At 38.5% G+C, this 72,089-nt stretch overlaps 1 long non-coding RNA gene across 1 annotated transcript; it reads left to right on the top strand.

Annotated features, from left to right (window-relative positions):
- Positions 1-32,785: 32,785 nt before the first annotated feature.
- Positions 32,786-57,639, top strand: LOC134474645 (uncharacterized). Its single transcript, XR_010045511.1, has 3 exons — positions 32,786-32,943; positions 54,307-54,458; positions 54,830-57,639. It is a non-coding gene; the product is annotated as an uncharacterized LOC134474645 (long non-coding RNA).
- The last annotated feature ends 14,450 nt before the right edge of the window (positions 57,640-72,089 follow it).

Raw genomic sequence — 72,089 nt, 5'->3', positions numbered from 1 at the left:
TTGATTTATTATTTATGTATCATATTTGATGTTATTTATGTTTTGTTCTATGAAACCAAATTTAAATATCAAAATGCTACTTAAGTATATTAAGAACAAAGGACTCAGTGGCCTAAATGAGATTTGAAGAGATATCGTTGTTAGTATATCAAAGTGATTCATGAGATATTTGTCTGCCTCTGTGCTTTATGGATGCTGGTCCTGCAGGCTCTCTCTATGATCTCTGCTTTAGAGACAGTGCACAGGGACTCTTGCAGTGACTCAGCATAAGAATGAGTGCTCCTATTTGGCTGTTACATTAGCTGTGAGTTGCAATAGAGCATGAAATTTGCTGTCTAAAATAATGTGTATATACCAAAAATTAATCCCCAAGATGTGGAATTAAGATTGAAGAAATCAGCCTCCATTCAGCTGTTTTGTTTGATTTTATTTGTTTAGTTTAGTTTTGTTTTATTGAGACAAGTTTTCTCTATGTATATCAGCTAGATTTGAACCCTATATGGAGAACAGAATTGCCCTAACCTCAAAGCAGCACTCCTGCCTCAGCCTCTTGAGTGTTCAGATTATAGATATGTGTGTTTTTACCCTAGAAAATATTGAGGCTTGTAACTGAGCTGTGTTGTAGCTTGGCATAATAGATGCCATCTTGAGCTTTGAATTTAACTAGTGCCCAGTATTTCACCCAGAAAAATGGAAAATTACTCAGTGTTGAAGTCCCAGCAGAAAAGCAAAATGAGCTGTACCCAAAGAAAAAAATTAACCTGCTCAACAAAAGAAGCAGAATACAGTTGTTATCCAACCATTATTATAAGATTCTAGCTAAATGATTTCCAACAGGATCTTTTTGTGATTCTATCTTTTAAAACATCTGTAACTTTCCAGTTCAGAGCCTCTTGTTTAGATCCTGATATGGGGGTGGGGGTTCTGTATACAGGTGGTCCAGAGACCAGCTATGAAATTCCACATTTCTCAATTGGGTTCCTATATTGGCTTCCTATATTATTGTTCACAAACTCACCTCAAGCTGCAGAACCCTTTACTGACACAAGCACACCTCAGGATTAAATGACAGTGCCACTGAAATGAAAGAATAATTGTGAAAAAGAAAGGAGAAAAAAGACAAATACCATGTGCTATAATGCCCACCTATTTTCCAAACAATGAAGAAGCTGAAACAGGAGAATGGGCTTGTATTCAATGACAGCCTAACCTGCATAGTGAGTGCAAGGCTGGCCAGAACTCCAAAGTGAGACTATGTCTTTAAATCAAAAAACTAAAATGAAAAAAAAAAAAAAACAACAACAAAGTAGACAGAAAGACTATTGAAAACAAACAAAAATAGAGCTGAGTGAAATTTGACTTATGTAAAATGGGAATTATTGAATGATGCTGGCAGAGGAAAGAAGGCCAGGTAGTGGCATGCAGTGGCATTCAGGAGGCAGTGACAAACACAGACTTAGGAATGGCACCTATTTTGCTACAGCACAGCAGTGACCTCCTTCCTCCAATACATTTACATTTCACTAGAATGAGGACTTCTAAAAGCTCATGGAAATGTTAAACTCAGGGCAAACAAACAGCTTGAAATTTAGGCTTTGGAACAAAGCCTTTAGCAGACATTTCATATTTAAATTGAGATAATAGAAATATAATCCTGCCCTGCTTGATATCAAATGCACCCTTTAATGGCTGACAACATTGAGAAATGAAGTCACAAACCAAAAAAGTTCAAAAATTGTCTTAGAAAAAAAGAGAGAATAGCTCTGAATTTTCAGGACTGGTCTTCAGTGTTTTGGCCACAGTCATATTGTCAGGGATCATTTATACAGGATAGTCACAATGTGGGCAAACTGTGGGTCTCAAACTACAATCAATCTATAAGCTTATAGGTGCTTAACTAATATTATTCATCAGGGGAACAAGTTAGCCAGAAAAGGTATGTGGAAAGAGTCAAGGCATTTTGTGGGAACAATAGTCCAGTTGTTCTGGTCATTGAGTATGGTAATTGATGCCTATCTGCACTTCCTGGAGGAGGTGGTGGTAAATGTAGTACATTTCAAGCTGTTGTTTTTCTCTTCAGGAGCATGTAGACCTGGTCACTGCATCTTCACCTTCAGGTCTGGCTTTCTTCAGCTGTGCCTGTAGCAGTGATTGTTGTATTTAGCTTTTTGCATTGACTCTTTGAGGTTCCTGTTCCTCTCTGATTGTATATCAATTTCTGTCTACATTGAAAACCTTTGCTAAAATCACAGTACTATTTGAATGAATAAAGTGAATTATTCATTAATACACGCCAGGGATTTAGCTCAGCAGACAGAAACGCCTGCCTGGATAGTGGTAGATTGTAACTTTGATCCCTAGTACCTAAAAAAAAAGTAATTTAAACTGCAAGGAAAGAAAATAATTGCATTTGTGAAAATGTAGGTTTTCAAAATTTATACTAAATATGTCAATGGCAAATTAAACATTGTTAATAGTCATCTTTAGTGTCTAAAGTTGTTTGGGCGGGGGATTGAGCTCAGTGATACAAGGAGCTGCCTGGAGAGCACAAGGTCATGAGTTCAATCCCTCATACAGAAAAAAAAAATCACAGTTGTCATTGATGCAGTGCTATGAGCACATTTATTGAAACTGATACTTGGTATTTAATAGGCTCAATGTTTCTTTTGTGATCTATGAAATACCTGCAGATAACATGGCAACTACAGTGAATGATATTCTGTCCCCTATAGGATTGCTATTTTCTGAGTTGTTTTTATTTTTTGTTTTCCCACAAACTTGAAAATTGAAAATGTTGGCTGATGCTAGCTAGAAACACTGTGATAATCATTTTTTCAATTTAATGATATATTTCCCTATATCCATTAAGAACATTTTATTTGCTACAATTGCTCCAAGTGAAATTGATAAACAATTCTTAAAGTTACAGGCAGCCGAGTTAGTTAGAAATACAGGCAGCCATACCGTGATAAAGTGGAATGAAATTCCTGACCTTCTATGTCTGGTATGAGCTTGTGTTCTCTAAAACACAAGAATGAATTTTAGGAACAACAGAGTTGAAGAGCAGAATATATTTATTGAGAGAAAGAAAGTGATAATATTTTGCTCTAAATAGGATATTTTGGAAGTCGAGGTGGAACCAGGGGACTTTTACCTTGAAGTCACTTTCCTTTTCCCTATTCAAGCTACCTGTGGCAAGGAAGGAATCTCAATCTGCTACTTGCATATCAGCAATGACAACTTTATCCACCAACCAAGTCAAAAACTACTTGTATGCCACCCACACTTTTCCAGAAGAAAAAGCCAGACCCCCAGTGGACATGGGGTTCTCTCCATATTCTTAGAATAAAGGCCATTTTGACTGTATATTCTCTTCTTTATTACACCAAAAATCCTATCAGAAAGCTTCTGTCTGGGAGAAACAGGAGGAGTTCTGAGCTGGTAGCAAAGGACTCTGTCTTTTCTAGGAATTTTATATAATAAAATTGTGTGGTGAGATAGGTTTAAAATGGATTAGATTACTGAAGTTACTGAGGAGATAAATTAGCACAGTAGAGAAGCAGAATATAAGAAGTGTAAAAATGGCCTTTTACTTAAAGAATGTGGAGAGGAGCCCACAGCCCCTAAAGGTTTGGCTTTTTTTTTTTTTCCAACTGACTCTGGGGTTATGGGGTATATGTGGATTTTGACTGGATGTGGTGCTTGAGGGGAGATTGATGTCATGCGAGAGCTGATGGGAATTTTCTTTAGGCCCCTGGGAAAGAAAGAGGAAATTGTAATTAAGGAGAATAGAGGAAGTGGCCATATGAGTAAGCATCCCTGGTTTCACCTTCTTCCACTTTGAACTACCACCATGAGATCCTGTAATTGTTTCTAGGGTAAAACACTTTGAAGTACATCCTTTGATTGGAATGAAGAAATCAAAATTAAGATTGTACTTATTGAGAGAAAGAAAGCTGCCTGAGAGAGATAATGGGTCCTGAGCAGGTTGCTAAACACTGTCCTTTCTAGGGACCTTTATAGAGTAAAATCATGTGGTGAAATGAGTTTAAGGTGGGGAAAACTAGGAACTCACAATGCAGATGGGCATAAGATGGGAGAGAGCTATGGTACCCAATAGGATTATTAAGTTCAGGTAAAGCTGATTAAATTGGGAACAAAGGGGGAAGGGAGTCACATAGACAGCAGGCATTCTTAGGCAGCTGTGACTCTTCCCTTAGGGGTTTGGGAGGGTGACTTCTGAGTTCCTCAGGATGACAGGAACTATTTAGAATGTCAGTCTTTAGGATAAGGATACATTTCTTTCAATGGTGTCTCCTAACTTCCTCAGAGTGCTAGGGAACTATTTAGAATATCTATCCTTAGAATATGGATGAATTTGTTTATCATTGTCTTGAGCCTTGGCCCATAGCATGAGGTGTCAGTCTTCCCCATAGTTGCAAGATATGTGGTTTCCTGCATTAGCTCCTTGGAGGACCTAGCCTTGGTTCATGTCAAGAGTATTTAAGTAACTCAGGTGCCTGTAACAGTACTTTTTTGAAAATTGATTACAGATGTCTTGTGCTCTGGGTGAATGATCTGGGGATGACAATGTGCAATGTATATACCAGTGTTGCCCTCTGATTGACATGTTTTGAAATTCAATTTTAGTTGATGTGCTCTTTTTTCCTTGAAATAAAATGGATTTGAAAATTAAAAGCCTGAGGTAACGCTCTCCAGTACAAACACTCCTCTGTCTAGCTCAGTTCACCAATGTAGAAGAATGGCAGCTCCAGAAGTCTCTGAACTACAGTCTATCATTTGGGATCCTCTCTTGCAGGAAGGGGTTCCTTTCCCTGTATATTGTTGACTCAGAAAGAAGGCAGTAGAGCAGGAGTCAATCAGTGATGAAGGGGCAGGCTATATGAACTGTCCAATCAGGTGGGGCATTGCTGGCTGTGAATTCTGTCTCTTCCAGTGTCTCAGGATGGTTTATCTGTTCTGAGTATAATAATGGTACCAAAATGCTTGCTGGATCTCATTTAGTACTTTGATGTCCTGTGGCTTGATTAGCAAAGATCCTGAGAGATCCTGGAACCCTGGAATAGTGAGGTTGTGGATGGGAGCCCAGAAGTAGGGTGGATTGTGTGAAACCAGTTACAAGTATTTAGGAATAGTTCCGGTGTCTGAAGCCCCAGGTATTTAGTTAGCTTCAGCTCCTGAGGTCCTCCAGCATTGACCATTGGTCATTCACTGTTCCTTTTGCCTCTTGCTGTTGGTAAGGGTGATTTGGGGTCCCCAGAACCCTGGCTTCACTATGACAGCAGTAGACTCAAGTATCATCTTTGAAATTCGTTGCTAGCCTGGTAACTCCACCATCTTAGGCACTGGAAGGAGCTTGGGAAGACCCTGACTATGATGCTTTTTGTAGCTTGTAGAGCAGTAATGAGCTAGGTCTCTGCTCCCTTTCCTCAGAGTAGCAGATCTAGAATGTCCGGAGTTTATTAATGTCTGTAATGCAGGGCCTCATGGCCACAATGGCTCAACTTAAACTTGGGCTTTTTTGTATTTATAGTGATCTCCTCAATTTATACTATGTTGTCATATTTCCATCCTCATGACAGGTAGTGGCAAAGTTCCTGAGAATGCAGAGATGTGTAGTAGTGTGTCTCAGTGGAAAAAGGCTTCCCAAACAAGTCGTGAACTCCTGTGTATTATACAGATCAGTGCAAAATAATTTCTGAACATACTTAATTATTTAGGTGGAACCCTTGCTCACACACTAGGTTTGTGAGAACAGCCATAAAGTTTTGAAGTCTGAGAAAAATGAAGCAAATATGAAAGTGTTATCAAGGACGGGGTAAAAATTTGTGAAGTACAAATTCCAGAAAGGGCTACTGGTTAAATTCTCATCAAAAATGCTGAACATATACACGTGATTTCCTTCTGAATGGAAAAGGAAAAGGTGTGTCATCTCTGAATTAAGAGCTGATTTAGTGGCTTGGTTGTTCATAGTTTAAATATCGAAATGCTCTGCAATGGAATTTACTAAGTGGTGTAAAGGAGAAGCTCTAAACAGAAATTTTGCAGTGGTATCAATAGTTAGGCATGAAGGGGTTCCTGCTGAGGATGGATCAGAGGAGCGTGGGAAGGATGTGCAAGTGACTGACAGAGTGCAGGAAGCCAATAGCAGGACATACAACAGAGAGGGTCTTCACTGAAATTCAGGTAGTTCATAGAGTAAGTGTGAAGTTAAAATTGGGTTCTGATTGCTTCCTTGAGTTGATCAACACCAGGTCTGGCAACAATCAGTATTTCACATCCTTGCCAACCCATGAATTTTCTGTTCCATACTTGAGATCTAATTTGGATTATCTCTATTTATGCCCAAGTGTCATGAAGGTAAAATGTGGATTTTTTTTGTACCAAGGATCGAACACATGACCTATGCTTTCCAGGCAGGCGTTCATGCCACTGAGCTAAATACCCAACTATGAAAGTGTTTTCTTTGTTGTATGGAAGATATCCACATTGTTTCCCAGAAAGTGTTGAATATTTTTGGAATTTTTCCATATTATATGGCTATAATTTTTAAAAACAAACCAAAGGTGTCTTATGCAGTCTCTTTTCAAGTTTCACTTTGTCTGTGGGGTGTCACAGTCAGGGTTTCTCTATTTTAGACAGCTCTGTAACTTAGGATAGCCCTTAATTCAAGGAAGAACTCCTTCACCAGCCTCACAAGATATATTCCTTATATCTGAATTGAAAGTGAATGCTTGGTGACATTGAGCTATAAATTACAGCTTGGGCCTGGTTCCATTTTATATACTTATTTTTTAAAAACAGCATTTTCCACTAACATTTGAGTTATTATTTATGTACCATATTGGATGTTATTTATGTTTTGTTCTATGAAACCAAATTCACGTTTCAAAATGCTGCTGAAGTATTTTAAGAACAAAGTACTCACTGGCCTAAATGAGATTTGAAGAGACATTATCTGCAGCCTATCAAAGTGATTGATGAGGTTTTTTTTTAAATTTTGAAAGTGGTAAAATACAACAGAACAAGGCAGAATAAGGCCAACTAAGATCATACAGTGAAATTGGTACACAACTTCACAACTGGTTACTGCGATAACAGTAATAGGTATCACAGTATATTTTATTATCTTTATAATAGTTGTTCTTTCTTTTTTTTGTCTTTTTCCTTTTTATCGGTACCGGGGATCGATCCCACGACTGTCTGCTTGCAAGGCAGGTGGTTATGCCACTGAGCTAAATCCCCAGCCCCAATAGTTGTTCTTTCAAACACGTATATCAAAATGAGATGAAATATAGAACATTATAGTACTTATCAAAACAGAATATTGAATAGAGAAATACCATTAATCAGAAAAGTGCAAAACAGTAATAAAAATATTTGCCTTCAAAGAGACAGTAGAAGGAAGTCCCCCTTATTTGTTATAGTCTGCTTCCCAGGAGTCGCTCAGATTTCTGGTTCCCATTTGCTAATGGGGGGGGGGTGTGACAGGAGAAGAGGGTTAGGGAAGTGGGATGTTTGATTCTAGGCTGTGCATCAGTAGGTTCACTATTGGTTAGTAGGGAGACAGGCCGCTTGTTTTGTTTCACAGCGTCCTAAGTTCCCACATGGCGTGGATCTCAGGAGCTGCTGCTAGTTCTCCCACAGGAAGGGCCGCATTCTGCCAGACTGCCACCGCTTACCAGGCAGAAGTGGTGCTTGTTTGCCTTCCAAGTGTCCTAAATTCCAGCATAGCATGGATCTCAGGAGCTGCTGCTGGTTTGCCCCCTTGATGGTCCACAGTCTGCCACACCACCACCACTTACCAGGGAATGGAGGTGCTGGCTTGGCTTCCCAGTTGATTCATGGGATATTTATCTACCTCTGTGCTTTGTGGATGCTGGTCCTGCAGGCTTCTCACTGTGAGCTCTGCATTAGAGACAGTACACAGGGAATTTTGCAGTGACTCAGCACAAGAATCAGTGCTCCTCTTTCACTGTTACATTAGCAGTGAGTTGCAATCTAGCATCAAATTTGCTGTCTTCAAAAATGTGTATATACACAAAATTAATGACCAAGACATGGATTTAAATTTGAAGAAATCAGTTTTCATTCAGCTGTTTTGTTTGGTTTTATTTGTTTAGTTTTGTTTTGTTTTATTGAGACAAGCTTTCTACATGTATATCAGCTAGATTTGAACACCCTAGAATTGCCCTGAAATCACTGAAACCATCTTGCCTCATTCTTTTGAGTTCAGGGCCTAGAATTGACCTGAACTCACTGAAACCATCCTGCCTCAGCCTTTTGAGTGCTGGCATTATAGATATATACCACCACATTTTGCTTTTGATTCAGATTTGTAGGAGAGAATTTAAGATATCCCAAACCTGGTGTCTCAACCTTCATGTGAGAAATATATGTATGATCCTTTAGGAGGTGGTGACCTTTGAGGATATGGTCGTGAACTTCAGCAATGAGGAGTGGACTTTGCTGAGTCCATCCCAAAAGAACTTTTACAGAGATGTGATGGGTGAAACCTTTAGGAACATGACTGCAATAGGTAATGACAAAATACTTTTGTCACTCATGCTGTCAGAATGTTGTATGTCGCTGTTTCATTAAAAACAATGTGAAAATATTTTTAAAAATAGCTCAGACCTGGACACATTATATCATAACTCTAAACAAAGTCTATTAATTTGTATGTATTATTCTAATGAGCACTGGTATTTCTATGTCTACAATTCAGGAGGACTTGGGGATATCCAGGAAGCTGAAAAAGAATGCAAAATTTACTGGAGATACTTAAGGTAATTCACACTCATAAGGAGAAGGAATGTTCCGAAGTAATTAGTGAGTCAGTAGAAAAATACCACCAAAGAAATGAGGCACCATTCAATTTATTGTCAGTAATATTCTCCGAAGACGTATAAGCTAGGGTATGTATAATGAGTGGATTAAATCAAGAAAATGTATGACATTTCATATAGATGTGTATGAAAGGCATACACTTTGAGTTATGACATTCTCTCTTCAGTTTTTCTACCCATATATACATGTGAGTAAAACACATTCATCATCTAAAAGTTACTTAGATTGCAATAGAACTTGAAATAAAATGGAGTTCTTGTGTTTCCAAGCCATGCTCTAAAGAATCAGCCATCCTGACTAAAATTCTTAGAAGGTTGGTAGAATGTTAAGCGCACTCATTCTGAATATCAGTGTGCAGTTGTCTCTAGAAATTGATCCCCTCATACTTGTCCTGGATATATTTTTAAAAATTAAAAATGCACATAAAATACTGATACATGCTTACTCATATACAAAGCAGATCAAGTTATAATAGATCAGGCCTTGAAGAAGCTTAGCTATCTATCACTGGATTTGTGGAAAAGGAAAATGTTAATACACTCTTTGTGATTGTGCATTCTTATAAATCCAGCACACTAGGAATGAGATTTTGCAGAATTGCAAGTTCAAGTTCAAACTTCAAAGCTTAATGATAGTGAAAATCTCTTAAAACAGATTCTGAAAATGGCGGCGGGCTAGGGGATCGAGCGAAGAGTCTCTCCAGAGAATTCAAACTCGAAGCTAAAAAAAGACAGCATGGAGAGGGCCAGACAAATCGATAGCGATTCTTGTTAACCAAGACAGTACAGCTGGAGGATTTAAAGTCGTGCTGAGACCTTCAATGCCGACAACGGGAGGCTGCAAATCTCGCGCCCTTAAATCAACAAACAGACTCGTGGACCCAGCACGAAAAGCTGAGTTGTTTTTGGGGACTGCGGGAAACGGAGACCCGGACCGAGACTCCAAGTAGCAGCCAAGTCTGCACCGCTGCACCAGAGCGGACGTACAAAGCTCGGGCGTTTCAAATTTAAGCGGTGCACAGATATCTGACCGGTCAGCGCTGCGCTGGGAGTGTACGCTGTGCACCGCCCCGTGCTGACCTGGGAGGGCGGGAAAAGTGGGCAGCTTGGTGTGCAGCGGTCCCGGAACGAGGACTTGCACAGGACTCTGGTGAGTACAGAGAACCCCGCGGCTGCTGGGTTTGGCCAGAGAACAGCTGGCCCTCCACCACGGGGAAATCAATAACACAGAGTCTGGTGCAGACATATTAGCCTGGCGGCAGAAACCGCAGCTTGGTGACATCACCAGGTCCCCTTGTAGGGAGGGCTGGTGGAAGACATCTTGAGTCCTGCAAGAGCCTGATTACTTGCTGGCTTCAGCTCCACACAGAGAACTTAGTGGGAGCCATCTTAGTTTTGGGCGGATCTGCTTTTCTGGTGCTCCTGTCACAGAGAGGTTTGGAAGAGAACGGCTGGGACTTGGGCAGAATCCTGTGCCATTACTCAGCTGCTTCTGATTCAAAGAGAACTGGCAGGAGCTACTGGGGCTAAACCAAGCCCCTGCTTGGGGCCCAATATGTGGATACAAAATAGTCACAACTCAGTGACAACCAGAAAGTACAGCCTAATTTATTTATTTTTTTTTTATTTAAGAGGAAAAAGAGAAAAATACAAAACAAACCAAAGTGGCGTAAGGGTACACGCAATACAGAACTACAAAAAAACAAAACAAAACAAAACAAAACAAAACAAAACAAAAAAACATAACAGTAAGGAATCACCTGCTAGTAGATTACACACTATCTTCTTGAAAATAGTTCCTCAAATCACAGTATCAAAGAACACAAGGTGGACATTCAAACAGGGAGACTGCAAACAGCTGTGTTCAATGTTCCAAAAACATTGATATAGTCAGCTATTTAACACCCCCAAACACACTTGCTGTTATATCTGTTAGAGCTCTTTTTTTTCCCTCTGTTTTTTACAACAAAATTTACACATCTTGGATTTTATTACTCCTTAGTGCTTGTTACTTTCTTTGGGGGGGGGAGAATACAGTCAAATATGGCAAAACAAAGCTGTCAGTCAATACCAAGGATAGACATAGCACATGGTGTAGAACAGAGTACAAGTTTATCAACAATGGTTATCAACGTTGTCCCTTGTTTCCTTAAAAAGAATTGTCTATCTCATTAGATATTATAAAGTTGGACAAAACAGTAGAGAACAAGACCAATAAAACTTAGGCATTGTAAACATTACAGGACTTCCAAAGAAGACAATAGTCAAACCAGAATGGTATCTTAGTGAATCTTATTGTCTTCAAAGTAGTTGCCTATGTCTTCAAACTTGATACTATCATGATAGTACAGCCTAATTTATGAACTAACTGACACAGAGGCTAGAGACTAGACTGTGCCGCCCCTGCATCCCAGCCTACCCCAGATAACAGCAAATTGGGGAGGACAGCAAAAACTCAAGCCAGCACACTTCTGAGAGGCCCTAAGCAATTCGGAGAGGGCCAGAGAACTCCAGGACAGTCTGAAAGTAACCAGAAACATGACAAGAGATAAAAATAAAAAATAATCTCCAGCTGTTCAACAGGAGAAAATAAACCCAAGAGAACTAAACACTGAAGAGAACAAACACAGTAACCATCCTCTACTCGACACAGCATCAGCCGAAATTAAAAAGTACTTACATGATCTCATAGAGGAATTTAAAGATGTACTCCTGATCCAAGTGAGGCAAGATATAAAGAGATTAATTAAAGAAATGACAAGCCCCGCCCAAGAGAACACAGATGGAAGAACTGAGGAATTCAGAAAAGAAAGAGAAGCATCTGAAGAATAATTTAAGCATAAGTTAGAATACATGAAACAGATCCAAAGAGAATATCAGGAAACTAAAAACTCCATTGAATATTGGCAAAATGCCTTGACAGAAACTAAAGACAACCTTCTGAAACTTGAAGAGAGATTTAGGGCTTATGAACGTGAAAGAAAAAGCCTCTTAAAAATAACAAGGAACCAGAAAGAAGCAATTCTAAAACTGGAAGATGATAAAAAGATACATAACCTAAGAATAAAGAATGTGAGTGAGGAAGCAGGAACATCCAAAAATGAAATACAAAAAATATTCACAGATATATTAAAGCAAAATTTCCCACGTATAGCAAAAAGAAATGATATCCAGATAAAAGAAGCATACAGAACGCCAGCTACCTACAACCAAAACAGATCTACGCCTAGGCATATAATAATCGAGATCACAGAAATCCACCAAAAAAACAGAATATTAAAAGCAGCCAGAGAAAAGATGCAGGTTACCTATAATGGGAAATCTATCAAAATAACAGCAGACTTATCAACACAAACTCTTAAGTCAAGAAGGGAGTGGGGAGAAATATTCCAAGTCCTGAAGGAAAAAAATATGCAACCAAAGTTCATATATCCGTCAAAACTCTCTCTAAAAATTAATGAAGAAATAAGATACTTTCAAGACAAGGAGGAACTGTGGGAGTTCGTGGCCACCAATCCAACACTACAGAGAGTGCTGAAGGACATTACAGAGAAAGAGAGGAAGAGAAATCAGGATTACAGCTACAGTGGCAGAGAGGCCTCAGTGAACGGGGCAGACAATGGAATGAGGGAATAAGGTGGACAAAATATAGCAGAAAAGTGGAGTAGTAGACATGAGGCAGAGACGGTAAGCTAGTCTTTAGTAGAGACAGCTCTGAAACTATATTTTTTAAAAAAAGCAGAGGTCATTGCTAATGGTGTATAATGATTTAAAAGACACAGTAGTCCTAGTGCCATATTTAGATTGAATTAAATTTGTTCTGGTCTGTCCACTCATGTCATATTTGAGGACACAGACCTCTAGAACCAAAAATAGCAGGTTATACCATGGTAACTATCCTTACTTTCCTATTGACTTAGGCTGAAATCCTGTATTACTTACATTGTCTTACTATGACTGATCTTAATTGTATCTGAATCATAAGACTATTGGTTGGCCTTGACTGATCCTATTTGAAATCGGTATGCATGTTAGAATCAACCCTAAAAGTAGAGGAAACTACTCTGAGCATGACAAGATGTAAAGGATATCCATACTGGTATGAATCAGTAACAGCTCTCAAATACTACAATGCAGTGAAAGATAAGTTTTTATAAAAATAGGTGTTAGTATGTTTAACTATAATAAGCCAGTGTTGTGGACAAATCTATTGAAAATAACAAGAGAAAACATAGTAGCTACGGAAGATCATTTATATTATAGTTTTATAAGTCTTATCCATTGCATGTTTTTCTAGGAAATTGTTTCGCTGTCTTGTTATGACTTGGTTTTCCCTATAATACAGAGAGGATAGGAACAAATACTCTGAGGAAGAGACCTGAAAAACCCGAGGCTTATTTTGTAGCATTATAATATAAATTCTAGCAATCTGTTGCTTGCTGATTAGAATGACATTGGACTGGTTTCTTCAGCTCAACTTCAGCATATGCAGAGATGGGGACGACTATCACAAAGAGAATGAGAGATGCGATGGTAGTTGCTATTGTCTTCCCTAATTTGAAACTTGAGGACCTAAAAAGACTCCATCATCCTGTAATGATTTGATTAGTTCTATAATATGCAATAAGTATATAAAGTGGGTGAAGTTAGGGACAACTATTTGTAAGAAGCTAGAGACAGTTAGATAAGGTAGATCTCCAGTGGACTTGCTTTGAAATCGGTATTTCTTTAAATTGTTTTTCATTTTTTATTTTTTTTAAATGTTCTGTTCTGTTTTGATATGGTTAACCTTACACTCTTAGAGATGTAAAACAAATAGGTGGGACTGATAATCATATTACGGAGCTTTTGTTCGACCATAGAGCTGAATGGTTTGTAGGGTCACTTTTTTGAATGTCATTCTAAATACTTTAATTCTATAACCTGAACAGCCATTTCGAAGATAACAATTTGTAACTTATCAACCGGCAATTTCTTACCTTTTGTTTGTCTGTAATTTAGTATTATTTCTACCCTTTTTTTTTAATCTCCATGTATTTTTTTTTCTTTTTTCGTTTCCTTTTCTTTAAATAAAAAAAAATTCTTAATAAAAAAAAGAAAATCTCTTAAAACAGATTTTAAAAGCTATAGATTTTATGCTAATAGCTGTTGTTCATTCCCAGCATGGAAAAGAAAAATATGTGTTATATAATGTCAAAAAATAAAGAATATAACATCATTTGCCATAAGCAATAGGTGGTTCTTTCTCCCATCAATTCGGTGAAATAGCTCAGCTATAAAACCTAAAAGTTCACAGGGTTTCTCTTAGATGAGAAACCAAAATATAAATTGTGGAATGAAATGAAAGAGTTAATAGAGAAAAGTAAGACTGACTATATGGAAAAGGGAACTACAGGTTAAGGACAGAAGGGAGATTGTGATGGGGAAACAAATCATAATGATCTGTATATGATACACATATGTACCCATGCCCAAAGTGAAGCTAAAGATTCTACATTTCAAAAGGTAACAAATTTTAAGATTTCCAAGTGTGTACCAGTCTTTTGGGAATGGTTGTTTTCAACATGTCTTACAAGGCCATCTGTTATTTCATGGTCAAAGTTTCTTAGCAGGCATTAAAAACAGAACTTGACATTAATGCAGTCACTAAACTGAGACCCATTTCACTGTGAATGTTTCTTTTTTTTGTTTGTTTGTTTATTTTAAGGAAAGACTAAAAAAACCAAAAAAAGTAGAAATGATACCACTTTCAAAGTGAAAATAAACAGTAAGAAATCTAAAGACAGTGATTACATATGCTGCTCATAGAAATAGTTAATGAAATACAAAAGTGGAACATATGATGTGGGGATTCAAACAGCGAGACTGCAAACAATTTTGTTCATATCTCCAATAAAAACTTAGTAATATGGTTATCAATCCGATATGTGATTTTTTTCATTGTTTTACAGAAATGACAAGCTAGGGAAATCCTATGGACATACATCTTGGAATCAGTGGAAAGAAGTATTCCCTTGTACTGCAGAAGGTAATGTGAATGTGAAAGAAGGAGAAACACAACACAATGTTCAGATCCATGAAAAATATTGCAGTGAAGAGAAATCCTATGTATGTCAGCAATGTGGAAATGGATTCATCAAATCTGGACACTGTAAGCAACATGAAATAATTCACACTGGAGTGAAACCATATGTATGTAAGCAATGTGGGAAAGCTTTTAACACACGGGCAAACTGTAAAATACATGAAAGAATTCACACTGGAGAGAAACCCTATGTATGTAAGCAATGTGGGAAAGCTTTTACCCAACCTGGACATTGTAAGCAACATGAAAGTTCACACTCACGGTAGAACCAGTGTATACAAGCATCATGAGAGTATTTGAGCAAAAGTACATATTGCATAATGCATGAAAACTTCACCCTGGGCAGAAAACTTATATATGTAAGGAATGTGGGAAAGGCTTCAGCAGAAATGCTCATTGTCCAATACATGAAAAAATTTAAAATGTTGAGAAACCCTGTTTATGTCAAGAATGTGGGAAAGCTTTCACCACACATGGATTTTGTAAAATATATCAATGACTCCACTATGTATATAACAATGTGGCAAAGCTTTTACCACATACAGTCATTGCAAAACACATGAAAGAATTCACACTGGGAAGAACCACTGGCTACGTAAGCAAGTGGAGACACTTTCATCAGCCAGATTATAAGTGAAATACATGAAGAAGCTCACACAAGAGATAAATCCTATGTGTAATGGGAATATTCTCAGCACACATGATTATTGTTACATATCTGAAAGAACTCACTGGATCCTATGTGCATGAACAATGTGAGAAATATGGCAATCCATGTTTGTTGTTAAATATATAGAAAAATCAGCACTCTTCATACAGTTTAAATCTGTTTACTTTAAAAATTCCAAGTAGACCTGAAGAAATAATCAATACAGAAGTTTGATGTCAATATTTCTTCACAAATTTTCCAGAAATGACAAATCTGAAGTGGAGCTCTACTCAAGTACATATTTTGTATGGTTTTCAGTTAATCAGTTATACCTCTTTAGATTTTTTAAAGTATCTTTGTGCTTCAGCATGGCATCTTGTAATTAAACATGGTAAACTGAAATGGGCTTTTCACTTTCAAGTATGGATAGTGTCTATGTACTTAATATTTTGTCTTTAAACCTTAATTTTTATATTTTTGGTGAATTATTTTTATTTAAAGAAAAAAACCAAAAAGTGTAGAAATAATACAGAAGTCTGAAAAATAAACAATAAGAAATCACTAGTTGATTAGTTACATATTGTCATCTTAGAAGTAATTGTTCAAGTTACAAAATTAAAGCATACAAAGTGATATTCAAATAATGACATTGCAAACAGTTCACCTCAGTGATCCAACAAAAACTTATTAATATGCTTATCTGTTCTACAAACTTGTTTTTTGTCTTAAAGATGGTAAGATTAAACATGACAAAACAGAACAGTTCATAAGGAAACAAGTTAAGGAAACACAGGTTTCAAAGCAAGTCCACTGAGATGTTAATTTTCTATCTTATTGTCTCTAGTTTTCTTCAAAATAGTTGTTCGCAGCTTCACAAGCATTGAATATATACTGAACATTATAGAGCTAATCAAATAATTACAGGATAATGCAGGCTTTTTTGATCTTCAAGACTGATTTTGGGGAAGTTGATTATGATTACCATAATGTGTCTCATTCTTTTCGTAGTAGACATCTTTATTTTTATGTATGCTGAAATTGAACATAAGAGACTAAACTAATATCACTCTGAACAGTGAATAATAGTATCCTGAGAAGAAGAAAGGTGAGGAACTGCCTAAAAAAAGAAGGCAGAGCACATTGTTAAAAGTGTACCAGGATTTAAAAGCTACAGTAGTTCTGTTGCTCTGTTTAGTTTGATTATATTTTGTTCTGGTCTGTCTACTCAGATTTGATGGCACAGAGAGATAACCCAAAAATGGCAGGTTATACCATGATGGTAATTGTCCTTAATTTCCTATTAACTAAAACTGAAACCCTGTATTCCTAACATTGTCTTACTATGACTGAACTTATTTTAAGCTGGTTTGTTTGAATGTTATTTGGCCTTGACTGATTTTATTCACATTTGGTATGATTGCTGGTATCAAGTCCAAGAGTAGAGGCAACTACTCTGAAGATGATAAGATGTGAAAGATATATATTGGGGGCTGGGGATTTAGCTCAGTGGCTTAAGCCCCTGCCTGGCAAGTGTGAGGTCATCAGTTTCATCCCCAGTACCAAAAAATAAATAAATAAAAGATATAAATTCCAGGTTTGATTTTTTTTTATTTAAGGAGAAAAAAAAGAACATAAAAAAGCAAAGCAGTAAAAGGGTACAAATAATACAAAATTTCAATTAAAAAATACAGTAAGAAATCACTAGTTAATAGGTTACATATTGTCTTCTTAGAAACAGTTGTCAAAATTATAAAATTAAAGCATATAAAGTGAACATTCCTACAGCGAGATTGCAAACAGGTCCGTTCAATGATCCAACAAAGCTCAGTAATATGGTTTTCCTTCCTACACACTCAAACAGGCACCTACTTCCCTTAGACCACCTTCCTTTCCTCTCTTCTTCACAATAACAATTACACTTTTGGGTTTTTTTACTCCCATAGTTCTTATTACTTTTTTTTTGAAGAGAATAAAACCTCAAGTGAGTTAACAAAACAGAGTTGGTTAGAACATAAGGATGGGCATACTACTTGATGCAAAAATAGAATATCAGGTGATCAAAAATGGTTTCCACTGTGCCTCTTGGTATTTTCAAAAAGAGTTCCCTATATCATCAAGTATAATAGAATTGATCAAAACAGTACAGAACAAGACCAATAAAATCTACACTGGAGACCTTACACAATTTCAAAAGAAGGTAATAGTCAAACCATAATGGGCATCATAGTAAATCTTATTGCTTACAAAGTGGTTGCCTATACCCTCAAACTTGATACTATCAAACAAAATAGAATATAGTAAAATCAGGCAGAACAAGATTTGGAGAGCAATACTGGGGTTAAAATCAGGTTAATAGGAAAATTAAAAAGTTACTATTATTACTATTATTACAACATCTTGCACTTTTAATTTTTCCTTATTATCACCACTGTGACTTTCATACTCACTTGGTCTAAAATATTATGCACGCTGAGAAATAGTATTGATCAAAAAAAAGTGTTACTCTGTCCTCAGCATCTGATAGCTCAGACTGACAAATTCTCTTCTGTGGAGCATGGTGACTAAGCATAAATGTGATGAGATAGGGCAAATGTCTATCAGCATTCAGTAAAACTGAAAGGCCACATCCGTGAGTGAGAGAAAGTGGCAGTGATGAATGAGACCGGAGTGATGTGCACTGGTGATTGATGCAATTATATGGAAAAATGTTGGAGCCATTGAAGCTGAATACACATGCAAGCCTGTGGCGTGGCCTGGGCATGACTGAACTGAGAATGAGGAGACATTACAGGGGGAAAGATAGGGCAAGATAGTTTACATAAATTAGCATCATTTGTTGCTCTGAGGGATCCTTGAACCCCTTTCAAGATTCTGCTCAGGTTTCCTCCTTTGTCCACTAAACTCCTTTCTGGTTCTGATTAAATACTTGCTACCCAGCATCATTCAGCCAGGTGGCTAGCAGACTTATGAACTCTGCCAAGAATTTTACTTCTCCTGCAGCCCTAAAGATTGTGTCACTTGTTTCATTGTTTTGGGCCTTTCCCATGAACCTGTTTGAGGGGCTGGGGATCCAGGAATGGAACCCAAAATCTTGGTGCCTGAATGTGACTCTACAATGGAGATGTCTGATGTAGAGTGTAACTTACTTTTGCTGAATTCCTGGAGTGGAAACAACCCCCAGAGCATGTCTATTTCACTTTCTTTGGAAAATCCTTTCATTTTCTTTGAAAAAAAAATCCCTTCATCCATTAAATCATGGAGAATTCTGTGTCTAAAGTGCAACAGAAACATAATGCAGAACTGTACTTCCTTAGGAAGGCAGGCCATGTGACTTTCAAGGATAGTTTGGTGCACCTCTTGTGGGAAATTCATGATCATTCTGCTTGTTATTTTGAGGTTGGTGTGGTCATTGTGTCAGATCAGGAAAAACATACATAAACTGCTGCATTGAGGAACCTTGAGCTCTGTTCTCTGTCTTGCACATTTGGTATCTTTGCTGGGGTGTGGTGACATTTGGCAGGCAGGCACATGGAACAACACACGGTTCACTTCCAAGTTTTCCTGGATGCCTCACTTGTGCTGCTTCTCACCTCCTCTTGCTGCTGCATCCAAAATATACAAACCTTGTAAAACACCTGGGCAACTTTTCACCTGTTTGATCTCCCAAGCAAAAGATTGCCCAAGAAGGTAAATAATATGGCAAATTAATTGCTTGACCTGTTTGGTATCAATAGGAAAACAGCCCCACTTTGAAAGTTTGCAGTACTCTATTTAAAGAGTTAAAAGGAGCAGGGGGTAATCTCAGCAGCCTAACTAGTTGCCTGACACACTCAAGTTTGTGAGTTCAATCCCACATTCCAAAAAAAACAAAAACAAGAAAGATCAAGAGTTTAAAAGGGCTGTCAAGGAATATGGATTTAAAAGTACTTTTGTAATTGGCATTATTGAGGGTATCCTTCATGATTGTGAAATGATCCTTTTGGACTGGAAAATCTCAGTGCGTACTATTATCATTCCAGCCCAACAACAGGTGTGGCTTAAGAACGTTCTGGTGCTGAGGACATGCAAGCTATTATTAATTTTGATTGCTATATTCCTATAGGAGCTGCTGAATTATGAGGGGAGAGAGATTTTTCAGACATTTGTCAACAAGTTCATTGCCACACTCAGGTTATTATCCTCAAATTGCTTTAAAAGCTTAAAAAAGAATCTCTGAAGCAGTGGACACACAAGGTTTTTAGTACTATTAAACAGGAGGACACTGAACCTTGCCTTGCCTTTATAGAAGATAAAATGAAGCTATTGAAGGCCAGGTGGATAACAAGACAGTAGCCTCTGTCTTGTTAAAGCAGTTAACATACAAAAATGCAAACCAAGGCTACAAAAATGCTTTAAAAGATGTTTCTATGAAACCTGACACTAGCTTGGAATTCTCTGGTATGTTTTAGAAGGTTCTTACTTCTTTTCATAATCCTTTACCTCCTAGGACAGCTCTCCAGTTCTTTCTTATTCACCTGCATCAAAAAAGAGGCACTTTTGTTATCCTTGGCCTCATTGATGATGGTTATGCAGGCATATTGTTGCTTCAACTGTGATCTCTCTTACCCATTCAACTAATATTTTTGAATGTGTAACCCAGCTAATTGTCTTGCCTTGTCTCATTCTAAAACTTGTGATGTTACTCATGGAAATCAAACATTTGGCTCTACTGTGGTGGCTACTGCTATTCCCCTGGGAGATGAATGCTGAAGCCTCTGTTTAACTATTGACAACCTTTTCTTTTCAGGATTGCTACACACTGGAGCTGATGGTTTTGTTTTATTCCACTCACCTGGCAATACTTTATTTCCCATTGTCAATGCTATTTCCTCTCATCTCTTGAGGATGTACTGAATACCTATAGGCCTTGGAATTGATTTAATCAATGCCTTCTTACCACTTACCAAGGCTGGCTTTTCCTTTTTGAAAAAAAATTGCAAAGCAAGGATAACACAGAGAGCTCACTGCATCGACAAGAGGTGTGTGGTAGTGAACCCAGGTGTTTCCAAGTATTATAAAAACATATGTTACAAAGTATTGCCAGGTGAGTGGAGTAAAACAAAACCACTTACCACTTACCAAGTCTGGCTTTACCTCTTTTTTTTGGCAGGGACTTTTTGACACAGTGTCTCTATATGCAGTTCAGGCTGACCTTGAGTTTAATTTGTAGTCTATCCTCATTTGATAACACTAAAGAAAGCCCCACCTTTTTTCAGCAATCGGCTTGTTCCTTGCACAAACTGTTTCACATTCCACCTTGTGCAGCTAGAGCTTTTATTTCCACTGGTTTCCATTGTGCTGCCATGCCTCACCCTTTTCACTGTGATGCTGTCAACTCTTGTGGCCTCTGCTCCAATGACTCATGGTAACATGCTACACACAGTGTTCCTCCTTAAAACTTTTTCATTTCTTCAAGTTTTTGTTGATATATTTTCTGTTTTTATTTGTGCTTCAGCACTGCATGATGAATCTGCCCTGCATGTAATTCAACATCTCCTGGCTGCATTAGCTGTCAAGGGTGTATCTTCCTTTTTTAAACTGACAATGGTCCAGCCTACACCTCCCAGCCTTTTGCTTTCTGTTGTTCCACATAGCAAATTTGTTATGTAACTTGTATCCCCTGTAATCCCAGTGGCTACACTATCATTGAACAAGCTCCTTATTCACTCAAATCTCTTCTCTTGAAACAATTCAAGTAGAAAAATGCTCTTCCTGCACAAGTTTTACTATTCTGTCCATGGTGCTATTTACTTTCTGTTACTTGTCTTTCACTACAAGGCTTTCTTCTTCTCTGATTCAAATGCATTTTCATGAGGGTATCCCTCTAACAAAGCATTTTATATTATATAAAACACCCCAAGAGCCATGTAGGTGGGGTCAGGTGCCCCTACTGAACTGTGTAAGATGGGATGCTTCTATGTTATTGTTTGTGTGGATTTCTGCTTGTTGTGTTTTCCCTGCATGGAATGAGTTGGTACCACAGGCTATTCAACATAATGCCACCATTTCTTCTCTCTGAATCAAGCCTTGGATCCTTTTGTACTAGATCTTTGCTAGTTGGTGTATAACAAATCCAACTGGTGTATTTGTACTTGGAAATTCTAAATTCGTAAGAAGGTATTATAATTTGGCTTGATTAATGATATGCTCAAGTTTACTCTGATTTTATATTTGTCAGTCTGTCCACATATCAGTTGCCTGTTTGTCCAGTCGCCTTGTAAGAAGGTGCTGAAAGTTGCTGAGCTTGTGATTGTTCATACCTGTAAAGCAGAAAGCAAAACTGCCCTTACAGGAGTGCTCAAGGTGCACAGAACATCTGGGAAATGTCCTGAGGGCATGGAGTGCTGGAGGTGAACAGGTGTTCCAGCACTGGGAGCACGGATTTTAAGAAGTGAGCTAGTTTTCTTCTGTTTTATTTCTTCTGTTTTCAACTAAGTTATCTTCTGTTTTTGTCTCTCCAGTGGCAATGGACTCACACTTAGTGTCTTTTTTCACATCTACAGATTCTTCTTTGCCCTCACAATGCTGCTCTTTTTTCCTTTACATATATGTAGTCATTTACACCTACCTGGCTTTTTACAAGATAATGCTATTTCTGATCAAGGATTGCAGATACTCTACAGCCCCCAGTCTTTTTTTGGCCTTTTTGAGGCAGGTTATCCCTATGCAGTTTAGTCTGGCCTTGGGCTTACTCTATAGTCTACCCTCTTTTTGATAACACTAAGCAAAGCGATGCCTTTTTTCAACAATAAGCTTGTTGCTTGCATAAATTGTTTCACATTCCAACTTCTGAAGCTAAAGCTTTTATTTCCACTGGTTTCCATTGTGCTGCCATGCCTCACCATTTTCCCTGTGTTGCTGTCAACTCTCATGGCCTCTGTTCCAATGACCCTTGGTAAGCATGCCACACACTGTTCCTTGATTTCTTTTTCATTTCTTCATGTTTCTGTTGATACAATTTCTAGTTTTATTTGGGCTTCACCACTGCACAGTGAATATACCCGACATATAGTTCAACATCTCCTGACTATATTTGCAGTCATGGGTGTATCTTCCTTCCTTAAAACTGACAATGGTCCTGCCTATACCTCACAGGCTTTTGCTTCCTTTTGTTCCACATGGAATGTTTCTCATGTAACTTGTATCCCCTATAATGCCACTGGACAAGCAGTCATTGAACAAGCTCATTATACTCTCAAATAAGCTTAGTGCCTCTAATATTCTGTGTTCTTATCAATCTTTTCTTCTGGATGTCCAACAGCTAAGGTTTAGAGACCAAAAATGAGAGACACATATGGGCTAAATGGATAGCCAATATTTTGGCCCCAGCACTTAAAGCTTGCAGGAGACCCTAGATGTAAAAGAAATTCTGCTTGGCTTGCTTGGCCTATCAAAAGATACTCAGTGAGTACCTAGTATTCTGATCAGGAAGATGAAGAGACCACAAAGGAAAGTGAACTTTCATGCAAGGTGTGCCTAAGGAGAGTCACGAGTCACCAGAAAAATCTCCTAAGCTTTCCCAGAAATCAATGTGGTTAAGCAATGGCCCTAACTCTTCCAGGTGGCTGACACTGACAGAAGAGATATGAGGAGATATTCATGGTTATAAGAGTGTTCTTGAGTAGACCTAACAGGCCTTGATAGGAAGTAATGAATCAATTGTCCTTAGTGCAGTCCTTATGTTAGCTTGGTCTTGAACCTTCTGCTGAAAAGTCTGGCCTCTGGAGGTACAGTGCAATGTAAAATATTGTCTGTGCATGAATCTTGGATCACCCACATCCTCTGACATTTGCTGGCTATACTGGTAACTGACTACCATTATGAACCTATGGACTGTGCAATGGTGGGAGCTCTAACACAGCCTCTCCATTTATGCTGGTCACCCATCTGTGTATCAACCAAACAAAAAGGAGGGATATGTTGGAGCCATTGAAGCTGAATACTCATGCAGGGCTGTGATGTGGCACAGGCATGATTGAACTGAGAATGAAGAGATGCCTCAGGGGGCATGATAGGCCAAAGTTGAGGCCACCTAGACACTTTCTGTGGGATAGTTCTCTGCAGTTGGCATTATCTGTTGCTCTGAGTGGGTCTTGAGCCTCTCCCAAGATCCTTATATGGTTTCCTCCATTGTCCACTCAGCTCCTGCCAGCATGAGTTGGCCAGCTGCCTAGCAGAGTGATGAGTTCTGCCAAGGATCTCTCTCCTCCTGCAGCCCTGAAGACCATGCTGTATTTCTCATTTCTTATCGCCTTTTTGCTACCCCTTTTTGGTGTCTTGGTGTCTAAGAAAACACCTCAACATGAAACATAAATTGTATCTGTTTTAAAGACTCAGCACTGAAATCTAGTATTGTTGGATGATGACAGGACCAAGTATCAAACCTGTTTAAGACAATTTTAGTATACAGATGCTGTTCTATTCCACTGTATTTTTTTGGTTCACCAATGCCAAATCCTCTCACATGACACAAATTTACTCAAGACATTTCCAATCCAATCAATGTCCTACATATGAATTATTTTCTGTAGGACACACACATAAATATGTAGGTTTTATGATATGTCTCCACTAAGTCATGCTGATGACAAAATTAACAATCCTGAGCCATTCCAGACCTGAGAGGAGAAATAGAAAGCTAATCTGCCCTTCCTGTGAGTTGGTGGAAGTCATGTGGGGAATAGTAGAGGAAAGTAGCCAATGTGTCCATGTTGTGATTCTGTGGAAGCTATTCTGGTTCTTAGAAGAAAAGCAAGAAAATAACTTACACTTCCTGTGAGCTAACCACTGCATTGGCTGGGAGCAGAGCACCACAGTCACCTCCTCCCACCACCAACCATCTGACTAGCTTAGAGGACATGCTGAGTTAATAGCAATGGAGGTATAAAAACAACTTAATCCTTGTATTACTTGATTGAGTTTGCAGCCTAAGGCTAGTATTCTTAAGCAGGTGTTTAAATTGGGAAATAATGGTAAAAGAAGTTGGAAAAACTTCATAAGTATATGGAAATTAAACAGAACTCTCCTAAACAACCAGTGGGTGACAGGTGAAATAAAGGAAGAAACTTAAAAATACCTACAACCTAACAAGCATATAGATGCAAAATCCTGTACCTTATGGGATTCAATGAAAGCAGTCCAAAGAGGGAAACTTATAGTAGTCAAATCTCACATCAGGAAATAGAAAGAACCCAAACAAATAATGAAATGTTGCATCTCAATCTTCCAGAAGAAGAATAGCAAGACAAACACAAATCCCATACAAGGGAGGAAATTATAAGACCATGCAAGAAATTCATGCAAAGAAAAAATTCAAAGAATTAATGAATCAAAGAGTTGGTTCACTGAAAGAATAAACAAAATTGATAAACTCTTGGACAACCATAGCATAAAAGAAAAAGATGAAGACTGAAAACCATGCATTGAGGAATCAGAAGAATAAAATAACTACAGATCCTGTGAAAATTCAGAAGAGCATCAATATCTACTTGAAAAGCTTATACTTTCACAGGTTAGAAAATATAGAAATGCACTGATTTCTAGATACATATGAAATGTGAAATCTGATTCAAGAAGATTTAAAAATTCTAGAAAAAACAGTATCAGTTAATGAGAATGAAGATCTGATTAAAAATGTATCAGCTGCTGGGCATGGTGGTGCATTGCTGTAATCCCAGAACTTGGGAGGCTGAGGTTCAAGGATTGTTGTGAGTTCGAGACTAAACAAGGCTACAAAGTGAGCTCAAGGCCAGCCTGGCCTGAATAATGAGAGCCTGTCTCATGAGCACATTAAAAAAAAAAAAAGAAAAACTATGACAACAGAAAAGTGAATGACCACATAAAAAAATTCTAGTTCCTGATGGATTTACTGCTGAATTCTACAATAAATGTAGAAAAAAATTTAAGGCCATTGCTGTTTAATGATTTTGAAAGAGAAGCTGTTCTCCCTAACTCACTCCTGGAGGCAAGAATTACCCTGATACTAACACCAGAGAAAGACCCAACCAGAAAAAGAAAACTACAGGACAGTTTTCCTAATGAACATAGATACAAAAATCCTTAACAAGATACTAGCAAAGTGAATGTAGCAAATCATCAAGATTTTAAAACCTGAACAACTTTGATTCATCCCAGGAAGGCAGTGATGTTTCAGCATATGCAAATCAACAAATTTAAATGTCATATCAACACAGGCAAAAACAAAAGTCACATGGTGATCATCTCAATAAATGCACAATAAGCTTTTGATAAAGTCAAGCACTCATTTGTGATAAAAACTTTACAGTAAATACTTACAGATGACCTTTCCCTCAAGCTGATAAAGTCAAACAATGACAGGGCTGGGGATTTAGTGCAGTGGCATAAGCAAATGCCTTGCAATTGTGTGGTCCTGAGTTCAATCACCAGCACCGATAAAAAAGAAAAAGACAAAAAAAATCAGACAATGACAAAGAAAATCCAACATCATACTAAATGGAAAATAACTGAAAACTTTCATTCTACAGTTGTGAAAAGGACACAGATGACTAGTATGACCACTCCTATTCAATACAGCTTGGGAAAAAATAGGCAGAACAATTAGACAAAGAGAGAAATAAGAATAAGTATATAATAGAAAGTAGTTAAGCTATCATTATTCAGAGATGCTATGATATTCTAAATAGAAGATTCCAAAAACTCCACCAAAACAGTCCTAGAATTAATAACCAAATTCTATAATGGAGACAAAGTTGACAATCAAAAATCAATAGCATTTCTATATACAATCAAAAAACTCACCAAGAGAGAAGTTACAGAAACCAGACACTTTGCAATAGCCAGCAAGAAAATGAAATACTTGGAAAGAACCTAACAAAAAAAGTAAAGGATTTACATATGGAAAATTATAGTACATTGGAAAAAGATATTGAAGAGATTATCAGAAAATAGAAAAATATCCCTTGCCCATTCTGTGCATTGTGTTTTCACACTGTTAGTGATTTCTTTTGATGTACAAATATTTTTAATAAGATGGGGTCCCAGTGGTTGATTCTTTAAAATGTGTATTTTGTTCACAAAGCCTCATTAGTGTTTCTGCTTTAATATTTAAATCTTTCATCTACTTGGACTTATATTTATTACATGGTGATAGACATGTGTCCAGTTTAAGTCTTTAATATGAGGAAAGTCATTTTCTTCAGCACAATTTATTGAAGAGGCTATTTCTCTTCCACTGAACCTATTTGGCTCTTTTATCAAAGAGAAAGTAGCAGAATGTGTTTGTAGTTCTATTTGCATTTTCTAGTCTTTTTGGATGATTCTCAGGTCTGTTTTTCTGCCAGAACTATGCTGATTTTCTGACAGTAGCTATCTAGTATTATAGCAAGTCAGGAATTGTGATGCTTCCAGACTTGCCTTTGTGGCCCCGCAATGTCTTTGGTGATCTAGAGCATTTCTGTTTCCAAATGAATTTTAGAAATGTTTTCTCTACATTTGTGAGCTATCCTAATGTTATTTTGTTGAGCAATGCATTACATCTATATGACAGTTTGCAATAGGATGTTTTTAGTTTTCTCCATATCCTTGAAAGTTTTACTGGTCTCTTATACTCACCAGATGAAACCTAATAGGTAAGATCCTGAGAGTTTCAAACTGTTGATTTCTTCTTTCCAAGGATATCCACAATAATATGATATTTTTTTCTGTTTGTTTGAGGCAGGGTTTCCCTATGCAGTTCAGGCTGACTGTGGACTCACTTCTTAGTCCAGTAAATTCAAACTGATTGTCCTACTTCAGTCTCTTAAATCCTGCAATTACAGGCATGCACCTAACGCTTGAAAGAATTACTGGTGTTATTTGAAACATGAAGAAACAGTCATGAGATACACATGCATTCATTAACTGCCATTCCCTTTAAGGAAAAGTGTTTAACACATAACATCATTGGAGTGAGGGAATCACAAGATGTGTTTCTATCTCTTATGGGCCAGGGATGCCAGGCTAGACTAATGCAGAAACAGGAGATGTCACAGGTAGGAATACGAATCAAATGTGAGCATTAGTATTAAGAACTCAGAGAGTCTTGTATTTAAGGATGAGGAGGAAAAGACCAGTGGAAAGCAATGAGAGACCTGGTTAGCTTAGCTTGTCCTGACTATAGATCACATTTTATTATAAGGATGAACATCACAAATTATGAAATATTCAAACATTGTTTACTTTTTACCCTTGAAAATATTGAGGCTTGGCACTGTAGCTCAGCTGTTTTGTAGCTTGGAACAAAATATGCCATCTTGCACCCTGCATCTCTCTCGTGATCTGTATTTGACCCAGGGAAATTAAAAATCACTCATGATATAAGTCCCATGAGAAAAGCAAAAGGAGCTGTACCCAAAGAAAAAAAGTAACCTGCTAAAAAAAGAAGCAGGATACAGGTGTCAAATAAAAATTCATTTAAGATTCTAGCTAAATTGTTTCCAAACAGGATGTCTTTTGTGATTCTCTCTTTTAAAAATGCTTAACTTTCCAATTCAGGGCCACTTATTTTGATTCTGAAATGGGGAGAGTTGTCTGTATACAAGTGGTTCAGCTATTTAAATTTCAAATTTATACTTTGGATGCTTGAATTCCTATCCTGTTGTTCACAAACTAACCTCAAGATGCAGAAAGATTTACTGACACAAGCAAACATCTGGATTAAATGTCAGTGCCCCTGAAATGAAAGAATAATAGTGAAAAGGAGGGAAGAAAATGACAAACACCATGTATTATGATGCCCACCTCTTTTAAACAGCATTAAAGAGGCTGAAACAGGAGAATGGCCATGTATTCAAGGACAATCTAACCTACACAGTGAAAGTGAAAGGCCAGCCAGAACTACAAGGTGAGACTATGTCTTTAAAAACAAAAATAAATATGAAAAATGTAAAAAACCAAGTGAGAGAGAAAGACTATCAAAGGAAAACAAAAACAATAGAGCTGAATGAAAGCGGACCTAAATTGGCAATTATGGAATGATATTGCAGAGGAAATCTGTCCATGTAGTGGCATTTGGGCAGCAGAGAGAAATATAGAGTTAGAAATGGTGCCTATAGTGCTACAGCACAACAGTGACCTCCTTTCTCCAATAAGTCTGCAATTTGCTAGAATGAAGAGGTCCAAAATCTCATAGAAATCTTAAACTCAGAGTGAGCAAGTAGCTTCACAGAAAGGCTTTGGAACATGGCCTTTAGCAGATATTTCATATTCAGATTGAAATAGGACAAATATAATCCTGCCCTGTTTGATGTTAAATGCAGCAAGTTGGTTGACTCACAACATTGAGGAATGAAGTCACAAAACAAAAGAAGTTCAGAAAGTTTTCTGTGAAAAAAGAGAGAATAGCCCTGGATTTTGAGGAATGTTCTTCAGTGATTAAGGCACAGACCTATTGTCAGGGGTCATTTTTACAGGAAAGGCATTATGTGGGTACAGTGTGGGTCTCAAACTACAATCAACCTAAAAACTTGTAGTGGCTTAACTAATATTATTGAACCTTGGAAGAAGTCAACCAGAAAAAGTATGTTGAAAGAGCCAAGGCATTTTGTGGGAACAATAGTCCAGTTGTTCTGGTCATTGAGTATGGTAATTGATGCCTCTCTGGACTTCCTGGAGGAGGAGGTGGTGGTAACTGAAGTACATTTAAAGCTATTGTTTTTCTCTTCAGGAGGCATGTAGACATGGTCACTACATAATTCACCTTTTGGCTTTCTTCAGTTGTACCTTTAGCAGGGATTGTTGTGTTTAGGTTTTTACACTGACTCCTTTGAGGTTCCATTTCCTCTCTGACTGTATAACAATTCCTCTCTACTTTGGCCTCCTCTAGTAAAATAACAATACTATTTCAAAGGATAAAGTAATGTTTATACATTTAATAAAATATTATTTAATGGGGGCCTGGGATTTAGCTCAGCAGGCAGAAGCACCTGCCTGAGAAGTGCTAAGTTGTGAGTTTGATCCCCGGTACCTAAAAAGAAAGTGTTTTAAACTGCAATGAAAGAAAATAATTTCATTGAAGATGTAGATTAACAAGATTTTTAATTAAATATGTCAATGGCAAATTAAACATTGGTAACAGTCATATTTAGAATCTAAAGATGTTGGGCTGTGTATTGAGCTCAGTGGTCAAAGCACCTGCCTGGCAAGCACAAGGTCAGGAGTTCAATCCCTGGTACCAAAGAAAAATCTACAGTTGTCAACCACCATGTAGTGCTATGAGCACAACTATTGAAATTGATAGTTGTTCATTAAAAAGCTCAATGTTTCTTTTGTCATCTATGAAGTACCTACAAATAACATGGTAACTACAGTGAATAATACACTGTGCACTATACCATTGCTATTTGCTGAGAACTGCTTCTATTTTTCCCCACATAGTTGAAAGATGAAAATGATTGGTGATGATAGAGAAACTGTGATAATAATTTTTCAATTTTATCAGATATTTCACTACATCCATTAAGTACATTTTATTTGCTACAATTATGCTAAGTTAAATAAATAAATAAATAATTCTTAATGTCACAGGCAGCTGTGTTAGTTAGAAATATAGGCAGTCAGATAGTGATATAATGGAATGACTCTCCTGGCCTACTGTGTCTGGTAGGAGTTTGTGTTCTATAAAATAGAAGAATGAATTTTAGCAACAATGGAAATGAAGAGCAGAATATAACTACTGAGAGAAAAAAGTGAAAGATTTTTGCTCTAGATAGGATATTATAGCAGTGGGAAGCAGGCCAGGGGACATTTACCCTGAGGTCACTTACCTCTCCCTTAGGCAACTTACCTATGGCATGCAAAGAGTCCCTATCAGCTACTGGCACATCAGCAATGCCACCTTTAAGCACCACCACAGTCAAAAAGTAGATATGAGCCCCCTCACCATGTATCCGGCAGAAAAAGGCAAATGTCTAGTTGTCATGTGGTACTCTCTACCTTGTTAGAATAAAGGCCATTTTTACTTTATATTCTATCCTTTACCACAGTGAAAACCCTATCAGAAAGCTTCTGTCTGAGAGAACAGGAGGGGTCATAAGTGGGTTGTCAAGGACTCTGTATCTTCTAGGGACTTTATACAATAAAATCATGGGGTGAGATGGGTTTAAGGTGGGGAAAATTGGAAACTCACAAGGAATATGGGCATAACTTTGGACAGAACTATGTTTAGCCAATATAATTAATAGTTCAGGCAAAATCATTTACCCTGCAGACAAATGGGGAAGCAAGGTCATAGAAAGCAGGCATTTTACAGAGCAGTAACTCTCCTCTATGGGATTGGGAGGGTGACTCCTGACTTCAGCAGGGTGACAAGGAACTATTTAGAAAATCAATTCTTAGGATATGGACGCATTTGCTTGGTATTTTCTCTTGAGGCATGTTCCATAACAGGAGGTATCTGTCTCCCATAGCTGCAAGGTATCTGGGCTTCTGAGCTGGTCACTTTAAGGACATGATCCTGTCTCCCTGGCTATATATTTCTAACTAACTCAGCTGCCAGTAACAACAGGGCTTGCCCCTCAAAGGAGCCAGTAAATAAGTTCAGATTGCTTGCAGGATTGCAAGAGACAATCACCTCCTGCTGTGGGCCAAATCTCAAAACAAAAGGTAAATTAAATACAACCAAGTGCTAAGGACCAACAGTCCAAATAGTTCTCTGATCACCCTGAGGAACACAAGAGTCACCTTCCCAACCCTCTACAAGAAGAGTCTCTGCTCTTAAACCTGCCCACTTATTATGATTTGCTCTCCCATTTGCTCCCAATTTAATCAGTTTTACCTGAGCAATTAACCTTATTGGTTGACCACATTTCTACTCCACCTATGCTTAACTTTCAGATTCCCATTTTTCCCCTCCCCTGGACCCATCTTACCTCATGATTTAACTCTATACAAGTTCCTCAAAAAAACAGTCTTTGGCAACCCACTGAGACCCTTCCTGTCTCTCAGACAGAAGCTTTCCTTCTCCCAATAAATATATTCCACTGTTAAACTCCATCATTCCTGAAATTCATTCTTCAATTTTAGAGAACACAAACTCATACCAGATATATAGTAACTAAGGAGTTTCATTCCCCTATACTATTAACGTGAGCCAAATTAACATGACTATACTTTTATAATGTCTGAAATTTGTTCCTTTTCTTGCAGTTTCAAGTGATTAATGCAATTCACCATGATTATAGTCCTGGCAACATCTAAAATTGTATACAACAGTCATTATAAGTGTAAAATAATTGCTTTGATTGTATTATTTATCAAGACATAGACTGTGCCATGGCACTAGGTTATATCTTACCAAAGAGAAGGTTCACCTATAATTGTTCAGAAAAATTTCTACACTATTGGCTGCTTGAACAATTTTTAATTAGATAAACTGTGTATTTTTTTCAGTTTCTAGAAGGCTTCTATTATATTACTGAAAGCTGTCTGTAGGCCTCTAGGACCTTGGCTATAATTTGATGCATAATTTTGTTTTGAAACTTGTATGAAGATTTATTTTTATCTTAGGAGTAAACTCACTGCATTGACACTGATAGAGTGAAGCAAAAGCCCACTGCATTAATTTCCATTGGATACTCATGGCATAGAGCATGTGAATTACTGAGGAGGTAAATTAGCTTCATACATGGACACGAATCAGTACTGTTATGATTTTGTGGCCCAGTAGAGAAGCACAATGATAGGACTATTTCCAAAAGATGGAAAATATTTCCAAAAGATGAGAAGTATAAAACAAAAAGAGGTCTTTATTCTGAGAACATGGAGAGAGATGACTGGCACCCCCCACCTCTGGAGTCCAGTGATCTCTCTGGCATACACGTGGGTTGGGGGTATGTAAGTAGACTTGGTTTGGGGTGGAACCGAAGGAGGGCATTGGGGATGCTCAGGTAGCCCATTGGTCCTAGGTTTGGCGCCATAGGTAAATTTCCAGGGGTGGGAAGATGGCATCACAGGTAAATTCCTAGAGGCAGGGAGATAGGGACTTCCTGCTTCTGGCTGATGCTTTCCTGACTACAAAGTCCTGTATGGGCCAAAACCCTTTCACAGAATATAAGAAAAAGTAGAAGTGTCCTTTCTATTTGAAGAATGTGGAGAGGAGCCTAAAGCCACCAAGGGTTTGCCTTTTTTCTGACTGATTATGGGATTATAGGGTATATTTGAAATTTGGTGGTGCTGGCACTGACACTGATATCATGTAAGAAGCTGATTGGAATTTTCTTTTGGCCCCTGGGAAAGGAATGAGGAAGTTGTATTCAGGGGAAAAAGAGGAAGTAGCCATATAGGTAAGCATCCCTGACTTGACCTTTCACCCTGATGAACTACCTCCATGATATCCTGTAATTTATTCTAGGGCAAAACTCTTTAAAGTACATCCTTTAAGTTTAAATTAAGAAATGAAAATAGTTTTTGCTATGTGTCTTCTCCCATGGTTAGTGGTAAACATTTCACAAGGAAAGTATCCAGTCATTTCCTTAATGCATTGTAGATAGCATAAACAAAACTACAGATCAGTTCACTTTCAGAAAACAGAAGCAGCACTAAAAGGCAGGGGTAAAGCCCGTCAGTGCAAGTGTCCCATAACATGTGGGATCAAAATTTAAGAATACAATCATCTACTGATTTCTCTGACTTCAAGAAAGAGAAAAATTTACACTGTTATTGCTATAGGTTAATGAAACTCCAGGTCTACTATGTCTGGTTTGAGTTTGTGTTCTCTGAAGTCAAAAAAATGAATTTTAGAAAAAATAAAAGTCAAGATAATATAATTATTGGGAGAAAGAAAGCTGTGTGAGAGAGAGCAAATGCGTCCTGACTGGGTTGGCAAAGGCTGTCTTTTCCAATGACTTTTATAGAGTAAAATCAGGTGGTGAGTTGGCTAGAAGGTTGGGAAAACTGGGAACTACCAATGCAGATGGGAATCAGATGGGACAGACCTATGGTAGCCAATAAGATTAATAGTTCAGGTAAAGTTGATTAAATTGGGAACAAAGGGAGAAGGGAGTCACACAGAAAGCAGGCATTCTTAGGCAGCACTGAATCTTCCCTTAGGGTTTTGGGAGAGTGACTCCTTATTCATCAGAATGATAGGAACTATTTAGGATGTCAGTCTTTAGGATAAGGATACATTTCTTTGAATGGTGACTCCTGACTTCCTCAGAGTGCTAGCAAACTATTTAGAATATCAGTCCTTAGGATATGGATGAATTTGTTGATCTTCCATAGCAGGAGTTGTCCATCTTTTCCATAGTTGCAATGTATAGGGGTTTCTGCATGGGCTCCTCAGAGGACCTAGCCCTGTCTCATTGCTAATCATAATTAACCAACTCAGCTCCACATAACAGTAGTTTTAGGAAAATTGATTACAGATGTGTTGGGCTCTGGGTGAATGATCCGGGATAACAGTGTGCAATATATATACCAGTGTTGCCCCCTGATTCACATGTTTTGAAATTTAGTTTTAGTTCATTTTTTTCTTTTTATCCTTGAAATGAAATGGATTTGGAAATGTAAAGCTGAGGTAAGGTAATTTGGTACACATATTCCTCTGTGTAGCTGGGATCAATACTGTTGAAGACAACCAGCTACAGAAGTCTCTGACTACTGTCTATCATTTGGGATCCTCTCTTGCAGGAAGGAGTTCCTTTCTCTGTTTATTTTTGACTCAGAAGGAGAACAGTAGAGCAGCAGTCAATCAGTGATGAAGAGGCAGGCTATATGAAATGTCCAATCAGGTGACCCATGGCAGGAGGTCTCTTCCGGTGTGTAGACATTGTTTACCTGTTTGGAACACAAAACTGGGAGCAGAATGCTTGCTGGATCTCATTTACTGGTTTCGCTGTCCTGTGGCCTGATTAGCAAAGAACCTGGGAGAACCTCTAGCCACGGAATGGTGAGGCTTTGGATGGGAGCCCAGAAATAGGGTGGAACTGGGAGAAATCAGTTACAAGAAGTTAGAAGCAGTTCTGGTGTCTGTAGACTCAGGTATTTAGTTAACTTCAGCTCCTGAGATCTTCTAGCATTGGCCTTGGGTCATCCACTTTCCCTTTTTTCTCCTGCTGGGGGCAAGGATGATTCCGTGTCTCCAGAACCCTGAATTAACTACAACAGCAACAGACTGGAGGATCATCTTTGAAATTTTCTACTTCCCTGGCACCTCCACCATAGGGAGCCAAGGAAGGAGCTTGGGAAGCGCCTGACTCTGATGCATTTTGTAGCTGGAGCAGCAGTACTGAGCTTGGTCTCTGCTCTCATTCCAGGGATCAGCAATCTTGATGTTCTAAAGTTTATAAATGTATGTAATATATTGCAGGGCCTCATATCCACAACGGCACTCCTTAAACTTGTACTTTTTTGTATTTATAGGGATTGCCTAAATTCATGGTATGTTCTCACATTTCAAATCTCATGACAGGTGTTGGCAAAATCAAGAGAATTCAGAGTTGTGTAGTGATCTGCTTCAGTGGAGGAAGGCTTTCCAAACACCTGGTGAACTCCTGTGTATTATAAATAACAATGCAAATAATTTCTGAACATACTTTATGTGACACATGTGCTCATAGACTATCTTTGTGAGAACAGCCACAGAGGTTTGGATTTTGAGAAAAATGAAGCAGATATAAAAGTGTCATCAAGGGCAGGGTAAAGTGCACTCACTAAGGACAAATTCCAGAAATGGCTGCCTGCTAAATTTTCACTGAAAAATGCCTAAATGTAGTCATTTGCATGAACATATACAAGTGACATCCTTCTGAATGGAAAGGAATGTGGGTGTTATCTCTGAATTAAGAGCTGATTTAATAGTTTGGTTGATCATATACATTGTTTAAATATGTAAATGCTCTGCAATGGACTTTACTAAGTCATATAAAAGAGATGCCCTAAATTGAGATTGTGCAGGGATATCAATAATTAAGGCATGAAGGGTTTTCTGTGTAGGGTGGATCAGACAAGCATGGAAAGTATGTGGAAGTGACCAGCAGGAAACCGTGTGCAAATAGCAGGACATACAACAGAGAGGGTCATCACTGAAAGTCAGGTAGTTCTTAGGGTAAGCATGAAGTTAAAGTTGGCTTATGAGATCTTCCTTGAGGTGAATAACAATCTGGAAACAATCAGTATTCCACATCCCTGTCAACCCATGAATTCTGTGTTCTTCACTGGAGATCTAGTTTTGATTATCTCAAATTATGACCAAGTATCATGAAGGTGAAATTTGAATTTTTTTGTGTACCAAGGATCGAACTCATGATCTCAAGCCTGCCAGTTAGGTTTTCATGCTGCTAGCTAAATACCCAGCTCTGAAAGTGCTTTCTGTATATTATGGATGATATCAACCTTGTTCCTCAGAAAATGTTGAATATTGTGGAATTTTTCTATATTGTATGGGTATAATTTTTTGAAGCAAACCAAAGATGTCTTATGCAGTCACTTTTCAAGTTTCACATTGTCTGTGGGGTGTCTCAGTCAGGGTTTCTCTATTTCAGACAGCTCTGTAACTTAGGCTAGCCCCAAACTCAAGGCAGTTCTCCTGCATCAGCCTCCCAAGATATATTTCTTATATCTGGATGGAAAGTGATCACTTGTTGACACTGAGCTATAATTTGAAGCTTGCACCTGGTTTCGTTGTTTATAAGTTTTTTACATACAGCAGTTTTCCATGAACATTTGATTTATTATTTATGTACCATATTTGATGTTATTTATGTTTTGTTATGTGAAACCAAATTCAAATATCAAAATGATGCTTAAGTATATTAAGAACAAAGGACTCAGTGGCCTAACTGAGATTTGAAGAGATATCATTTGTAGTACATCAAAGTGATTCATGAGATATTTGTCTGCCTCTGTGCTTTATGGATGCTGGTCTTGCAGGCTCTCACTATGAGCTCTGCATTAGAGACAGTGCACAGGGACTCTTGCAGTTACTCAGCAGAAGAATCAGTGCTGCTATTTGGCTGTTACATTAGCTGTGAGTTGCAATATAGCATCAAATTTGCTGTCTCAAAAATGTGTATATACAAAAAATTAATCCCCAAGATATGGAACTAAGATTTGAAGAAATCAGTCTATTTTGTTTAGTTTTATTTGTTTAATTTAGTTTTGTTTTCTCTATGTATATCAGCCAGATTTGAACCCCTTATGGAGCGCAGGATTGCCCTAACCTCAAAGCAGCACTCCTGCCTCAGCCCCTTGAGTGCTGGGATTATAGATATGTGTGTTTTTACCCTAGAAAATATTGAGGCTTGTAACTGAGCTGTGTTGTAGCTTGGCATGATAGATGCCATCTTGAGCTTTGCATATAACTAGTGCCCTGTATTTCACCCAGAAAAATGGAAAATCACACAGGGTAGAAGTCCCAGGAGAAAAGCAACATGAGCTGTACCCAAAGAAAAAAATCAACCTGCTCAACAAAAGAAGCAGAATACAGTTGTCATCCAACCATTATTATAAGATTCTAGCTAAATGATTTCCAACAGATCTTTTTGTGATTATATCTTTTAAAACATCTCTAACTTTCCAGTTCAAAGCCTGTTGTTTAGATCTTGAAATGGAGGTGGGGGTTCTGTATACAAGTGGTCCTGAGACCAGCTAATGAAATTTCACATTTCTCAATTGGGTTGCTTGGCTTCCTATATTGTTGTTCACAAACTCAAGTCAAGCTGCAGAAACCTTTACTGACACAAGCAAACACCAGGGTTAAATGACAGTGCCACTGAAATGAAAGAATAATTGTGAAAAGGAGAGGAGAAAAAAGACAAACACCATGTGCTATAATGCCCACCTCTTTCCCCAAGCAACGAAGAAGCTGAAACAGTAGAATGCCCATGTATTCAAGGACAGCCTAACCTACATAGTGAGTGCAAGGCTGGCCAGAACTCCAAAGTGAGACTATGTCTTTAAATCAAAAAACTAAAATGAAAAAAATAAACAACCAAGGAGACAGAAAGACTATTTAAAAAAAAAAACAATAATAGAGCTGAGTGTTAGTTGACTTATGCAAAATGGGAATTATTGAATGATGATGCAGAGGAAGGAAGGCCATGTAGTGGTATCCAGGAGACAGTGACAAACACAGATTTAGGAATGGCACCTATTATGCTACAGCACAACAGTGACCTCCTTCCTCCAATACATTTGCAGTTCACTAGACTGAGGACTTCTAAAAGCTCATGGCAATGTTAAGCTCATGGCAAACAAGGAGCTTGAAATCCAGGCTTTGGAACATGGCCTGTAGCAGACATTTCATATTTAAATTGAAATAAGAGAAATATAATTCTGCCCTGTTTGATGTCAAATGCATAAAGTTCAATGGCTCACAACATTGAGAAAGGAAGTCACAAACCAAAAGAAGTTCAAAAATTTTCTTAGAAAAAAAGAGAGAAGAATAGCCCTGAATTTTCAGGAGTGGTCTTCCGTGTTTTGGCCACAGAACTATTATCAGGGTCATTTATACAGGAAAGTCACAATGTGGGTACAGTGTGGGTCTCAGACTACAATCAACCTATAAGCTCATAGCTGCTTAACTAATATTATTAATGAGGGGAACAAGTCAGGCAGAAAAGGTATTTGGAAAGAGCCAAGGCATTTTGTGGGAACAATAGTCCAGGTGTTCTGGTCATTGAGTATGGTAATTGAGGCCTATCTGAACTTCCTGGAGAAGGTGGTGGTAACTATAGTAAATTTCAAACTGTTGTTTTTCTCTTCCCGAGCATGTAGACATGGTCACTGTATCTTCATCTTCAGTTCTGGCTTTCTTCAGCTGTGCCTGTAGCAGTGAGTGTTGTATTTAGTTTTTTACATTGACTCTTTAAGGTTCCAGTTTCTCTCTGATTGTATATCAATTTCTGTCTACATGGACATCGTTTGCTAAAATTACAATAGTATTTGAATGAATAAAGTGATGTTTATACATTAAAAAATATTCATTAATACAGGCCAGGGATTTAGCTCAGCAGGCAGAAATACTTGCCTGGAAAGTGCTAGGTTGTAACTTTGATCCCGGTACCTATAAACAAAAGTAACTTAAACTGCAAGGAAAGAATATAATTTCATTTGTGAAAATGTAAATTTACAAAATTTATAACTGAATATGTCAATGGCACATTAAACATTGTTAGTAGTCATATTTAGTATCTAAATTTATTGGAGCTGGGGATTGAGCTCAGTGATACAGGAGCTGCCATGAGTGCACAAGGTCATGAGTTCAATCCCTCATACAAAACAAATTCACAGTTGTCAGTGATGCAGTGCTATGAGCACATTTATTGAAACTGATACTTGTTAACTAATAGGCTCAATGTTTCTTTTGTGGTCTGTGAAATACCTGAAGATAACATGACAATTACAGTGAATGATGTACTGTCCCCTATAGGTTGCTATTTTCTGAGTTGTTTTTATTTTTTGTTTTCCCACATACTTGAAAGTTGCAAATGTTGGCTGATGCTAGCTAAAAAACTGTGATAATCATTTTTTCAATTTAATGATATATTTCCCTATATCCATTAAGAACATTTATTTGCTACCATTACTCCCAGTCAAATTGATAAACAATTCTTAAAGTTACAGGCAGCTGAGTTAGTTAGAAATACAGGCAGCCATCCCATGTAAAGTGGAATGAAATTCCTGACCTTCTATGTCTGGTATGAGTTTGTGTTCTCCAAAGTGCAAGAAAGAATTTTAGGAAGAACAGAGTTGAAAAGCAGAATATATTTACTGAGAGAAAGAAAGTGAAAATATTTGGCTCTAAATAGGACATTTTGGAAGAGGGAGGTGGAACCAGGGGACTTTTACCTTGAAGTCACTTTCCTCTCTGCTATTCAACCTACCTGTGGCCAGAAAAGAATCTCAATCAGCTACTTGCATATCAGCAATGCCACCTTTAAGCACCACCCAAGTCAAAAACTATATGTATGCCCCCACATATTTCTAGAAGAAAAAGCCAGATCCCCAGTGGTCATGGTGTTCTCTCCAGGTTCTAAGAATAAAGGCCACTTTGACTTTATATTCTTTTCTTTACTACACCAAAAATCATATCAGAAAGCTTCTGTTTGAGAGAAACAGGGCTGGTTTTGAGCCTGTAGCAAAGGACTTTGTCTTTTTAAGGACTTTATAGAATAAAATCATGTGGTCAGATAGGTTTAAAGTGGGTTAGATTACTGAGAAGGTAAATTAGCACAGTAGAGAAGCAGAATATAAGAAATGTAAAACTGGTATTTATTTAAAGAATGTGGAGAGGAGCCCACAGCCACTAAGAGTTTGGCTTTTTTTTTCTGACTGACTATAGGGTTGTGGGGTATTTGTGACTTTTGACTGGATGTGGTGCTTGGAGGGGACATTGAGGTCATGCAAGGAGCTGATGGGAATTTTCTTTAGGCCCCTGGGAAAGAAAGAGGAAGTTGTAATCAAGGAAAAAAAGAGGAAGTGGCCATATGAGTAAGCATCCCTGATTTCACCTTCTTCCACCTTGAATGACCACCATGAGGTCCTGTAATTATTTCTAGGGCAAAACTCTTTCAAGTACATCCTTTGGTTTGAATGAAAAAATCAAAACAAAGAATTTTTGCTATTTGTCTTCCTCCACAGCTGGTAGTAAAGCATTCATAAGAAATATTTTGAGTCATTTCCTTAATGCATTGTAGATACCGTGACCAATTTACATATCAGAAAAAGAAGCAGCACTTAAAGGCAGGGGTAAAGGCCTTCAATGCAAGTATCCCTGCCAAGGTGAGTTCAACATTGTGTAATATAAACTACTACTGTTTTCTCTGACTTCAAGAAAGAGAAAAGTTTATACTAATATTGCTATAGCAGAATGAATCTCCTGGTCTACTGTGTCTTATATGAGTTTTTTGTTCTCTAAAGTCAAAGAATGAATTTTAGGAACAACAGAGATTAAGAGAAGAATATACTTATTGAGAGAAAAAAAAAACTGCCTGAGAGAGAGAAGGGGTCCTGAGCAGGTTTCCAAACACTGTCCTTTCTAGGGACCTTTATAGAGTAAAATCATGTGGTGAAATGAGTGTAAGGTGGGAAAACTAGGAACTCACAATGCAGATGGGCATAAATGGGACAGAGCTATGGTAGCCAATAAGATTATTAATTCATGTAAAGTTGATTAAATTGGGAACAAAGGGGGAAGGGAGTCACATAGAAAGCAGACATTCTTAGGCAGCAGTGACTTCCCTTAGGGGTTTGGGAGGGTAACTACTGAGGTCATCAGGATGAAAGGAATTATTTAGAATGTCAGTCTTTAGGATAAGGATACATTTCTTTGAAAGGTGACTCCTGAGTTCCTCAGAGTGATATTTAGAATATCAATCCTTAGGATATGGATGAATTTGCTTATCCTTTGTCTTCAGCCTTGGCCCATAACATGAGGTGTCAGTCTTGCCCATAGTTGCAAGGTGTCTGGTCTCCTGCATGGGCTCCTTGGGGGACCTAGCCCTGTTTCATGTCAATAGTATTTAAATAACTCAGGTGCCTGTAACAGTACTGTTTGGAAAATTGATTACAGATGTGTTGGGCTCTGGGTGAATGATCTGGGATGACAGTGTGCAATGTATATACCAGTGTTGCCCCCTGATTCACATATTTTGAAATTTAATTTTAGTTGATGTGTTCTTTTTTCCTGGCAATAAAATGGATTTGAAAATTAAAAGCATGAGGTAAAGCTCTTCAGTACAAACCCTCCTCTGTCGAGCTGAGTTCACCACTGTAGAAGACTGGCAGCTCCAGAAGTCTCTGCACTACAGTCTATCATTTGGGATCCTCTCTTGCAGGGAGGAGTTCCTTTCCCTGTTTATTCTTGACTCAGAAGGAGGGCAATAGAGCAGGAGTCAATCAGTGATGAAGGGGCAGGCTATATGAACTGTCCAATCAGGCGGGCCATTGCTGGCTGTGACTTCTGTCTCTTCTGGTGTCTCATCATGATTTATCTGTTCTGAGTACAATACTAGTAGCAAAACACTTGCTGGATCTCATTTAGTACTTTTGAGGTCCTGTGGCCTGATTAGCAAAGAACCTGAGAGATCCTGGAGCCATGGAATGGTGAGCTTGTGGATGGGAGCCCAGAGATAGGGTGGATTGGGTGAGACCCAAGTATTTACAAGTATTTAGGAGTAGTTTCGGTGTCTGGAGCCTCAGGTATTTAGTTAGCTTCAGCTCCTGACGTCCTCCAGCATTGCCCATGGTTCATTCACTGTCCCTTTTGCCTCTTGCTGTTGGCAAGGGTGATTTGGGGTCCCCAGAATCCTGGCTTCACTATGACAGCAGCAGACTCAAGTATCATCTTTGAAATTCACTGCTGGCCTGGTAACTCCACAATCTTAGGCATTGGAAGGAGCTAGGGAAGACCCTGACTATGATGCTTTTTGTAGCTTCTAGAGCAGTAATGAGCTAGGTCTCTGCTCTCCTTCCTCAGAGTAGCTGTTCTGGAATGTCCAAAGTTCATTAATGCCTGTAATGCAGGGCCACAATGGCTCAACTTAAACTTGGGCTTTTTTGTATTTATAGTGATCTCCTATATTTATAGTATGTTCTCATATTTCCATCCTCATGACAGGTAGTGGCAAAGGTCCTGAGAATTCAGAGATGTGTAGTAGTGTGCCTCAGTGGAGAAAGGCTTCCCAAACACCTGGTGAACTCCTGTGCATTATACCGATCAGTGCAAAATAATTTCTGAGCATACTTATTTATTTAGGTTGCACCCTTGCTCACAGACTAGGTTTGTGAGAACAGCCATAGAGTTTTGAAGTCTGAGAAAAATGAAGCAAATAGGAAAGTGTTATCAAGGACAGGGTAAAAATTTGTGAAGGACAAATTCCAGAAAGGGCTACCTGTTAAATTCTCATGGAAAAAGGCCAAAATTTAGGCACTTGCATGGACATATACACGTGATATTCTTCTTAATGGAAAGGAATAGGGGTGTCGTCTCTGAATTAAGAGCGATTTAGTAGCTTGGTTGTTCATAGACAGTTTAAATATGGAAATGCTCTGCAATGGACTTTACTAAGTGATATAAAGGAAAAGCTCTAAACAGAAATTTTGCAGTGATATCAATAGTTTGGCATGAAGGGTTTTCTGCTTAGGATGAATCAGAGGAGCATGGAAAGGATGTGCAAGTGAGTGACAGGATGCAGGAAGCCTATAGCAGGACATGCAACAGAGAGGGTCTTCACTGAAATTCAGGTAGTTCTTAGAGTAAGTATGAAGTTAAAGTTGAGTTCTGATTGCTTCCTTGAAGTGATCAACACCAGCTCTGGCAACAATCAGTATTTCACATCCCTGTCAACCCATGAAATTTGTGTTCCATACTTGAGATCTAATTTGGATTGTCTCTAATTATGCCCCAGTGTCATGAAGGTAAAATTTGGATTTTTTTTTTTTGTACCAAGGATTGAACTCATGACCTATGCTTTTCAGGCAGGTGTTCATGCCACTAAGCCAAATACCCAACTATGGAAGTGTTTTCTTTTTTGTATGGAAGATATCTGCATTGTTTCTCAGAAAGTGTTGAATATTGTTGGAATTTTTGCATATTTTATGGTTATAATTTTTAAAAACAAACCAAAGGTCTCTTATGCTTTCACTTTGTCTGTGGGGTGTCTCAGTCAGGGTTTCTCTATTTTAGAAAGCTCTGTAACTTAGGATAGCCCCAAATTCAAGGAAGAACTCCTTCACCAGCCTCCCAAGATACATTTCTTACATCTGAATTAAAAGTGATCGCTTGGTGACAGTGAGCTATAAAATACAGCTTGGGCCTGGTTCCATTTTATATACTTATTTTTTACAAACAGTGTTTTCCACTAACATTTGAGTTATTATTTGTGTACCATATTGTGTGTTATTTATGTTTTGTTGTATGAAACTAAATTCATGTTTCAAAATGCTGCTGAAGTATATTAAGAACAAAGTACTCACTGGCCTAAATGAGATTTGAAGAGACATTATCTGTAGCCTATCAAAGTGATTGATGAGATTTTTTTTCTTTTTTGAAATTTTAAAAGTTGCAAAATACAACAGAACAAGGCAGAATAAGGCCAACTAAGATCGTACAGTGAAATTGGTACACAACTTCACAACAGGTTACTGGGATAATAGTAATGGGTATCACAGTATATTTTATTATCTTTATAATAGTTGTTCTTTCAAACACGTATATCAAAATGAGATGAAATACAGAACATTATAGTACTTATCAAAACAGAATATTGAATAGAGCAATAGCATTAATCACAATAGACCAAAACAGTAATAAAAATATTTGCATTCAAAGAGATAGTAGAAGGAAGTCCCCCTTATTTGTTATGGTCAGCTTCCCAGGAGATGCTCAGATTTCTGGTTCCCATTTGCTAACTGGGGGTGACAGGAGAAGAGGGGTAGGGAAGTGGGATATTTGATTCTAGGCCGTGCATCAGTAGGTTCACTATGTCTTAGTAGGGAGACAGGCTGGTTGTTTGGTTTCACAGTGCCCTAAGTTCCCACATGGTGTGGAGCTCAGGAGCTGCTCCTGGTTCTCCCCCTGGAAGGGCCACAATCTTCCAGACTGCCACCACTTACCAGGGAGAAGTGGTGCTTGCTTGCCTTCCAAGTGTCCTAAATTCCAGCATGGCATGGATCTCAGGAGCTACTGCTGGTTTGCCCCTGGATGGGCCACAGTCTGCCACATTGCCACCACTTACCAGGGAAGGGAGGTGCTTGCTTGGCTTCCCAGTTGATTCATGGGATAATTATCTCCCTCTGTGCTTTGTGGATGCTGGTCCTGCAGGCTTCTCACTGTGAGCTCTGCATTACAGACAGTACACAGGCAATCTTGCAGTGACTCAGCACAAGAATCAGTGCTCCTATTTCACTGTTACATTAGCAGTGAGTTGCAATCTAGCATCAAATTTGCTGTCTTCAAAAATGTGTATATACACAAAATTAATGACCAAGACCTGGATTTAAATTTGAAGAAATCAGTCTTCATTCAGCTGTTTTGTTTGGTTGTATTTGTTTAGTTTTGTTTTCTTTTATTGAGACAAGCTTTCTGTATGTATATCAGCTGGATTTGAACACCCTATGAAGCCTAGAATTGCCCTGAACTCACTGAAACTATCCTGCCTCAGCCTTTTGAGTGCTGGCATTATAGATATATACCACCACACTTTGCTTTTGATTCAGATTTGTAGGAGAGAATTTAAGATATCCCAAACCTGGGGTCTCAACCTTCATGTGAGAAATATATGTGTGATCCTTTAGGAGGTTGTGACCTTTGAGGATGTGGTTGTGAACTTCAGCAATGAGGAATGGACTTTGCTGAGTCCATCCCAAAAGAACCTTTACAGAGATGTGATGGGCGAAACCTTTAGGAACATGACTGCAGTAGGTAAGGACAAAATACTTTTGTCACTCATGCTGTCAGAATGTTGTATGTCGCTCATCAGTGCTGTTTCATTAAAAACAATGTGAAAATATTTTTAGAAATAGCTCAGACCTGGACACATTATATCATAAATCTAAACAAAATCTATTAATTTGTATGTATTATTCTAATGAGCACTTGAATTTCTATGTCTACAATTCAGGAAGACTTGGGGATATCCAGGAAGCTGAAAAATAATGCAAGATTTACTGGAGATACTTAAGGTAATTTGCACTCACAAGGAGAAGAAATGTTCCTGAGTTACTAGTTAGTCAGCAGAAAAGTGACCACTAAAGAAATGAGGTACCATTCAATTTAATGTCAGTAATATTCTCCAAAGATGTATAAGCTACGGTATGTATAATGAGTGAATTAAATCATGAAAATGTATATCATTGCCTATAGATGTGTACGAAAGGCATACACTTTGAGTTATGACATTCTCCCTTCAGTTTTTCTACCCATATACACATTTGAATACAACACATTCATTATCTAAAAATTGCTAAGATTGCAATAGAATTTGAAATAAAATGGAGTGCTTGTGTTTCCAAGCCAGGCTCTAGAGAATCAGCCATTCTGATTAAAATTCTTAGTAGGCTGGTGGAATGTTAAGTGCATTCATTCTGAATATCAGTATGCAGTTATGTCTAGAAGTTGATCCCACCATACTTGTCCTGGATGTATTTTTAAAAATTCAAAATCTGCATAAAATACTGATACATGCTTAATCATATACAAAGCAGATCAAGTTATAATAGATCAGGCCTTGAAGAATCTTAGCTATCTATCACTGGATTTGTGGAGAAGGAAAATGTTAATAGACCCTCTGTGGTTGTGCATTCTTGTAAATCCAGCACACTAGGAATCAGATTTTGCAGAATGGCAAATTCAAGTTCAAACTTCACAGCTTAATGATCAGTGAAAATCACTAAAACAGATTTTAAAAAGCTATAGATTTTATGCTAATAGCTGTTGTTCATTCCCAGCATGGAAAAGAAAAACAATGTGTTAAATAATGTCAAAAAATAAATAATATAATGCCATTTGCCATAAGAAATTGGTGGGCATTTCTCCCATCAATTTGGTGAAATAGCTCAGCTATAAAACCTAAACGGTCACAGGGTTTCTTTTAGATGTGAAACCAAAATATAAATTGTGGAATGAAATGAAAGAGAGTTAATAGAGAAAAGTAAGAAAAGTAAGACTGACCATATGGAAAAGGGAACTACAGGTTAAGGACAGAAGGGAGATTGTGATGGGGATTTATATCAGAATGATCTGTATGTGATACACATATGTACCCATGTCCAAAGTGAAGCTAAATATTCTGCATTTCAAAAGGTACCAAATTTTAAGATTTCCAAAAGTGTACCAGTCTTTTGGGAATGGCTGTTTTCAACATATCTTACAAGGCCATTCTGTTGCTTCATGGTCAGAATTTCTTAGCAGCCATTAAAAACAGAACTTGACATTAATGCAGTCATTAAACTGAGACCCATTTCACTGTGAATTTTTCTTTTTTTATTTAATATAAGGAAACACACACACACAAAAAAAAAACCCAAAATAAGTAGAAATATGTATGTAAGCAATGTGGGAAAGCTTTTACCCAACATGGACACTGTAAGCAACATGAAAGTTCACAGTCAAGATAAAACCAGTGTATGTGTATATAAGCATCATGAGAATTTTTTGAGCACATGTACATATTGCATAATGCATGAAAAATTTCACACTGGGCAGAAAACTTATACATGTAAGAAATGTGGGAAAGGTTTCACCAAATCTGGACATTGTAAGCAACATGAAAGAATTCACACTGGAGATAAACTATATGTATGTAAGCAATGTGGCAAAGCTTTTAACACACGTGCATATTGTAAGGTTCATGAGAGAATTCACACTGGAGAGAAACCCTATGTATGTAAGCAATGTGGAAAAGCTTTTACCACACATGGATATTGTAAGCAACATGAAAGAATTCACAATGGAGAGAGACCATATGTGTAAGCAATGTGGGAAAGTTTTTACCCTACATGGACATTGTAAACAACATGAAAGTTCACAATCAAGATAAAACCAGTGTATATAAGCATCATGAGAATGGTTTGAGCACACGTACTTATTGCATAATGCATGAAAATCTTCACACTGGGCAGAAAACTTATATATGTAAGGAATGTGTGAAAGGTTTCAGCAGAAATGCTCATTGTCCAATACATTATAAAATTTACACTGTTGAGAAAGCCTGTGTATGTGAAGAATGTGGGAAAGCTTTCACCACACATGGATATTATAAAATACATCAATGACTTCACACTGGTGAGAAACCCTATTTGTATAACAACGTGACAAAGTTTTTTGCCACATACAGTCACTGCAAAACAGATGAAAGAATTCACACTGGGAAGAACCACTGGCTATGTAAGCAAGTGGAGACACTTTTAGCAGCCAGATTGTAAGTGAAATACATGAAGAAACTCACACAAGAGATAAATCCTATGTGCTATGGGAATACTCTCAGCATACATGATCATTGCTACATATCTGAAAGAGCTCACTGGGCAGAGATCCTATGTGGATTAACAATGTGAGAAATATGGCAATCCATGTATGTTGTTAAATACATAAAAGAAAGTGTCACTCTTCAGAAAATTTAGATCTAAGTTTACTTTAAAAATCCCAAGGAGACCTGAAGAAATAACCAATACAGAAGTTTGATGTCAATATTTCTTCACAAATTTTCCAGAAATGACAAATCTGTGGTGGAGCTCTCCTCAAGTGCACATGTTGTATGGTTTTCAGTTAACCACTTGTACCTCTTTAGATTTTTTAAAATATCTTTGTGCTTCAACATGGCATCTTGTAATTAAGCATGGTAAACTGATATGGGCTGTTAACTTTCAAGTATGGATAGTGTCTATGTATTTAATATTTTGTCTTTAAAATTGAATTTTTATATTTTGTGGTAAATTGTAATGTTTATTTAAAGAGGAAAAAACAGAAGAAATGTAGAAATAATACAGAATTTCAGAAAAATAATAAATCACTATTTGATTAGTTACATATTTTCATCTTCGAAGTAGTTGTTCAAATTACAAAGTAAATCATACAAAATGCTATTCAAATAATGACACTGTGAACAGTTCACCTCAATGATCCAACAAAGACTTATTAATATGCTTACTGTCCTACACACTTGTTTTATTTTTCTTTTCTTAAAGAGGGTAAGATTAAACATGACATGGCAGAACAGAACAGTTCATAAGAAAACAAGTTAAGGAAACACAGATTTCAAAGCACATCCACTGGAGATGTTCACTGTCTATCTTACTGTCTCTAGTTTTCTTCCAAATAGTTATTCCAATTTAGAATGCATTGAATATATACTGAATGTTATAGAACTAATCAAATAATTACAGGTTGATGTAGGCTTTTTCGATCTTCAAGACAGATTTTGGGGAAGTCGATAATGACTACCACAATGTCTCTCATTCTCTTCATAGTAGCTGTCTTATCTTTATGTATGCTGAAATTGAACATAAGAGACTAGACTAATATCACTCTGAACAGTGAATAACAGCCTTCTGAGAAGGAGAAAGGTGAGGAATTGCCTAAAAAAAGAAGGCAGAGGGAATTGTTAAAAGTGTATCAGATGTAAAAGCTACAGTAGTCTTGTTGCTCTGGTTAGTTTGATTGTATTTTGTTCCATCCTGTCTACTCATATTAGATTTGAGGGCACAGAATGATAACCCAAAAATAGCAGGTTATACCATGGTAACTATCCTTAATTACCTGTTAACTTAAACTGAAACCCTGTATTACTTACATTGTCTTCTATGACTGATCTTCTTTGAAGCTGGTTTGTTTGAATGCTATTTGTCCTTGACTGATTTTATTCACATTTGGTATGCTTGCTGGTATCAAGTCCAAGAGTAGAGCCAACTAATCTGAAGGTGACAGGATGTAAAAGATGTACTTTGGGGAGCTGGGGATTTAGCTCAGTGGCTTAAGATCCTACCTGGCAAATGTGAGGTCATGAGTTTGATCTCCAGTAACAAAAAATAAATTAATAAAAGATATCCATTCCAGGTTTGATTATGTTTTTATTTAAAGAGAAAAAAGAAAGGAAATAAAAACAAAGCAGAAAAAATGTATAAGTAATACAGAATTTCAAGAGAAATAATACAGTAAGAAATCAGTAGTTAATAGGTTACATATTTTCATCTTAGAAACAGTTGTCCAAATTATAGAATTAAAGCATATAAAGTGGACATTCATACAGTGAGATTGCAGACAGTTCCATTCAATGATCCAACAAAAGCTCAGTAATTTGGCTTTCCATCCTACACACACAAACATGCAGTTATTTCCCTGATACCACCTTCCTTTCCTCTCTTTTTTACAACAAAAATTACACTTTTTGTGTTTTTTTACTCCCACAGTTCTAATTACTTTTTTTGAAGAGAATAAAGCCTAACATGACTAAACAAAACAGATTCAGTTAGAACAGAAGGATAGACATAGTACACAATGCAAAAATAGAATATCAGGTGATCAAAAATGGTTACCATTGTGCCTCTTGCTATTTTTAAGAAGAAGGGAAACCTAAATTTTGAGCTGTCAAAAGTAAACTTGCTAAATTAAGATTCAGATTGTGTTCTGTTTTACTGACTTGTGAATTTATACAGTGACATATCTCTTTATTTATAAGGACCATGGTCTGATGTTTGTGGTGATTATCTTTAAACACATACACTGGGCCATGAGTCCCAGTTGGTTTCCTGTGGCCTGTGGTTTTCACTTCCATTTTAACATTCATATAATTTGTAGAGTGTTTAATGCAGTGTTGTTGAATACAAAATCTGCTTAGGTTCCAATGGAATTATGTTGTTAAAAATGTGATAAGTTAAGTACAGTGTAGCACTGACCCGAATATACTCTCTGTCATCTGTGGGTCTCTATAGTCCTTTCTGCTCACACACTTTATGCCTGAGCATGCCAGCACCTGTTGTGAGTCCCAGAGTCTGCTGCAAGGCCATGGAACACATAGCCTAGTGACTGCCTCCTATATACCACTCTGCTGACGCAGAGCACAGCTTCTGGCAGGAAGCCAGAAGCTCTGAGGCTTTGAGACAACAGAGGTTTCACTTTGTGAACCCAGATAATCTTATATTTCTGTACCACAGACAGCTCTGTCCCATATTTCTACCCAGGAAGACAGAAGATGAATCTGGAGACTGTGGATTAAACAGGGACACTGCCCTTCTGCTCCACCATCCCTGTCTTGGGTGGGAACCTGACAGTGGCCCAGCCTCACAGCTTCCAAGGACCTGCACCTGCCCAGGAAGATCTGTCCTCAGGGCAGGTCATCAGACCCAGTCACACTGTTGACTTAGGGCAGGAATTGTGTAGGGGGACTCAGAGTGGTGGCCAGGCTTTAATGTACCTCTCCTGGAATCCATGAGTCTGAGTGGCTGGTGGCTGAGTCTAGTGATACCTGTCCTGGGCTCCCTCCTGCCTGTGGGTGCCAGAAGGCTGGGGACAGTGAGCCCTGTCCTTTAATGCCCTTGTCATTTGGCATTTGCCAGCAATCATCCTGAAGGCTCTGGGATGAGTGAAACATTTTTTCAGCCATTCCCAAGTGGTCTACCTATGCAGGATCCTGAGGCTGGGCTCTCGTGTCCTGGGAAAGCAGCATAACATGCTCCCTGTTCACTTTCTTGAGCCAACTGTCTGTGAAGACCAACTGTCACCAGACCAATGTGACTGGTGCCCTGAGCCTTCAGAGTTCTGTTTGGACCTGTAACCAAGGAACTGAGGTCATGCACTGGTGTTCACAGTTTGGCCTTCTTCTGTGATATCACCTTTCTTTTTGTTGTGGAACAAATCTATGTCCTCCTTAGAAACAACAAGTTAAAATGCTAGAAAACTGTGTATACTTTTAGATTGCTGCACTTTGAAGATTTTAATGCAGCGAACATGTAGATGCTTCAGATGTCTCAGGCTGGATGTCCAAAACAAATTTCCATCCAAAGTGTCCATTGTTTTGGAGGATGAAGGATTCATTGTCTTCTGCTAAAGATTTGTCAAATGTTAGGATGACTTCTGTCATGGTTTATGTTTGTGTCCCCCAGGCCTCATGAGTTTGCCTTGTTCATTTGTGATGGTTCATTGTATAGTGCTTGGATTGATGGTGTCAGTGCTCCACCCACATAGGGGTGGGGCCAGAATGTGATGTAATGGCAGGAAGAAGGTGTGTCTTTCTCTTTGCTGGTGTGAGTTTGCTGTTGGCAGCCACCATGAACTGCAGCCCAGCCATGCCTTCCTGTCTTGGAGCCAACTGAGTGTGGACTGAAACCTCCAAAAAACTGTAAGAAATAAACCTTTCCTTTCCCAACTTTGGGCTTCAGGTATTTTGTCTCAGCGACGAGTAAAAAGTAACTAAGACAACTTCTTTTCTTGGGCTTATGTTAGTTTCATTTCAGTTCTGTTAGGGAGCAGAATACCCACAATAATTTTACCAAAGAATGTGAAGGTCTCATGTCATAACCCCCATATGTTCAGGGGAGGAGGATTCATAGCCAGTTTTACTCTCACGTGCTTATGAATGATTATTTTTTTCATCCTTAGATGTTTAACTCAGCCATACACTGTAGTGCTCCACACCCTGACTTCCTGTGAGGGGGGACAGCAGGTAGTGAGTACAAAGGGAGGTGACATCATCACCTCGTACTGATGAAGGACACATGTGCATCACTCCTGGGGAACTTGTCTTTTAGCTGCTGCTATCACTTGCTTTCCTCCCATCCCAATCAGACCATGGGCTTTGTGTCCCTGATGGGTAGTTTCCCTTTCCTAGAGGTGATGGCACTTAGCCTTTTCAGTTGTAATGCTCTTTGATTGGTCTCCTTGAAGCAGTGTTTCTATGCTGGACTCTCCCTGTGCTGCCACCACTCACTATTATGGGGCTGAACCAAGCAAATGTGACTTTTCATGCACCTGTCACCCATCTTGTGATGGTCATTTGTTATGTTTCCGGATTGGACCTCGAAAGCAAGCTGCCACACCAATTCATACACAAGCATTTGAGTGGATACTGGCCTTTATTTCAAAGAAAATATATCATATTGCTGGTGTATGGATAACTTAGAAATTCTTACTGTATCTTTGGAAGCAGATGTTTAAAGCAGAGTTATGTGGTTCCTTTTTTATTTTGTTTTGTGTTATTATGCTATACTATGCTATGCTCTGTTATGTTATATTATGCTATATGTTGGTGAGGATTTTGAGAGTCCTTCAGGGTGTTTTCAGTGCTTTCTGATTTGGTTTTGTATAACCAACCTGATGAACTTTGAGAATATCACATAACTCTGAGCACTTTTGTTTTGGAGAAAATTAAAAAAAGAAAACACAATCAGGGATGTTGGTGCACACCTGTCATTCCAGGACTCCAAAGGCTGAGGCAGGAAGATTGTGGTGAGTTTGAGGTTATCCTGGGGTACAAGGGAAGATCAAGTCCAGACTGAACTGCATGGCAAGACCCTGTCTGAAGAAAAAAGGAAAGAAGAAAGAGATAAAAAAATATGATAAAATGAAAAGTCAAAAATCTCCATTCTAGTGAGAAATCAAATCTTTGTGAGGTTTTTTTTGCATGTGTAGTTTAGTCAGCACACCTAGCATAAGGTTTACCATCATGGAGACATTGATGTGCTTCCTGGTGTTTGTAGTCTTTCAATTCTTTAATGCTTTTTACTTAGATGACTGCAGATATGCTGCTGAATATAACCTCTTAGGATTTGGGTAGTTGAAGAGATTTTGATCATTCTGTTTTGTTTTTCTGTCCTGAATTTGTATTTAGAACCAGAATTTGAGCAAGGGATTACTAATTTTATTTTGAAATAATAATAAGAATCATATAAAGATACAATTTTTACATCTATAAAATGATAAAATAAGTATAGATTAATAGTGGTTAATATTCCTTGCTCAGTGACTTCTGAGATTTCTTAATGATCAACATATTCATACGTACATAAACACTTTGGTTTTGTACAAATTTTAAGACATCGTCTTACTAATTTTCTAAGTGTCCCAGGCTAGGCTTAAATGTGCCCTCATCCTTCCTCCCCCTCCCAGAGTGCAGGTGTATATTATCCTGAATTGGCAATTGGTAGCAATGTTGTGTATTCATGGAATAAAATGTTCGGCTTTGGTCTTCAGACACTTTGTAGAAAGAGTCACTATAGTTTAGCTGTCTGCTATCTTCCTAGCCTGCAGCTTCTTTCACAGTGAGTAAGACTGAAAATCCCATTAACACTGTTAGTAGATTTTCTGCTTTTCTATCTGTGGTCAGCATGTGCTTCAGAAGATCACTACAAATGCCTTGTGCACTGGAACTGAAGATTGGTGTTTTTGAAGCAAATTCTTTTTTTCTTTGATCCCTCGTGGAATTTGATGATTGTTTGAATCTAATCGCAAGAAAGGTGGGAAGGTTAAAGCTACTTGTGGCACACTCCCTTCCAGAAGGCCAGGCCAGTGTAAAAAATTATTTACCCTCCTGGTGTCAGTTGCAAAGTTGTTTTTTTTTTTAATACAGAGCTTTGCATTGGCTTCTTTGTCTTCACCTTTTAACACTTTTCTTGTTTTGAGGCAGGTCCTTAAAAATTGCTAAATTGCTGAGACTCACCTTGAATTTGTGATGCTCCTGACTCAGCCTTCCAGACTGCTATGATTATAAGCCACACCACTAGACCCTGTCACAACATAGTGTTATTAAAAACTTATTGGCTGAGCAAGGAATCTTGGAAATGCCTGCAATGCCTGCACTGAATTGGCTGAGGCAGCAGGGTTCCTGGGAGTTCCAGACAAGCCTGCTACACACTCTGAGTTCAGTTCAGGCTACAATGATACAGGGAGACCCTGAACAGGAAAAGAAAAAGAATAGGGAAGAAAAGGAAAGAAAGGAAAGGAAAGGAGAGGAGGGGAGGGGAGGGGAGGGGAGGGGAGGGGAGGAGAAAGAAAACAAAATCCCTAGTGAATATGTGCCTTGCATTGCGTCTGTGCTAGCTGTTTTAGTCTGTGGTCCTTTACTTCCAGTGTAAAACTCTTTTGACTGCTATTACTTTTTAATGCCTGGAGACTAGTATTTAATGCCTCTACTTTTAATGTTCTTTTTGTGGCTATAGGATGACTCTTTGTACTTCCTTGTGAATTTTCATATTTTTTTTTATGTTTCTAGGAAAATGGCACTGATATTTTGACAGGAATGGCACTGAAACACCTGGTTGCTCTGGGTAGCATGTACATTATAACATGGATTCTTCCCATCCCTCATCACAGTATGGCTTTTCTTCTGTTAGTGCTCTTCTACTTATTGCATTCCAAGAAGAGGTGAGTTTGCTTCAATTTCCCTAATCATTAGTTATTTTTGATTATTTGTGAAATGAATTGTGTTCTTTGTTTTTGAGGCTACAATGTGTTTGCATTACGTAATAATGAATTGATTAGGGCATGTTGCTCATGTATCCTGCAATTTAAGTGATCTGTAAATTTGTTCTATAAGGTTGTCAATGGAGTTTAAATTTCCTACATACAATGCTGCACCCTCAGGAAAACTTAATTCTTCCTTTCTGATTTGGAAGGCTTTGCTTTCTTATTCTTGATTAAATTCTATGGCCAAGACTTCGAGTACTGTATGTTGAAAGAGTTGCAAGCCTTGTCTCCTTCCTGACCCTGTTGCTCATTTCTCTTTGCCTCTGTAGAACTCCTCCTGCATGGTCTGTACCAGCATCTAGAGAGGGCTAGGACCCAGAAAAACTGCCTTGAGGTGAACAATGTCTGTTGTGCTGCCAATGATGATTTTGTGGCCTCCAAAGAACATCAAAACTCAAAGGGGCAGTGGCTGCACCTGTTCTGCTTACAGGACCATGGACAATATCCAGAAAAGTGTCTTCACACAGGGTATCCTCATGTGTATTGGTGACTTGATGACAGCCACCCACTTTCCAATGATACCTGTGGGCCATGAACACTTTTCCATCCCCAAGAATTCCTGCCCTGAGCATACCACAAACCCTCTAGAGTGACTCTCCAATCTCCTTTCCAATGAACAGAACAGCTTTCACCAAGTGTGGATCAGTGAGGGGTGTGGAAGGTCATCCCTGGGAATCATCATAGCCTCTGCAGTGGGCTAAGGCCACAGCTATCCCCTTCTCATGGAGCCCCCATTTTCTCCTCAGTGACCTGCACTCTGGATCCATTCAGCACCCCACCATTCAGTGTTGTAAACCGAGGCTGAGTTGTTTGCACATGGCCACGACTTGAATGCACAAGTGGCCAAGTTCCACAGGGCTGCTCATGTAAGAACTTTCCTTCCCCATATCTGAACTTGTCCTGGACTCAGTGTCTCTAAGTGGCTGGTGGTTGAGCCTAAGGACACCTCTCCTGGGCTTCTTCTTGTCTCTGGGAGCCTCTGGCCAGGGGCTGGTGAGTCCTGGCCTGAGATGCCCATGATGTGTGGGTGTTTCCAGCTGAGCTTGTTGATGCCTCTGGACCAAGTGAACCACCCTTTCATACTTTCCCACGTGGTTCAATGACACGGGGTCTTGATGCTAGGGCTGTGTGGCCTGGGAAAGCAGCACAGCATGTTCTCTATTTCCTCTCTCAAGCCTACGGTATATGAAGGCCAACTATCACCAGACTAAGGTGCCTGGTGACCAGAGCCTTCAGAGTTCTGTTTTGACTTGTTGCCAAGGAAGTGAGTTCATGTGCTGTGGTACACAGTTGATACTCCCCGTCTGATGCCTCCTTTCTTTTTATTTGTCCTCCTTATAAAGAGCAAGTTAAAAAACTAGAAAAATATGTGCGTTTTTAGATTTTCTGCACTTTGAAGATTTTAATGAAATAAACACGTAGATGCTTCAAAAGTGGCAGGCAGGGTGCCAAACACACTTTTCCATCCAAAAGATCCTTTCCCTTGAAGATGAGGTGCACAGTGTCATCACTGAGAGATTTCACCAATTTTATTTTGATTGTCTTTTCTGGGCTTATGTTAGTTTCATTTCAATTTCATTAAGGAGCATAGAGATGTTCCCAGAAGACCCATTATAATTTTCCTTGAAGGATATGAAATGTTTCATGTTATAAGACCCATGTGTCCAGGGGAGGAGGATTCATAGCATGTTTTCCTCTCATGTGCCTATGAATGATCACTTTTCATCCTTAGATGTTTTCCTCAGCCACACACTATAGTGCTCTGTACTCTGACATCATGTGAGAAGGGAAAGCAGGTGGTGAGTGCAAGGGGAGGCTTTGCAAGGCTGTGGACATCATCACCTCATGATGATGAAGGACACATGGGCATCACCACTGGGGAACTTGTCTCCTAGCCACTGCTTTCACTTCCTGTCCTCCCATCCCAAACAGACCATGGGCTTTGTGTCCCTGCTGGGTAGTTTGCCTTTCCTAGAGGTGAAGGCACTGAGCCTGTTTAGTTTAGATGCTCTTGGTTGGTCTCCTTCAAGCAACATCTCTGTGCTGGGCTTCATCTGTGCTGCTCCTTATTGGTGTTGGTGCTACCACACACTCTCATGTGGCTGAACCAAACAAGTGTGACTTCTTCATGCATCTCTCACGCATCTGCTGATCCCATTTGTTCTGTTTCCAGGTTGGTCCTTGAATGCCAGCTGCCACAGATCTTCTCATACATGGTCTTGAGTGGACTTTTCTTTCAAAGAAAAATACTTAGATGTGAAATTGCCAGATTATTTGGCTTGTGTATGGTTAACTTGCAAACTGTTAAGGTACCCTTGGAAGCATTTTTAATAATCAGAGTTAGGTGGTTGTTTCCTTTTTTGTATTGGGGATTGAACTTAGGACCTCATGTTTGCCGAGTGGGTACTTATACTGCAGAATTAAAGCTCCATCCCTGTTTTCTTATTTTGTTTTGCTTTGTTTTGTTGTGTTCTTTTATACTATACTATATTATGTTATGTTATGTTATGTTATGTTACACTATGTTTTGTGTTCATGAGGACTTTGAATCTCCTTCAGTGTATTTTCAGTGCTTTCTGATTTCATTTTGTGTAACTCACATGATAAAATATGAGAATATCACATAATTCTGGGTAATTGTATTTTGGAGAAAATTTAAAAAGGAAATGAGAGCCAGGTTTGGTAGTAAAAGTCTGAAATGCCAGATGTTACAAGGCTGAGGCAGCAAGATTGCTGTGACTTGAGGTCGGCCTGAGCTACAACGTGAGTTAAAGGCAGTTTGAACTTCATTGCACAACCCTGTCTCAAAAATACATAAATCAATCAAAATAAAAATACATTTAAAAAGGTTTTAAAAGAGACAAAAATCATCTATAAATGGACAAATCTAATCTTTGTGAATTTTTCTTACATATGTACTTTAGTCAGCACAATGAGTATTAGGTTTACCATCAAGTAGACATTGATCTTCTGCCAAGAAGTTGAACTGTTTCAATTTTTTGACCTTTTAAATGAAATGAATATAGATATGCTACTGAATATACCTGCTCAGGATTTGGAGAGCTTGGTATGAAGAGAATTTAATGGTTCTTCTTATTTTTGTACTAAATTTATATACAAAAGTCAGATTTGAGAAAAGGGTTACTTTACTGCTTTTTAAAAAATCTTTCTTGTCTTATTTTAATGTATCTCAAGTACATATTATTAAGGACCACATCAAAGATGCTATTTTTAAGTCTATAAAAGGATAAAAAATTATACAGAATAAGAATAAAAGAATAATATTATCTAATGTGTTGTGCACAACCATTTCTTGGATTTCTTAATGATCTATATTTTCATACATTAGTAATATTTGTTAATATTTTTATAAATTTTAAAGCATGATCTCACTAAGATTGTGAGTTTCACAGGTCAGGCTTAAAACTTTCCTTATCCAATCTCCATCCCCCTCCCAGAGTGCTAGGATTGCAGGTGTTCATTATCCTGAGTCGGTAATCAGCAGTAATTTTGTGCATTCATAGAATGAAATAATTGGCTTTGATCTTTAGATCACACTTTGCAGAAAGAGTGGATCTAGTTAACCAATCTACTACCTTCCGGACTGGCAGTTTCTTTCACAGTGAGTAGGACTGATAATCTCATTAACACTTTTGGTAGATTCTCTGCTTTGTAACTGTGGTCATCATGCACTTCAGAATATTACTGCAAATGCCTTCTGCCCTGGGACTGAGGCTTGGTGTCCTTGAAGCACATTCTGTTTTTTGTTTTTTAATCCCTCATAGATTTTGATGGTTGGTTCAAGTCAAAATCCAAGAAAGGTGTGAAAGCTAAAGCTACTTGGGGGACACTGCCCTCCAGAAGCCAAGGACAGTGTAAAATATTATTTTCTCTACCGTCGGACTTTCCAAGTTTTTTTGTTTTGCATTCAGTTTCTCTGGATTGAATATTGAGGTCTGCACTTAGCTCCATGACTTTCCACATTTAAAATTCTTATTATTTTCTTCTAGCTTCTTGATAAGTGGCTGCATTGCTGAGGCTTTCCTTAAATTTGTGATGTTGCTGCCTCAGCCTTCCAGACCACTGGCATTACAAGCCACACCACCAGACCTGATTTCATCATCGTGTTGTTAAAAAATTGACTGTGCAAGGAATGGTGAAAATGCCTGCAATGCCTGCACTCGCTACCCTGAGGCAGCAAGATTTCTGGGAGTTCCAGACAAACCTGCCACACACTCTGAGTTCAGCTCAAGCCAGAGATACACAGGAAGACCTTGACCAAAAATGAAAAAGAAAAAGAAAAAAACTAAACAAAAGGGAAGTGAAGTAAAGCGGAGGGGAGGGAGGAAGGGAAGGGAGAAGAAGAAAGGAGAGGAGAGGGGAGGAGAGGACCCAAGAAGCAAAGCTTACAGCTTGTCAGCCTCTGAGCAGGATGTCAGGGATGGGCTTGTCATTTATGTTCTTTGCTGTGTTGAGATTCATTCCTCCTACACATGGTGTGTGAATGGTTCCTATCATGAAAGGATGGTGAGCTTTTGAATTTCTCAAAGTGATTTTTCCAAATCTCTTGAGTGGTCAGCTGTGCCTCATGCTGTGAATGTGGCAAGTGACACTGAATGATTTGTGCAAGTGGAACCATTCTAGTACCACTGAGAGTGAACCCAGTGTTTATTGTGGTGTTTAACTTTTGCATGTGCTGGTGAATTTAGCTGATGAGCATTTAGTTTAATATTTTTGTTTATGTTCATTAAGAATATTGGCCATTAGAGTATTACTATTTTTTAATGCATTATGTTCAAGCTTTGTTATCAGGGTGACTTCATCATCTAAAGGGAGTTGAGTGTAGTTCCCTTCCCTTGCAAGATGTGAAAGATGATTAGTATTTATTCTTTTTCAGAATTTTATTTTGAAGGTAGTAAAATACAACAGAGCAAGACAGAACAAAGCAAATCAAGTCAATGCAGTGAAGTTGGTACAGAGCTTCACAGCAGGGTACCATGATAACAAGTAACAGGTACCACAGTATATCTTGTTATCTTCACAATAATTTTTCATTCAATAAATTATAGCACAGTCAAACCAAAAAAGAACACTTTAAAACCAGCAAAAGAGAATATTGAATAGAGCAAAACCATTAATCTTAACAAAGCAGAAGATTAAAGACAATATTTGTCTTCAAACAGAAGATGCAAGGGAATTCCCCATATTTTCTATATTGCACACAGTCATATTCCCAAGAGATGCTCAGAACTCTGCCTCCTGTTGCTCACCAGGGGGTGAGCAAGTGGGATATATGGTTCTCAGTCCATGCACCAGTAGGCTTACTGGAGATGGTGACTGGTTCTCCTCCTGGATCCCTCCAGGGGTGCTTGCCAGGAAGGCCTGAGAATTGTTTTTTTGTTCTGCTGCCTAAGTCCCAACATGGCCAGATCCAGTATTTATTCTTTATTATACACTTCATACAACTCAGCAGGGTAGTTCTTGTATCCTGGCATTTGTTGTTGTTATTAAGCAGTTATGATTATTGATCCATTGCCTGTGTTGGTTATTGCTCTGTCAAATGGTGTGTTTTCTCCAGAGGGTGTAGGTCCAGGAGACCAAAGGAGATCATGTACACACTAAGGGTCATGTCTCATTTTACTTAGGGACATAGCAATTTACTTTTGTATCTTCAAATTTCCCCTACAGTATATATTTTTGTGAGTAATCTGTTAAGTTATTATGTCTTTTAATGCACATAGATGCAGGGTGCAGATACTCCTGGAGGACACTGGGGCAGGCTAGGGCCAGGTCTCTTATTTCAGGATTTTTACACTTACCTGCCTCAGGAGTGTCCCCACCTCCTCACTTGCTCCCTGTAAACACCTGTCCTGCTCCACAGTTGTGGTGATGCCACATGCGGCAGTTGAGATCTCACCTGGGTGGAAGACATTCAGTCAAGGTGGGCTCTGTAACAGGCTGACTTTCTCATACAGAGCTCTGCTGAGTGAGACAGGTGGTCTCAGGCCATCAGGGAGGAGCTCTGGCAGCAGGGCCACACCAGCCCTCTCTTATCTGGTGTGCTGCTTTGCTGAGAAGCAGTGTGTGCTGCTTTGCTGAGAAGCTGACTGATGGATCAGGAGGCCTGGACTTGGGCCTTTCTTGCCCATTATTCCCTACTAGATTCCCTGGTGTCCTCCAACTCTGCCTGATCCATCCTCCCCAAACCTTAGATCTTCACAGAGACCTGGCATCCTCGTGCTTCCCCTTCCAGGCTCCAAATCTGTGCTTAGTTCTAGTGTGAATTCTAAGACCAGGAAAATCAGTTGACATACATTTAACCTGAAATTCCACTTCTAATGCCTCATTAAAATAAAATGAGATTGACAGACACCTTTAATCCCTTCTTCCTCAGTTATGAGTGTGGATAGTTAGAATCCGTGAATGTGTCAGAGCAGAGCTGTTGAGTCAATTATAAAATTATAGTCACAGAAAATGCTGAAAGATAGCTTTGTCTTAGACCACTGAAAATGTGGAAAGAAGGCCAATTTCTTGGCCATGTCCCGAGATGATAGAAGAGCTCATGTTCTGGCCCCTCTCCACCCAGCGGTGAAGAGACACAGACCCAAATCACAGGCAAGGACAGGAAAGAGAACCTCCTGCAGGGCAGCCCTCTGATCCTGGGAAGGATGCATTTGTGGTGTTTTTTTCCGTTTTCCACTCCATTGCATTATTTATAGTATTCTATTCAATATTCCTTTTATTCAATTCAGTTAATATTTAATAGTGGCTAATGTCTTGAATAGGTATATGAAGATGGATGATTTAATTTCATTATGTGTAATGAAAATTATGCACAATACATATGCTTCAAATACAACTGTAGATACAAAATAAGGAGGCTTGATATTCAGCAAGCCAACACATCATTCATGACTAACTTTTAAAAACTCCAACTCATAAAGCCATGAGGACCCCAATGTTGTGTGTGTTGCTGCCCTCCCTACCTTAGAAGCCATCACGCTCTCCTGTGGCTGGTACTGCCAGAGGACAGCAAGGGTTTTTCTTCAGAGTCTATTTTTCCTGAAAGATGTCCTGAACCTTCCTGCTATCATGCAGAGCAGGGAGGGAGCAGCATGCAGAGGAGCCCAGCACTGCCTGCCTTATACCCCTTTCCCCCTCTGCATCCATGCTGCAGCTTTGCAGGCAAGGGAAGGCATAGAAGCCAGGATGCAGCAAAGACTCTGCCACCTCAGCCCCAGGGGCCTCAGTTATGGGGTCCTGGTCTCACCCTCCACCAGGATGCAGGTGCTGCCCTGCATTCATCTGGCTTAGTGGGCTGGGCATACCCTTTAGCCCTCAGGGGAGGAAGACCACTGATACAGTGGCCCTTCTAGTCTGCAAATTTTGCTTCTCTCCTTTCTGACTGAGACTGTGGCATTGAAACAAAGCACAGCATTGTCATTACATTTCTTTTTCTTCTGCTCTTTTTGTGGTTTCTTTTTATTTAAGCATATATTTACAACTGCATTTTGCAAAAAAAATTTCTTTGTCTTTTCACTCCTCAGTTGACAGAAGTTTTTACAGATTTCTACTGTAGTTCAAACCCTATGTGCCTGAATGCTCAGAATGCACTTACCAACTTGATAGAATGAGGGAAGCAAAGGAGAAACTGAACTTGGGGACATTTCTGTGCCTTTCAGCATTTTGTACAGCAAATCCTGACTCATGCCTGTTTACCCACAAAATATGGGCTTCAGTACCAACTGAATCTGCCACTGACAAATAAGTTTCCTGCATTTACTTCAAACAATCTCATTTCCACCAGCTGGCTAAGTGCGTTGTGTAAGCTTTATTATGCCTAAACTTGAAACATAGTTTCCAGTAAACCAAAAGTTGCTACCCATCCTGAAATCATGATGGGATTTTATGTAAACATATTCTGATTCACATCATGGCCACCATGAGCTGAGAGAGGCGGAGAGGGCTTATGCTGATAGAAACACCTCAAAATTGTCAACCAGCAGCAGCTTCAAGGCGCAAGCAGAACTGCTGAGCCTTCACAGTTGCCTGATAGAATCATCTGGAGGGTTTTGCCCAGGGTTTACTGAGGTGCCTCGGAAAATCTAGATTGCTGCTGGGATTTTCCTTCCTCTAGTGCAGTGCCAAAGGGAAGCCATGTACATGTAGTATTTATTTGGAGTTTTTTCTTTTGCAGTTGTGAAACCTGCATGCATGTGATGTCACACCTCTGCCATAGCAGACCCACTCATGGGCATTATTTTCATGACTTGTAAAGGGTCAGTTTATTTATACAACATGTATAATGCTGTTCTCAGCCTTGTTTTTCTCAGACATGTGCATTCTCATTCATGTCTTCAAAGGAAGCTAAATGTTTTAGTCTGAGCAAACCTCAATTGTGTTGCTGTGCTTCTGTGTGAAGTCCTTGCTGACATACCTGAAGCAGGAAGTGAGGTGGACCTGCTGGAGGTTCAGCTCCAGAGTGATACTCTTTGCTCAGCTGAGTCTGGCAGGGCTGACCCTCAGCTGACTGGCCACTCTGCCAATCAAATGCCCTTGCCCAGTGCTGGCCCTGGTTTGGCAAGCACTGGTTTGCAGTGTACACTCCCAGGGCACTGGCTGACCCTTGGAAAACCTTGCTGTGCCATAAGTTTTTCACACCTAGACCTGCACCTCTACCGCCCAGGGCACAGTTCTCTCCAACAGCCATGGGCAGCATCCTCCAAACAGCTCTCATGTACATGCTCTACGTGGAGGCTAGGGAGGGTCCCAGCTTCTTCCTTCTTCAAACAGTACTGTGAATCAAACTCTTGAAAAGAAATATTGAAAATATTTGCAGCATTGTGTGTTGGAGAAATCTCTCTTCTTAGTCCTATGAGGTCTAGGGACGGCTCCAAATATAGCTTTGATGGAAGCTGTGGGACAGGACTCTGCTCTGTCCCCCATGTTCTCTCCAGTGCTGTTCAGCTCCTGTCTTAAAACATGCCATTGAATGGGTACACAGCACATCTTAGTGATTTGCCCCTGCATGAATTAGCTTTAGTAGGCTGAGTGTTTTTTGTACCTGTTGGCCACAGGTGGTGATTTCCTTGTGAATTACAAGACTTTCTCACTTCTCTCACAAAATGGACTCGTGAGACCTCCTTTACTCTGGTAATTCAAACCCTGGGAAGGTGAAGTAGTTTCATCATTAATCACAGCACTAAACAATGAACCAGTCACTGATGCTAGGTTTAGCTGCCTCTGTGACTTCTTGAGGCTTTTGGTGGGACACCCAGATACAAACAATAACACCATCTAAAGTAAATCCTCTGAAGATGCCCATGCTCTGGAGTAGAATATAATAACTTGCCTTAGTCCAGGTTTTTATCTTATTTTATTTTATTAATTTATTTTTTGATACTCTCATCGTGTAGTTCAGACTGGCCTTCAATTCACTATGTAAATTATGTTGGCCTAGAACATACAACAGTCCTCCTGTCTCAGCCTACTAAGTGCCGGGATTACAGGCATGGACCATCACATCCAGCTATTGTTTGTTAACTTGTATTTGTTGATTTAATTGAGACTAATCTAGTTATCCTTGTTATATTTCAGTATACAAAAATGTTAATAAATGTGATGAAATTCAAGACCAACCTAAACAACTTAGCAACTTAGCAAGACCCTGTCTGGAAATGAATTGTGATAAAAGGACCAAGGCACTGGATTCAATCCCCAACATTGACAAAAATAAATAAATCTATAAATAAACAAAACTTCTTATGAACAAATACATAAATAAACAAAACTGCTTAGAAATAAATTTATTAATAAACAAAATTGATTGTAAGTAAAGCTATCAATAAACAAAATCTATGGTGGGTAGTTCAGATGAGAAGTGTTTTAAAAGCAATTTTATTTCATTATAATTGACATACAATTAACTTTCTGGTTTAAAGTATAAAATTAGATGAATCTTAACATGGGCCAGGGATATATCTCAGCTACAAAGTGCTCTCTTGCAAGCACAGGTTCCTGAATTTGGTTCCTAGATACCCAAAGCAAAACAAATATAAAACTGATAAACAAAACATGCCCTAGAAATCTTGACATACATGAGCACCTTGAAAACCATCACCCAATGGTGATGTGTACATCATGTTCAAATTTTCCTTATGGATCCTTACATTTACTTCCTTCTGTCCTAAACAATGTATCTGCTTTTTGTCTCTAGGAAACACTTTGTATTTTCTAGAGGTGACAGGTCTGTAACCACCCATTATACAGAGTGCTTTTGTTTTTGTTTGGAGGGAGCTGGTAGAGTTTTTCAATCCTCATAACCATGTTAGGTTTCCCGTGTACTGCTCCTGGTCAGTGGCTGAGCCATCACATCACACTGTGTGGATGAACCACAGATATTTATGTGTCAATCAGCTGAATCCCTATGTATTTTTTCCAGTTTTTACTTCCATTCATTCTTGTGCTTATATAGCTGTAGCACTCATTTCCCCAGGGAAGGTACTTAGTGTGAAGTTGAATATTTTGTGCCTTGAATGTTTGTCTTTCAGAGCAGTTGTTCAAAGCAGAATTAAGATTTCTGGCTCTTCCTGTGAGTATTTTAAAAACCTACTCTTATGTTTTTCAGGTTTTTCAGGTTTTTGAGGTTTTTTATAAAATTTACCTAAGGAAAGGTTATTTCTGTTACATAAAACTCAACATTTTTGGACTTTGGATAGAATTTTAAAGGTGTAAAAAACCCCAAAATACTGTATATATGCATATATATACATATGTAAATCCCTTATAATTTTAATATCACAAAACTTTTGCTATGTGATGGTTAATCTTCATTGTCAACCTGATGGGCTTGAGAATTGTCCAGGGATTAGTACAGTGTACTTCTGGGCTCACCTGTACGGGTCATGGAGGAGTCACCCTAGGTACTCCATCTGGTCTCTGGCCCCTTGCTCCCTGGCACTGTCCCTCCTCTCTGCTTCTTGGCCACCATGGACTGAGCAGCTTTGATCCATCACCCTCCTGCTGTGGTGTCCCTGCCTTGGAACCAGGCAGAAATGAATCTCCGAAAACCATATGCCAGATTAAACTTTTCCTTTTCCTAGTTGTGTGTCATGGATTCTCTGTCCTACTAATGGGAATCCTTGACCAAAACAATTGTTTTTATGTTTACGTACGTGCTTCAACCTACACAGCGTTTACTGAGTTTACCATAATTTCACCCTTACTTTCAGGTCAGTTATGGGAATAGTTTTCAAATTTTTTACCCATTTAAATGAGCTGTGTACAAACATACTGTTAAATGTCTTCTTCATGATTTAGAACTTTGGTGACTAATAAAATTAAATTATTGTCAAAAGTAAATATTTACTTATTTTTATGCTTCCATTTTTATAAATATCCAGAACAGGCAAATCCTAGAAAGCACAATAGTGGTTCATGGCTGAGCATGGGGAATGGAGAATGACAGTTTAATGAACCTAGGTTATCACTGGGGATGGTGAAGGTGTTCTTTACCAGTCAGTCATGCTGAGAGTTTACAGCCCTGAGTGCAAGAAATGCCACTGAGCTGTGTGCCTCAGGACAGATGCTGAATTTTAGATTGAATTTTGCCTTAATAAAGAAAGAAGAGCAGATGAGGAGTCTCCCTACAGCCACTACAGACCTGTAGAATGGCAGCCTCCTGAGGACATCACTGGTCATGGAGACCTTTCCCAAATGCTTCTTCTCCTCCCCCTGCTTAGAATGAAGCCATCAGTGATGTTACTGAGTGTAGGTGAAGAATCAGATGTGCATGGTCTAGAGATAGGAAGTTTAACTCTAAGATCTGTCCTTTGAGTGATATATGGGATGTATGTTATCAGGACTCACATAAGTATTACTCCTAAAAACGTGAACAGGGTGTCACAAAAGTGTCCCTGGATCCACTCATCTCTTCTGTCCAGTTTATCATCTCCTATCTACTATCTACAATTTTATAATTGGGACAACTCTTTTAAAGATGACAATATGTAACCTATTAACTAGTGATATCTTACTGTATTTTTTCCTTGAAATTCTGTATTATGTGTACCCTTTTACTGCTTTTTAAAAATTTTATTTCCTTTCTTTTTTCTCTTTAAATAAAAAAAATGTTAAAATATGCACAACACAAAATCCACTAATTTTGTCAGTGACCAGTTCAGTGAGTTAAGAACACTTACCTTGTGCAATAATCAGCACCATCCTGCTCCAAATCTCTATTTGCGAATTGAAAATGTGAACCCTCCCAACAATAGGATCATTTCCCTTCCTTCAACTCCTGGAAACACCATTCTACTGGGGTCTCCATGAATTGAACTCTTCTGGGCCATCACATATTTGGAATCATTAACATTTTCCTTTTCTCTCTGTTTTATTTCACTTAACATAATATTGCAGGGTATATATGTACCACCTTTTGTTCACCCACACTTTGGGGGTTGTTTCCATGTTTTAGTTCTTAGGAATAATCCTATTGTGACATGAGAATGCAAATATCTCAAATATCTTGAGCTCCTGTTTTCTGTTAGGCTATATAAGCATATTTAGAATTGTTGAATCACTGGATAATTCTCCACTAACAGGACATGAGGTTTGGATTTTTCACTGAGATCCTGTGGGCTGAGGAGCAGTCACAGAATCTAATCAAGCTGCTGGCACTGATCCTTGGTCTGGGGGAGCCTCAGACTACACAGTACCTGATGGGTTTGTGTGGTCCATGGGGCAGTAGGAACAAAGAGGGACTGGGCTCAAGACATATACCAGTTAGGGTCAGTTCTGCAGTGAAGTGAACTCTTTAGGGACTGTCCCCTTCTACACCATGGAAACCAGTAGCCTGGTGACCCACACCTTGAAGCTCCACACTCCCCAGTGAAGCCCAGATGCCCCACAAAGCTGGCCTTTGGAGGGTGAGTGTGTGAATGCTTCACTTTCTATGATTTAGGAGAAAGAGCTAAAATTATCAGCTGTTGCTGCTACAAGGTCAAAAGAGCTCTGATTGGCTGTGTCCCAAACTTAGTTGCTGACTCAAACAGTTCCCAGGGAACTGATGTTTAGGCTGGAGTCTGCCTTGTGCGAGCTGGAGGAATCAGACCCTGTTTGAATGCCCTGTCCATGCCTGGGACCGCAGTGAGTGCCAGAGGCGACACATGAGAGCTGGGGATGGAATCCTCGCCCCTCAGGGCTCCTGGATCAGTTATGGGGAACGTTTTAGAGACCAAGGGCTCAAACTGCAACTCAAAACCCACTTATTTACTGCACTGCCTACACTGCAACTAGATCTGAATGCTGAACTGAAGTTTTCGTTTAGAAAAAAGTACTCATCCATTGACATATTTTGTCTTGAGAGAAAAACACAATCACAAAGCTTTCAAGGATACAACCTTGTATTGAAAATTGAAGGTTTGCATTTGGTATGTTTTCACAAAATTAATGTTATCTTGGCTGTTGCATGCACACTGATAGTTTGTCAAAGGTTGGCTCATAATGCATTCGTTTTAGAGCAACACATGCAATACTCAAGTCATCTGTTGGTCTGTTTCATGTATCAGATTTAATATAATTCAAAGCTGAAAACAGTGGTCCACAAGCATAAGATGATCCACAGTAACAAGTGCAATCCCCAGTGTTTTCATTGACTTAATGGGTTTTTGTCGTTTTGAGACAGAGTCTCACTATACAGTTCAAGATGGCAATCAACCTGTGAGTAGAAGAGACCAGCCAGGAGAAGGAACAAATGAAGGTGAGAAACACAGAGCCATGGAAGAAAGACATCTACAACTACATGAAGCAGGTCATAATGTAATGGCTTTGTGAATGAGTCAGTGTGTAAATCTCGCAAACATAAAGATAAATGAAAAAGTCAGACCCTCAAAAAACACAAACTGTAAGAGTACATATATGGATATAAATGAACATGCATATGTATAACTGATAAAAACAGGACAAACTAATCTCTGGATAGGATTTATCTTGGGGGAGGAGATGGAAGCAGCCAGAAAAGAGCATAAAAGGTGAATGTTCATTTCATTTATGAAAACTCATTGAATTCAATTTTCCTTTATTATTCCTTGTTACCAAAGCTTCACTTTCCTTGCTGCCTTCCTACAAAACTTGTCAAAGTTTACTCGCTGCTCCGCCGCCACCTCCTGGCCATTCTGTGAACTACAATGCTGGACTAGAGAGGGCTCCTGGAGCAGCTGGGGTGAGTGAGAGGGATGCTGGTTAATACTTTTTGCAGAAGACAAAGCCAGCGAACCAACCAAGCCCTGTCTCTGTGCAAACATCACTTTAGGGACCTTCTGCACACAGCATCTCTCAGAACCAAAGCCACATGTGCACATAAATGGAGTGGGACAAAGTCATCAACCTAGTCACTGCCCTCTGATCATCTCTCCTATGTACCCCAGATCTCACCTACGACTTTAGTTTAGAGTCATCAGTATGATAAGATGTCTTTCGCACATCCTATATCTTATAAAACCCTACACCCTTGGGAAAAGAAATGTATTTATTTATTTTTAAATTTTTAAAAAATATTTAATTTTATTTAAAAGGAAAAAAAAGAAAAAACAAAACAAAACAGTGTAAGGGTACAAGTAATACAGAACTACAAATAAAAACAGTAAGAAATCATCAGTTAATAGATTACACATTGTCACCTTAGAAATAGTTGCTCAAGTCACAGGATCAAAGCATGCAAAGGGGACATTCAAACAGTGAGACTGCAAACAGTTGTGTTTAGTGATCAAACAAAAACTTAGTAATATGATCATCTATCCTAACACACCTAAATACACTTGAAGTTGTATGTTTAGAGCATTTTTTCCTCCCTTTTTTAAAACAAAATTTACAACTCACATAGTTCTTATTACATTTTTTGGGAAGATAATACAACCAACTATTACAAAACAAAGCTGTCAGTCAAAGCCAAGGGCAGACATAGCACATGATGTAAAAACAGAGTACAAGGTTATCAACAGTGGTTATCATAATGCCTCTTGCTTCCTTAAAAAGAATTGCCTATATCATCATGTATAATAAATTTGAACAAAACAGTACAGAAAAGACCAATAAAACCCAAACATTGTTAAGATTACAGGACTTTAAAAGAAGATAATAGTCAAACCAGAATGAGCATCATAGTGAATCTTATTACCTTCAAAGTAGTTGCCTATACCCTCAAACTTGTTACTATCCAACAGAATGGAACAGAGTCTAATCAGTCAAAACAAGATAGTGGGAGTAATACAGGACTTCAAATCATGTTAATAGGAAATCAAAAAATTTTCTGTAATATATCCTGCTAATTTTTTTGGTTTTCCACCTTAATAAAAAAAATGTTTTAATGAATAAGGGGGAGATTGAGATAAAAGAGGACATAATAACATAATCCAGGTCAAAGCATGACAATTTCTGCAACCTAGTGATTCGCCACCAAATAATCCAACTTCATAGTAGTTACCATAGTGTCTTTTTCCTTGAAACATTTGAATGTAACTTTGTATACTATAGCATCAAACATAAGACAGTGTGAAACAATTCAAGTGGATGAAAGTATTACAGGGTATTTAGAACCAGCTAACAGAAGATGAGCAGTGGTTTCTATATTACCTCTTTGCCTATAAAAATTTTTGTTTATACTATCACATAATAAAATCTAGAAAGATACAACATGATAAAACAAATGGAGACAAAAGAGCAAGTTTGGTGGGGCTTCAAAACAAGATGATATTAAATCAGCACTAGCTATTATGAAGCATTGTTTTCTTCAAAATAGCTGTTGACAGGCAATAATATCAAGCAGTCCAGAATTAAGCCATTCCAATTAATGAGTGAAAACTTTATAAGGCTTCAAGACCACATAATGGGGAATCAAGTTTACCACATACTTTTATATATTTGGATCATTTCTTACACTAGGGAAAATATTCGGTATTCACACATGCGAGTTTGATGTATTTCACTTATGAGTATGGTCTCAAGCTGCGTCCACTTATTTATAAATATCTCAATGTGATCCTTCTTTATAGCTGAGTAGTACTCCATTATATAAAAATACCACAACATTTTAATCTATTCCTCAGTTGATGGACACTTAGGTTGTTTCCAAGATCTGGCGATTACAAATTGTGCTGCTATAAACATAGGTACGCATACATCACTGTGGTATAGTGCTTTCAGTTCTTCTGGGAATATGCCTAGAAATGGAATAGCTGGACAAATGGGAACTTCCAATCCCAGCTTTTTGAGAAATCTCCAGACTGACCTCCCCAAAGGTTGTACCAGTCTACACTCCCACAAAAAGTGCAGGGGAGTTCCTTTTACCCCACAGCCTCTCCAGCATTTGTTGTTGTTGGTTTTCTTGATCCTGGCCATTCTTTCAGGAGTGAGGTGGAATCTCAGTGTGGTTTTAATTTTCATTTTGCAAACGACTAATGATGATGAACATTTTTTCATATATTTATTTGACATTTGTATTTCTTCATCTGAGAAGTTTGTTTTCATCTCAGATGACGATTTTTGTATTGGATCTTTGAATTTTGGGGGTCTGCATTTTTTAAATTCTTATATATTTTAGACAAAAGTCCCTTGTCTGATGGGGAGTCTACTAAGATCATTTCCCAGTTTATGGGTTTTCTTTTCACTATCCTAGAGATTTCTTTTGACATGCAGAAACTTTTTAATAATAGGGGTCCCAAGATATTGATTCTGGGAAGTACTTCCTGTGCAGTTTGAGTCCCGTTCATAAATTCTCTACCTACCCCTATGTCTTCAAGGTTTCTACCCAATTTGTATTCCAATACATTTAGTGTTTCTGCTTTAATATTCAGATCTTTTATCAATTTAGATTTTATTTTAGTACATGGTGATAGGCATGGGTCTAGTTTAAGTTTTTGGCAAATGGGAAGCCATTTTTTCACCACCATTTTTTAAAGAGACTCCCATTCTTCCGGTGAACCTGCTTGGTCCTTTATCAAAGATAAGGTGGTTAAATGTGTTTGTAGTTGTGGTTGTATCTTGTAATCTATCCCATTGATCTTTGGCTCTGTTTTGATTCCAGTACCATATTGATTTTACTACGGTTGCTTTGTAGTATAACTTCAAGTCATGGATTGTCATGTCTTCTGCCTTGCCTTTGTTGCTTAGAACTGTCTTTGCTATTCTCACTTCAGGTCTCTGAAGGTCTCTTCTCACTTCAGATGAATTTTAGGAGTGATTTCTCTAGATCTATGAGGTATGTTGATGGTATTTTTTATTGGAATTGCATTGAATCTGTATAAGAGTTTTGGGAGAGTGGACATTTTCACAGTATTTATTCCTCATATCTATGAGCAAGGGGTGTCTTTCCATTTTCTGAGATCATCTTCAATTTCTTTTTTCAGTGTACTATAATTTTCTCTGTATAGGTCTTTCACTTCCTTCATAAGAGTAATTCGTAAATGTTTCATTTTTTTGGTTGCTAGTGTGAAGATTGTGGGTTCTCTTATTTATCTCTCTGTGAATTTGTTG

The sequence above is a fragment of the Cavia porcellus genome, unplaced genomic scaffold (genome assembly GCF_034190915.1).
Source record: "Cavia porcellus strain 051 isolate PalLab524CR breed Dunkin Hartley unplaced genomic scaffold, mCavPor4.1 scaffold_34, whole genome shotgun sequence".
Classification (NCBI taxonomy): domain Eukaryota; kingdom Metazoa; phylum Chordata; class Mammalia; order Rodentia; family Caviidae; genus Cavia; species Cavia porcellus.
The sequence above is the reverse complement of the archived record's forward strand: the minus strand, read 5'-3'. Positions and strand labels throughout refer to the sequence as shown.